The sequence below is a fragment of the Emys orbicularis genome, chromosome 4, assembly GCF_028017835.1.
Source record: "Emys orbicularis isolate rEmyOrb1 chromosome 4, rEmyOrb1.hap1, whole genome shotgun sequence".
Taxonomy (NCBI): domain Eukaryota; kingdom Metazoa; phylum Chordata; order Testudines; family Emydidae; genus Emys; species Emys orbicularis.
The window spans coordinates 39,155,851-39,227,939 of NC_088686.1; the positions used below are offsets into that span (position 1 = coordinate 39,155,851).

Below are 72,089 nucleotides of genomic sequence, written 5' to 3' on the forward strand. Positions count from 1 at the left end.
GCAGAGGGAGCACTAGTTCGTAAACCGTCATATAAAGTTGTTGGTTATATCATCAGTTCTCATATCCAAACAAGTAAATGAGAAAATCTGATTGGTGTTAGTTTTTCTTAATCTGTATGTAGCAATTAGGACAGAGCTTGTTAAACACTTGTTTATCATTCTTGTGTTTTGGGTCTGCATTCACCTATAAATGGCTGAGATTCATTATAGTACAGAAGTTAGGCCTGGTCCCCACTAAGCCCCCACTTCGGACTAAGGTACGCAAATTCAGCTACGTTAATAACGTAGCTGAATTCGAAGTACCTTAGTCCGAACTTACCGCGGGTCCAGACACGGCAGGCAGGCTCCCCCGTCGATGCCGCGTACTCCTCTCGCCGAGCTGGAGTACTCATCGACGGCGAGCACTTCCAGGATCGATTTATCGTGTCTAAACCAGACGCGATAAATCGATCCCAGAACATCGATTGCCTGCCGCCGGACCCTCCGGTAAGTGTAGACGTACCCTTAGAAGGGAGGTACTTCCATTAATACAAAGTGGGTGAAAGCATTCTAATTTTAATTGCCAACTTATAAGTTTCTGTTGCAAGCCATGTTCCTTTATTGTCTGTATTTCTCAAACTTTGTCAAGCAGTGGGACTTGTATGTCTAAATCAGGGGTAGGCAACCGTATTTATTTTACATACAACAATAGTTTAGTTATATATTATAGACTTATAGAAAGAGACCTTCTAAAAACGTTAAAATGTATTACTGGCACACAAAACCTTAAATTAGAGTGAATAAATGAAGACTCGGCACACCACTTCTGAAAGGTTGCCAACCCCTGGTCTAAATCATTAGTTACCCCAATAAAAATAATGAATAATGCTGTGGCAGCTGGCTGTTCCAGCAAATTACTATGGTAAAGTAGTCAGATCATTGATTTTGAGGTAAAGATACATTTTTGTGAGTTTTATAATCATCTCTTCCTTTTTATACATACTAGTCAATTTATGTAACTTAGGTCCTCTCTTGAGAATGCATGCATCTTTATAGTTGGCATTCTGCCTAACATCTATAGTCAAAGAAAAGGATGTGCATGAGAGAAGTTCTTTACAAACTCCTATCACATTTGGGACCTGAACTGGAAAGAGCAACTGAAAGGAAACAGGTTTCTGTTCAAATGTTATGTTTCCATTATCTTTTTGACTGAGCATGAAAATTCAAAAAAGATTAGAAAGGGTTCCAGATGAGTAAAATTCTGTCCAGGTCTGTTCAGTAATATGATATTCAGGATTGACTTCTGAGTGAGCAAGCAGTATTTGGAAGGAATTTTCAGATGTAATTCAAATCTGGGAATTTAAATCATGTGTACGTACACAAATCAAAATTAAGAACTCTATAGATGTATTTGCTAAAAGTAACTTGTTAATTTTCATACACAATGCTGATTTGAAATTAAATTCATATTTGATGCTTCTCTGTATAGGTCAGAAGTTGAGGCTGTGCTGGATATCCTGCTCTTTAGGTTTAAAGTATTGAAGGGAACACTTTGGTGTTCCTGAATGCCCCAGTATGGACAGCTCTTAAAACAATCACTGCTGCTGTAGAGGGAATTAATTCTTCTGAGCTGGACAGTTAACAGGGTATATGCAGTGGCACTGGAACAATTTTTATAGTGGGGGTGCTGAAGGCAGAAACCACGTATTTGGGTTGTTTTTACTACTTCAGGGTGGGGGTGCGGCAGCACCACCAGCACACCTAGTTCCATTACTTATGGGTGTATGTAGGGGGAACACCCCTGATGAGTCCAGAATATTTTTCTGAATCATTAATACAATGTTGAAAAATTAATGTGTCAAGGGCATGACAAAATATACAGGGGAAAACCTAAGAGAACTCTTCAAAAACTATTCTTTATGGTAAAGGAAGAAAATATATATTAAAACATTCCCAAGTAGGGATTGGGCTATGAAGTTGCTGGCTATATCTGAGCATTGATGTTTTAGCACATAACATTACAAAGGTTATATTTATAAATTTCTTCAGACTTGTTAGGGGACTAAGCTCAGGGAGAGGGAGAAAATGCTGGTTAAAATATTAGGCCTTTCTTGTTGTCATCACCAGAGCTCATTTAAAGTATTTTGTTGATAGGACCAGCTATTCATTTTGTCCACTCTGAACAAGATATTTAGGCCCCAGTTCTGCAACCAGTTACATATGTTTTAACTTCAAGTGTGTCAGTAGTCCTATTGACTTTAGTGGAATTATTCATGTGCTTAAAGTTATACATGTGTATAACTGTTTGCAGGAGTGTGCCAGTGTCATTTTCCAAAAAGTGACACCTCTAATACACTTAGTAATGATGTGCAGAATAGATCAAGTAGCACATCTCAGATTGTGGTAAGGTGAGTCCAGTTAGTTTACTGCAGTAAACTATCTCTAATTTTTTATTATTATTAAATGGAATGTCTTGCTTTCCATCTGTTATGAACTGAGTCTCAAAGTAAACACAAGATCCCATTAACACTGCTTGACATTTTTTTCTTGTTTTAAATTGTACACTGCTTAGAACTAAAGTACTAATGCTGTACAGTTATCTACAGTTTTCAAGGCTTGTTTCAAACATTCATGTGCATACGTACATTTAACTAATACTTTGCTGAAGGCTAACATATAAGTACACAAGGCTTTTAAACCTAAAAAAAAAAAAAAAAGTAGAGAAGATGACTTTAGAAGGTGCTTTGGTGCATATTGCCTGTATCAGAGATAGAATATTGAGCTTTAAACTCATTTGCTATAAATTGGGTCTCCCAGGGCAATACAAGACAAGCTTATCCCAGTATTTCAGATGAAACCCTTTATGCAGAGATAGGAGTAACAGAATGGTGGATTGTCATTTTTCAGCTACTTGGTTTATAGCAATATATTTTAATATTGAAAAGTGATAAATTGATGGCAAAAATATCTTTGAAATTTAAGATAGAGTTAGGTGTTGATAGAATGACACTGGTGCAGCACCTTAAGAGATTAGGTGAAGAATCTTCCTCTGCAACTTTTCCCATATCCACTTAATTTTGAGTTGCACCATTCCTGTCTCCATTACTAGACATCCGCAAAGCAAAAATCTGTATATGTGGAAGTTTTGTGATATGGACAGAGAGGGATTTACTAGATCACTTATGTCGCTTGAGACTGAATATAATTTGAAACTAGATCTTCATAGGTGAATGATGCATTTGTTGTAAAGAAACATGCTGTAAAACTTCACTACAGCTTTTGCTAGTTTTTCCCCTGCATATCTTAAGTGACCAAACATAGTATATATCTTAAAATTTTTCTTTGTATTTGATCTTTGTTATGAACTAAAAGTATTGGAGTCTGTTTTTCAAAACACTTTTCCCCTTTGTTTTTAAAGAACAGTAAATGCAGTAGAAGTTCTTTTATACATACTGTCTCATCTGCTAGCCTTTAGCATGCATATGGAGTTTTTTCTTGTGTGTTTGAACATTGATCACTTAAAATAATTCCTAGCTGACCAATATTAATCAAAACTATGTAGTAGTGTTGGATACCTTGACAGGGATCCTCTCTAGTAGCTAATATAACGTGTTTACAGTACTGTGCTGAGTAGATGTTGCAAATAAACAAAAGTGTCTAAATCCTAAATGTATCTTTAAAAAATTAGGAGAAGTTAGCACTCATAAACGTGCTGGTTTGGAGCCTGATGTACTCATTCTGTAAATGAAAAGAGGCCAGGGCACTTAGTGGTAGTGTGGACTTCCTCCCATTGACCTGCCAATGTGCCTCAGCCTTGAATTGGCGGTAACACCTTTGAGGGCAAGAGAGAGTAGTTCATCTCTTTGCTCTGTCCATCTTTGGCCTTTCTAGTGAGACTGGCTTCAAGGGTTGTTATGGTATCTGGCCTTTTGAAAGCATTTCTTCGGAGGAGTTTTTTTAAAAATCTGTTTAGTTACGTTAATACTAGAATATTAAGTCTCTTACGAAACAAGCAACCCTTACTAATAACTTTTTAAAGCCTAAACTGTACAGGTCCGTAATTGAAGATGTCATCAATGATGTCCGAGAAGTTTTTCTGGATGAAGGAGTAGATGAACAAGTCCTTTTGGAACTCAAAACAGTAAGTATTTACAGCTCCATAACGTACTAACCAGCCTATGACACAGTGCTTACTGCTCCATGTAGTAAAAAATAGTGAATTTTCATTATCTAAGCAATGCACTCATCCCCTTGATATATGAGTTGAGATGCTGCTATGTATGGTATAATCTTCCTAAGTACATCTTAAATGTACAGTGAATTTGCTCTTTTCTCCACCTTCCCCCATTATGCACTTTGCTGTATTTGTTGCACCTCAGCTTATATCAAGTTTATAACAGGGATCATGTTTCAATGTGGGCTTTGTGTGGATTTTAAGGATCTAAGTCCTTTAAAAAGTTAAGGTCATGTGTTTATTGTCCTCTAGCCAAGAGGCAAAGTTTCCCATGATGGTTCAGTTAGGGGTCAGGTGAATTGATTTAAATCTGAATTATTGAAATTGCAGATTTTAATTATGATTTAAATCAGCAAATGGGAATGAGTTAAATAATAAATTTAAATCTTGATTTACTCTTTTTGGTTCTTTTCCTAAAGAAAATTTGATTCTTAATGGTTGGTAACCAATAAAGCATGTTGATTTGCAACTAAATATACTCTGTAAGCTAAATTTGGTGCTTCTTTTTGCTAACCAGGAGAATACACTGTATCTATGCACATTTATTTACAGTTATATATAGCTCATCTTACATTTATTCAGATTTAGTTTTTTCATATTTTATTATGTTAGAAAATGTGAATGATGCATTTGTAAAATACTAGATTATTAATTTTTATTTGTGATTTATGTCAAGCTATATTTGGATGAAAATTCAAATTAATACCATGTCTTTCAAGAGTTTAGAGCTAGTTGATCTCATCCACTCATATTGAGTTTTTATTCATAGATTGGCAGAGGAACACAGGCTTTCCTGCTTTTTTAATTCCCATTTTGTTTCTTAACTTTGAATGAACTAGTCACTGAATTGAACTAGTTGAATAAACTGAAATGGAGAAGATATTCTCTCTGCACCTTCAGAAAAGGCTATCACTGTGAAAAGTTGGGTTAACACATAACATACTCTGGTTCCAGCTGCTTAGCCAGTGACTTCCCCAAGTTCTGGGGTTTGACTTTTCTAAAAAGCTTGGCAACAAACATGTAATGCTTGAATTTTTTAATTAATTTTAATTATTTTAATAAATTATAGTAAGTTTAAGCCTAATAAGTGGTCATAACTTCAAATTTAATATTAAATAGGTTTATTTAAAAATAAATCTGTATTTAATTTAAATACAAAAATCCAAATATTTATTATAATCTTTTTTTAATTCATCCTGAATAGCGGATGCTTTTCTTTTCTCTCTTCTCTTTGTAAGCTGAAGAGTTTCATTGTAGAGTGCTCCTCTTTTCCAAATCTAATGACTTTTGCTTTGCAAAAATGTCCCATTTTCTGACATGGCATGGGATAAATTGCATTGTACACATCTGAGGAGGAGAGGCTGAGGGACCATCACTTCACCAGAATGCAAACTGTGTCCCGTGAACCAAAATTGTGACATGGGGTTGCTACCAGAATAAAGGATATTTTGTCTGATGCTTTTCTTGATGCTTCTCAAGTACTTTCCTGAACAAGACAAGCCCTGAAACATCAAAACAGAGAAAAGGACAGCAAAATTGGAGGAAACAGTGAAAAGCAGGGGATGGTAGAACAAGAGGTCTGAGACACAAAGCTTAGATACTATGGTGATAGAAACAATTAAATTGCTATATAAAACCAGGGTTCCCCTGTGCTAATGGGAGCTTCTGGAGAAGATAATGGATCTTCCTTGACTCTTTTTATCTTCAGAAATTCTAGAATGAAAAATGTTGATACCTGTGGTGAAGACTGCATGCTTCTGGTGAGAGGAAACTAAAATGGAGGTCGAGGGGGTGGGAACTGAAGGATAGGAGCTACCACTTTATCTCTGCTTCCCTGCTTCCTATATGTGGAGTTATAAGCAGAGTGATAAAAATCAATGATTTTAAAAAAAAAAATAAAAAAAATCTGATTTTTTTATGTAAATTGGATTTTTTTTGATAAAATGCTTTGAGGGAAAAACCTATCTAAAGATAGCTTTAATTAAGATACATTATAGCTCAAAGATATCTCATCATGGAATAGGGATTATAAATTCTAATTCTATAGTATGAGACAATATATTCATGTAATGTGTAAGAAAAGTTTTGTAAATGAGTTCCCGTAGTTCATGGTTTAGAGACCCAATTTTATGGGGTTCCAGGGGCTTCTGTATAGATTATTTAGGTTAATCTTTCTATCTACCCAATGGGACTCAGTGCTCAGTCTAGAAGATACCATCAGAGATGCTTAGTTTTGCAGTTCTCAAACTGTGGATTTGTCTCCCCAGAGGTAACATGCTTGTTAACAGCAAAAATGTTTTTAAATAAATAAATAATATATAGAGGTGAGAAATAACAGATCTCAACCCTGTTGTCCCTCTGCAAATTTGTTTACACAAAGTCAATCCCTTACCTCTCTCTAAAAGTGAAAAGTTTCAAAAAGTTCAATGAATAGATTGTTGGGGCGGAATAGATCTGGACAAGGAGAAGAAGTCTGGAGATAATTTTGAGAAGGGAGGGACAGGCAGTAGAAACAAAAGTGAAACTGTTTGAGCAGCATATTCCAGAAGTCTTGAGGTCTTTCTGAGGGTAACTTTCATTGATTTGAGATCTACCATACCATTCTCTCACTAGAAGGGAAAACCTATAATGGCAGCAGGCTGTAAAAGAGACCCAGTTTGGGAATAGAAACCATTCAAGAAATGTATGTTTGCTGCTGATGTTTTAAAGAAAATCACATCAGTGAAATGGTGGAAGTCACTTAAGCACTTGGATTCAGAGACTCTTGAAGCGATAATCTCACTTTTAACAGCAGTAGCTTCTTCTGCCAGTGTAGAAAGAATACACCTCTACCCTGATATAACACAACCTGATATAACACATTCGGATATAATGCGGTAAAGCAGCGCTCTGGGGGGCGGGGCTGCGCACTCCGGTGGATCAAAGTAAGTTCGATATAACACGGTTTCACCTATAACGCAGTAAGATTTTTTTTTGGCTCCCGAGGACACCGTTATATCGGGGTAGAGGTCTATTTTCTTCCTTTGGACTAATTAATTCCAAATTGAGAAATCGCTTGGGACCTGAAAAGGCAGGAAAGCTTGTTTTTCTTTTCCAGATTATGAACAAACAGGAAAATGAAGGTGAAGACGACTGGGTTAGCTGCTGAAGCCAATATTTTAAGTTTCTCGTGTTGACCTGGCTGACAGTCGATTTATTTTTTGTTTTTGTTTTTAAAAAAATTCATTTAACTATTTTAGTTAAAAACAATTTTAACAAAAACAAACCTGATTTAAAAAAAAACTTGAATGTTTAACTAAATTCAAAAATTCATACGCTTGTTTTGTTAAAATATTATATGTCTGCTGTTGAAGAAAAAAATTCAGAATACATAACATTGTTTTTGTTAAATAAAACAATTTTAAATGTCTGTCTGGTGATGTTCTCCTCCTAATACAGCATGGCAAGAAAATCCTCCAAATATTAATGATTAATCTGTTGAATTGGAGATAGTTCACCTCCCAATGACTTCATAAATATCTGCTTCAGTTACCTTTAGTAAATGAAATAACCAAACAATCATTCATTTTCTGATATAGCTGTAAAACTAATCTGAAAAGTTTTCAAAATTAATGACTTTAAAAATGTATAGTGTGTACCTTCTAAAAATGAAACCTACATCTACCTCTGAGTTGTGAAGAATATGTATTAAGGTTATAACAACCAACAAGAATGCACTTTTATGTAGGAATCCATGATTAAATCAAGTCTTCCTGACTTGATTTGATTTAAATCAAATCCACCGTGGTTATAAGGATGATCTTTCACCTGTGGGAGAAGAAAGGAATGTCCATGAAAGTTAAATTTAGAATTATAATTCCCTTGGACTATTATTTCTTCTGTTGCTGTGTGATGCCTCAGGAGAGGGGCATATACCCAACCTACATATGCCCAAAGATTTTGTGACAAAGTAGAATGTACAGGATAAATAAGGACCAATTTGAATTGCATTATTTGTAATAATTCCAATCCTACAATTTTAAAATGACACCTATTGATAACACGTTTTCTTTCTCTCAAATACAGCTGTGGGAGAACAAGCTGATGCAGTCCAAGGCTGTAGATGGGTTTCATTCAGAAGAACAGCAACTTTTGTTGCAGGTTCAGCAGCAGCAGCAGCAGCAGCATCATCACCACCATCATCATCATCATCCACAACCACAGCAGACTGTGCAGCAGCAATCCCAGACACAACAAGTCCTTATTCCTGCATCCCAGCAAGGTCAGACTGATTCTCTAATGTGCCTACATGAAACTCTCTATGGTTTCAGCAGACCTCATGTTCCTTGAAATTTGCAGAGTTATACCCTTTTATTTCAATACCTGAAACAAGGTTTGGTTTAAGCAGCAGTGTCAAAGAACAGGGAAGCTAAAGGAAGTTGCTGAGGTCAAATCACTATGGATCCAGTTAGGATTGCCATGTCACCTTCCCGGGATTCTAATGTAGGTCATCACTACAGTAGAAACATGCATATCTGTGGACTGCAGACATTTCAATGTAAAGAACAGCTGGTACAACCACATGCTTTGAATTGCTAGTCCCTTACCTCCTTCCTGTAACTTTGGTCCAGATCATATAGAATTGATGTTTTGTTTCTTTTGTTTGTAGCACCTCAGCAGCAGGTTATTGTGCCAGATTCAAAGCTGATACAGCACATGAATGCATCAGGCATGGTAAGACTCAGAATTAGAACTTTATACAGTGCTGTAATGTATTTAAATAGTGAAGGTAAAAGTCTGATATGAGTCATCTCAAATGCCAAAAAAACAAACCAAGAGATACTGGCAGAAGATGGCTCCTCTCTCACTGATTGCTAGGCTGATAACACATGAGCTATTTATCCAGGGCTTGCAATTGACATTACCCCAAAAAACCATAGTAGTGTGAATTCATTGTTTCATTTATTATAGTGCTATACATATTTAAACAGTATGACGGGAAATATTTAGAGTGAATTTGGTTGTGTGTAATATATACTCACAGCAAAATGACTGAAAAGGTATTTTTATTTTATCAACTGCAGTTGGTTAATAACATAGTCAAAGCATCCTGATTGGTTAATAATTAAATTACACAGTGTTTTAATATCATGTGCTGCAAAGAGCCACAGGGGAGACATTAAAGAGACACTTGCGATTTGCGAGTCTGTCTGAATATCTCTGGGTTAGACTAAGATTTTTTGAGGATCAGCTAATACTGATACAAATCTGTATGACAACAATCCCAGGAGGGAATGACTTCACATGTGGAAAATACTGTTACCCTGGTGCAAGTCTTATGTTGTATTTACCAGATGAAGAATGACATTCCTCAAATATTATAAATAATAAACTCATAAAAATAATGATACTGACTGTACAGGAGTTTGAATCTGCCTTTCTGGTCATTATTTATTTCAACTCATTTGTTATTGCAAAAGTAAATTCACAACTTTTCATCCTAACCATTTATCTATTCCTTACAATTTTGTCTTTGTAGTCTAACTTTGTCTCTCTTGCTTGACATCAAGTTTAGGCTAGAGGAAAAACCTATTCTCTTGCAGCCCAAGACAACCAAAACACAATCTGTGCAAGTTAAATTCAGTTATTTATTTAGATTTAGAACTCCATACTAAAGAATAGCCATCCAGAGTTTGATGTAAATTTAAAAGCACAATAAATAAAGTTGCACAATTAAGGCAGCAGCAATTCATTTGCTCATTGTCTGTCAGATAGTTTGCTGATCTTCTCTTCAAAATCCTAGATGCACTGACTAAACAGCATGATACAACCAAAGGCTGAATGAAAACTAAAACTGACTTCTGCCTCACTTTCCTTGTAAATTCCACTGAATAGCAGCAGAAACCGGATTTTGCCTGTTTACCCTGCTGAGTTTCTTCTCTAGTTCTCATTCAGTTGAGCCCAATACTGTACTGTAAAAAGAAAGTTTATGTAGCTATTTAAACATGTGCTCTTCTTAGCGTGCCGCCTGAAGCTTTTTTAAAAAAAAAACCAAACAAAACTACTTTAAGGAATCTGTCCAATTAGGGCTCTCTAAAAGAAATGTTTGACTAAAGAAAACTCTTAAATCTGTACTGAGAATGGATCAAGCAGACACAGCTTGTTTATTTTAAAGGCAAGAAAAAATCAGAACATGATTTAGTAGTGTCCTTTCCCCTATATGTCAGAAGATATGGGGTAAAGGGACAGCAGAAAAGCACTAGCCTGCTTCTACTCAGTGTCACCCTCCGGGAGGTTCTGATTAACGATTACATCAGTCTGCCAGTAAAGGGAGATCTGATTCCTTACCAACCAGAAACAGAGACACAAGGTTGGTGAGGTAATATCTTTTATTGGACCAACTTCTTGTGTCTCTACTATCCTGGGACCGACACGGCTATAACTACACTGCATAAAACAAGAAATGTGCATTTTACCCAATAGTAAAATTTAAATCCATTTTGCATTTTAATTTTTCATCAACATGAAAAATGCAATAGTATCCTCCAGCATTTCAGGTATTACTACTAACATTCTGCTTAAACTTAAACCTATAGTAGGGCTTGGTAGAATTGTCAAACTGCCCAAAGTTTGATTTGGAGTGACATTTGACTGCTAGTTGGAACTGTTTTTGACAGTCAGCATGGGTGAAATTAGTTCTGATGTCATTTTTTAATGTTTATTTTTTGTACTAAGATGAGAGACTGGGATCATATGGACTAAAATCATTCATTTGAGGTCGATTTACAGTTCAAACCAAGGTGGACCCATGTGTTAATTTGCAGACATTAAGCATGACTTTCACAAACATCTTCGCGTTTGGCCCAGAATACACTTTGGTCACTTAGTTTAAACTTTGAAATAATCCCCAAATGTTCTTAATATCTTTTTGGTCCTTTTTGTTTAAATGGTCAAGAGGTGTCTGTCATGAATTTGTTATGACAACTGTGTGTGTTCTGTTTAGTTTTTATATTACTGTGTGGCTTCACAGTAAAATCAAATCTAGTATAACAAACACCTGTGTTGCTTGTTTAAGTTGTTAAAAATAGTGAACACAAGGTATTGATGCAGGCTCTCAGGCCTTAATTCTTTATGCAGACAATCATCTGAGTTCAGCTTCCTCAGGGCTGATGCCTTTAGCCATTGACTTGCTTCTTTGCTGTATCCCAAGGCTAGCTAACTCTGCACCAATGTAGTCATTCAGCCTCCTAAAATAAAGCCTCTCTCTAGCCACCAGGGCCTGTTGTGTTGAGGAATAATTCTGGTTTTAGAGAGTCTTAAAGAATAACAACAAATTTGTCCATAGTTTTCTACAAATCAGGTTGTCTTTTAGATGCAATAAAAATAACTTAAAATCCAGAGTCACTTGCAGAACTTACCTTTCAGTGCTAGGTTGCATTTCATTGCAATCCATTCCAAGAATTTTCTTGGCATCAAGAAAAGATTGTACTGCTTAAACTTTATCCCAGTACTTCTCTGTTGCTTTTATTTTTGTGGAATGTTTCTTACCTGAGCAAATATCCAAACTCTTTTGGTTTATTTAAAAAAAAAAAAAAAAAAATCAGAGTTCTCAAAGTTCAGTGATTCTGTACATTTTACTTCACAATATTTTAGCCACGGGTGCCGGAGCCCTCCCAAAAGTGGGGGGTCAGGAACCTGATTCCCACCCTCCCCGGCCAAGCCAGAGCAGGGCCAGTGAGCCCTCCCCGCCATCCAGGGTGTGGGGGGGTAGGCAGCCCCCTGCCTGTGTCTCCACCCCCCAGGTTCCCCACCCAGGGCAGGTGGAAGCACCCAGGCTCCCCACAGCTGCCCACGCAGCTCTCCCATACCCAGCTTTGGCTGGTGGGGGGAGGCCCTCGGAGCCGTAACCCGGCCATGATAAGAGCTGGGCAGGCAGCTGTGGGGAGCCGTGGCAGACTCTCCACCTGCCCTGGGTCCACGCCGTGGCTCCTCACAGTCGCCCACACGGCTCTTACTGGTGCGAGTCGTGGATCCTCCACCTGTGCTTGGCTGGGCAGGGAGTGGGGATGCAGGCTGGGGGCTGCTCTCAGCCCTCCCACACTCCGAGCAGGTGGAGCGTCCACCACAGCTGCCTGGGCTCCCGGGCAGGGCTCCACGCTGGCCTGGTGGGGGGGGTAGGGCCTCGGGGGGAAGAAGAGGGGAAAGGGGCATGGTGTGCCCCAGTGAAAAGTGGGAGGGCTCTTGTGCCCCCCCCCCCCCAAAAAAAAGTTAGGTGCCACTGATTTTAGCTTAAACTTAGCATAGATGATCCAGGAAAAGATCACGCATGACCTATTTATTGTATTCTACAACATGATCTTGTCTAGAAAACAGAAATAATTGATTATATTCATTGAGTATGGTGTCAGTTATCAGATGATTATATGTTGTCTCAGATGTTCCTTAGGAAACTCGTAGGAACTTACTTTCTTTTACCCTGGATATTGGCATTATTCCAGGATTTGAACAGTTAACTTTAAGCCTTGAGTTTTTTTCTCTTCTATTAATCAGATAACATATTCAGAGAGGCTGGTTAACTTTAACTTGGAGAGCTGGGTGTAGAGCTCCGCTACTCAACAGCTGGCCAGCAGAGGGAGCACAGATGAACAAAACTTATTCCCAGAGCTTTTCTGGCAAACTTGGAAATAAAGCAGAATTGAGTTGACTTGTGATGCACGTAGAATGAAGGGAGACCATCAAAGCAGGCAAATAGAAATCAGAAAGATTTCGCTTCTATGATAGCTAATATATGCATTTTATACTATTAGTCATCTTCCTTTTAACATCACAGAAACTTGCTTATGAGTAAATGTTGTTTATCCATAGAAGCTATGGTGATTGTGTACATTTGTCCTACTTCACCACAACAGATGCTTATTCTTTAATCCTCAGCTAGTGTGTTGTGATGCAAAGCATTGGCAGTAATGCTGGCTGTTAAAAACAGGTCTCTTATCTTTCAGAGTGCAGCTGCCACAGCAGCTACCTTGGCTTTGCCTGCTGGTGTTACTCCTGTTCAGCAGATACTTACAAATTCAGGTAATTACCATAACCTTAAATGGATTATAGACAAGCTATTTGATTTGCAAATCGTAATTTATTACATTTCATGTGAAACATTTAAAAATCAGGAAGGAGTTTTGTAGTAAAGGGAGTCTACCATACAGTTCTTGAGGTATATGTATTACAGTGCTACTTTACCAGCATAAAACTTTAAAAGATTTTATTTAATACACTTCCAATAGTATTGTTTTTCAGCTGTTTACTATTTGAAAATATAAACATTATATTAAGAGAGGCTTTAAAGACAGCTATGTTTAATGGAAATAGTTTGTCTGAAATAGTAAAGTTGAGGTTTATAACAGTGTAGAAATCTGATTCAGAGCAGAGGTGAAACTTCCAGAACTTAATACAAGGAAAAAAATCCTCTTTTAGTTTTACAGGAAGACAAGTGTATACCATAGGATCAATCACAAATTATTTATGTCATGGCCAGCAATCTTTCTCCACCTATGAAGTGCTGCCCTATAGTTAAAGACTACGTTTTAGTCACAGGTGTTTTAGTAAAAGTCATGGACAGGTCACGGGGACCTCCTTTGTCTTTCTGATAAGAAAGTGGAAGAGTTGAAGCTGGGGTATGTTTTGTCTGCAACTTTATATCCATTGCACAGAGCTGGTGACCATCTTTACAGGCATCTCAGCTGCAATGAGATGAGACATGGGACTATTGCATGTGCTCTGTGAATTAGGGATAAGGTGTTAGGACTGTGCCATGGGTAATGAAAGAGACGGGGATAAAGAGAGACTGTATCATGGAAAGGAGGGATGGAGAAAGAATTACGTAACACTCAGACTGAAAAGAAAAAAAGACACAATACATGGAAAGAAAAGTAGTTTAGATATTATGGAAATCAGGGACATGCAAGAACCTAAATAACAGAAAGTGGCATTAGAGAAGGGAAAGGAAGATGAAAGTGAACAGACATAATAAACTGTTACTTAAAGTAGTTGATGCTGACATTTTATAAAGAAAAATAAATGAAGTTAGAGGATGTATTATATACAGACTTGTACAAATGGAGCTCAAACTTGCGAGTTGTAAGTTCCAGAGGCAGGGAAGGTTCCCCCTCTGCTCTGAGTACTAATCTGTCCTTGCTAGGCTTTTATCTACGGAGCATAAGGATATTGCTGAAAAGCAGTTTAAATATTGTTTGCTTCAGAGTTCGTTCTCCACTTGCAAAGCCCATCAGTTTTGGCATCATGATACTCTTGTTGCCTGTACTTAGATTGCAGTATTGATCCTATCTACCCCTCCCCTGTTCTGTGGATTTATTCGAAGGGCAATCACAGCAGTTAGTTTGCATTTTCCTCAGTCACCTTTAAAAATGTGAGCAGGTAACTATAATAAAAGCCAAATATAGAGTATAAGTATATGCTGAGTTTGAATTGCTCCCCCTCGGAGCATTTGCCCCTCTGACTCCTGGCACATGAAACCCTAGAAGCCCATTCCAAAACAGTCAAGGACCAAGGGCTTGAGCTCTTCTTTACCCATTCCCTGTCCCCCTTAGTGCCCTCGGAACAAATTGCCACACTCCCTATCTACCTTAATCTAAAGCTGTCTCCTTACTCCAAATGTTAGGAGTAAATTTAAGAATGTAAGCTTAGACAGCGTTGTGACATGTGAATATTCTAACAGCCCTGATGAGGTCTGCAAGGGTCAACTCGAAGTCAACCAGGAAGTAAAAATGGCTGGGAAAACAACAAATTGTTTTTTTGTTCGAAAACCAAAACAGTAGTTCTATCATGTAAAAAGACCTATCTAAATTGTGAAGTGTTTTCTGTCTGAAACAGCTTTTAGTGCTCGCAGTCATGGTGCTTTTGTGGGGGAGATGCAGAGCAGAAGAATCTTTGAAATTGTTTTCTTTTGGAGTGAAGACCTAGTATAAAAAGCCACTCATACCTGCCTTCTTATACCATTTGTTTGTCCCAGTCATGGTTCAGCAAATTTTATCTCCCTTGTATCTCTGTTTTCCTGTCAAGCATAGTAAAGGTGGTGAAACTGAGAAACTGTAGAATAGCAAGAGAGACAACTATATTTTACAGTATTGTTTGCCATATACACAAAAAACAGTATTCTACACAGTGCGACTGATCATTTTTTAAGGTAAAAATATTATTCCCTTGCCACCACCACCCCCAAAAAAAGTGGAATGGATTTTATCAAAATTCTAAAATCCTATAAGAGTTGTTTTTCTATTGGCCTCATCTTGGCCTTGTCAGAGGACAGAAATTAAAGAATTAGCTATCCTTTAGTGCAGTCAATGAAGTTAGTAGACTCAGTGGAAAAAATGCTTGGGCTTTTCACATGTTTTGTTAAAAAGAAAAACATAGTTTCCCAACACTGAAATGTACTCAATGCTGGAATACAGCATCTATTTAACAGCGGATAGAAGCCTACACAGTAGGATAGAAAGTGTAATTTCTTTGTGTATATCTACATTATTGGCTTCTGTCCTTTTAAACAGGGACCTTGCAGAAACATGAAATACACTCTTCATATGTAGGGAATGAATATTCAGAAGATTGCTGTGCTGCTTTAGTGAGTTAATCTTTGGCCTCATGTGAGACCTTGTATCACCTGTTAGCAACTTGCCTGTTGTCTCTTTCCTAAACTACTCTTGCCTTATGCCCTTTGTAAACATATGGTTGGGTTTTAAAGACAGTCCTGTCCAGAGCTTTGAAGACTTGTTGTTTTGAAGCTGTAGATGTGGTGTGTTTAAAGTATTAAAAATAATAAAAATTCTCAACCTGTTATTGGTGGAAGTGTAAGATGAACTTTCTATCTTAATTATGCTCAGTCTTTTTCCAGGTGACCAACTTTGAAAAAGATGATAATTTTAGATGTGGATTTTTACATTTTAAGTGGTTTTGTTTTCATTGCAGGCCAGATCCTGCAGGTAGTTAGAACTGCAAATGGAGCTCAGTATATCATTCAGCAACAGCAGCCCGTGGTTCTACAGCAACAGGTTATACCACAGATGCAGCCGGGTGGTGTACAAGCTCCTGTTATACAGCAGGTAAAGAGGGACATTTTGAATAAGTGGGCTCATACTTAAAACTAACCCAGTAGGAAGGTTTTCCAGTTGTTTGCATTTTTAAGTACAAGGGTGTGTGTTCTTTTGTTTGAATTGCATGCCAATAATGGCTCTGAAAAATTGACAAGAGAGCTTCATAAAGAAATGGGGATTTTAAAAATTTATTTGATGCCTTAAAAAAATCCATATCTTTGGCTTCTGTGCAGGATCTTCCTACCTGATCTGCATCCAGTGTTACCAATTTTTTTTAAAGTTATCACAATATTAAAAGTGAAGTTATAAAAATCTTTGTTTACTTTTTTGTGTTTGATAACTGTTTGTGACTGTGTTCCTTGAAGCAGTATAAAGAAGTGACAGATTTCAAATGTTTTCAGTAAGTAATTATTCTGTTAGTATTGTGTATGCACGATTGCTAATATAAAATCCTTTTGTCAGGTTTTGGCTCCTATCCCTGGAGGGATCTCCCAGCAGACAGGAGTGATTATTCAGCCGCAGCAAATCCTATTTACAGGGAACAAAACACAGGTCATACCCACAACAGTGGCAGCTCCTACACCGGCACAAGCACAGATTACTGCTGCCGGTCAGCAGCAACCACAGCAACAGGCGCAACCACAAGCACCACTTGTACTCCAAGTTGATGGAGCTGGAGACACATCTTCTGAAGAAGAAGAAGATGAGGAAGAAGATTATGATGATGATGAAGAGGAAGACAAAGAAAAAGATGGAGGTGAAGATGGCCAGGTTGAAGAGGTAAAATTTGATAAAATGCTTCTAAAAGATTAGAAAATATTTAGACTTTAATGTTGACCATTCCATAATTTTGAGGCAAATTCCCAAAGGCACACTTCTTTAAATAGGGAGTAGTCAGAGCACAGTACAAGTTAGGAACTCCAGATTGCTAATTTCATCGGATAGATTTTTTTGAGGGCGTGGTCTGTGATCTTGGGCAGGTCTACACTACCGCTTATGTTGATATAACTTAAGTCACTCAGGAGTGTGAAAAAGCCACACACCTCCCCTCCCCTCCTCTCCTCTCTCCTCCCCCCCCCCCCCCCCCGAGTGGCACAGGTTACAGCAACCTAAGCGCAGTCCACGCTGAAGTTACGTCGCCTCTCACGGAGGTGGAATAATTATGCAGATGGGAGAGCTCTCTCCTGTTGGCATAGAGCGTCTTCACCAGATGTGCCTCAGCAGTGCAGCTGCACCAAAGTAGCACTTCTATGTATTAAATTTAACTATTGCAAACGGTTTCATAAACATCTTTAGCAATGAAGAGATTATAAAAGAAATAGTAGGGCCCAGAATCAAGTCGCAAGTGGCCTCCAGTCTTAATATGAAGAGGCCAAAAGATGGAGATTCAATCATTTCTCTTGTTCCATTGGTTAATCACCATCGCTATTAAAAACTTTTGCCTAACTTCTATTTTGAATTTGTTTGGCTTTAACTTTCAGGTGTTAGTTCTTTTTATGCCTTTGTCTGCTAGATAAGAGCTCTTCAATAGCCTTTATTTTCTCTCTATGAAGGTACTTAGGCACTGTAATCAAGACACCTCTCTTCTTTTTGATAAACTAAACAGATTGAGCTCCTATGGCAGGAGATTTAAAGGTATTTTCTCTTGAGCTCAAATAATTTTTATGGTTCTTTTCTGCGCCCCAATCCACTTTTGCAACATCCTTTTTAAAAAAAGTGGACTCCACATCTACGCAGCATTCCAGTATCAGTGTCATTTCTGTCATATACAGAGGTAAAATCACCTCCCCACTTCTACTTTCCCCTCTTTATTCCCTCCAAGGATTGCATTAGCCCTTTTTGCCACAGCTTTGTACTGGGTGCTTGTGCTCAGTTGCTTGTCCACTGTTACCCCTAAATTCTTTTCAGAGTCATTGCTTTCCAGGATACAGTCCCTCATTCTGCAGGCACAGCCTATATTCTTTATTCCTAAATGCATAACTTTGCACCTGTCTTTAATAAAACACATTTTGTTTGAATGGACTCAGCTTACCAAATGATCCAGATTGTGCTGTGTGATTGCCCAGTCATCGTTATTTACCACTCTGCCAATCTTTGTCTGCAATGTTTATCAGCAGTAACTTTATATTCTTCTTCGAGTGATTGCTCATGTGCATTCCACTATAGGTGTGCGTGCTCGCTATGTGCAGCGGTGCCAGAAGTTTTCCCCCTAGCAGTACCCATAGGGAGCGCCCCTAGTAACCCCTGGAGTGGCGCCTCCATGGTGTGGTATAAGGGGGGCTGCGCGCTCCCCCCACCCTCAGTTCCTTCTTGCCGCCAGTGAAGGTACATTGGAACTGCTCTGCTCCAGCTTGGCTGCAGCTTCCCTCTTGGACTCTGTTAGTTAATGGTTAGTTGTACCTGTAGTTGAAAGTAATTTAGTTTAGAGTTAGTTTAGTGCGCCCGGGTCGGGGCATGCCCGGTGCCCTGGGCTTTAAGTCGTGCAACACTTGCAAGCGGCTGATGCCTGTGAGTGATCCATGCGCGGACTATTTACGCTGTCTGGGGGAAACCCATCTCAGCGATTGCTGCTAGATTTGCAGGTCCTTCAAGCCTTGGACGAAGAAGGAGCGGGACATTCGACTCCAAGCCATTTTGATGGAGTCAGCCTTGACCGCGACACCGTTGCGCCACTCCAAGTTGGCACTGAGCACCACGGCATCCGTGTGCGGCGACCCTTCGGTGCCTTCCACCAGCCGGCACCGCTCCCCGTCAACGGGACACTCCAAAAAGGCTAAGAAGAGGTCTTCTCCACTGAGACGGGAGAGACTAGACCCATGTTGGGCAGTTCTCGGTCCCCATCAGCCTCTGAGCCGACCTCCCCGGATGTCTGGGTGCCATCCACACCGGAGGCCCTGCAAGCGGCCTGGGACATTATGTCTCTGCCGGTACCAGGGGCGCCGCCACTGTTTGCTCCCCGGTCCAGAGGCAAGCCACCACTTGGATCCCTGCAGTTGCCGCCTGGACGGTACCATTCACGGTCTAGGGAAGGTTCCCGACACCGTTCCCTGCTCAGCGACCGCCTTGTGCGCAATCCGCGCCGGTCCCCATCAACCCCCACCACGTTGTCTGGCTGGATACCGACTGGAAGGGGTTCCAGGCACTGCTCTGCCTCGAGGGACTGTAGACCTCATGAGGAAAGCGTGCCCTGTCGGGACCAGGACAGACGGCACCGGAGGTTCTTGTCTGCGAAAGGCTACCATAGCCCTTCGCGGTACGGGCATTGACGCCGTTCCCGTTCTTCGTCTCGCTCGAGGTCCCTGCCGTGGCACCGCTCCCGTAGTCCCAGGTGTCGATCGCCAGCACCTCATTATCGCGGATGTGCCCATCAGAGCCGGTCACGGAGCAACTGCTATTGGCGGTACCCCATTCCTCCATGCCGGGATCACGGTCCTATGGTCGGCACCGTTCCCGACACCACCGTTCGTCCCGGTCCCGGGATAGCGGCAGATCGTATGCCAGCCCGGCCTCTCTTTCCAGTCGTCAGTCAATGGGCCAGGCTAGTCAGGCTGAATAGCCTGCTCTGCCAGTGCCACAGCAGATGCAGTGGCACTGAGCTCCTTGGCCGACACCATGGTACCAATGGGCCCCGTGGCCCCCAACGCAGCCCCCGGTGGTGGCTCGCTCGGTGGCCGAAACCTTGGAGAGATCGTCGGCCTCCCTTTCTCAACCTCCCAGGAAGGAGTCGGTGGAGCGTTCATCCCCGGTCCTGCGGCACTGGTGGATACTCAGAGTACTGCATCCTCATCCTCCCCGGATGAAACGATCACGGCCCCTCCTCCGCCTGTCCCACAGGAGGACTCTAAAGCCCACCAGGAACTGTTGAAAAGGGTGGCATCAAGCCTCAACCTTCAAGCCGAGGAGGTGGAGGAACCCTTGGACTCCCTCTTCAACGTCCTCTCGACTTCAGCACCGGGCAGGGTGGCTCTCCCACTCCATGAAGGGGTGGCAAAGATCTCGAACGCCTTGTGGCAAACCCCGGCTTCCTTGCCCCCTATCTCTAAGAGGGCAGAACGGAAGTACTTCGTGCTCGCCAAGGGGCATGAATACCTGTACATCCACCCTGCCCCCAACTCCCTGGTGGTCAAGTCTGTCAACCACAGGGAGAGGCAAGGCCAACCAGCCCCTACTCCTAAGAATAATGACTCGAGAAGGCTGGATCTATTTGGGAGAAAGGTCTATTCGTCCTCAAGTTTCCAACTGAGGGTGGCGAACCACCAAGCCCTCCTGGGGAGATACGAGTTCAATTTGTGGGGCTCTCTGCCTAAATTCAAGGACTCCTTCCAAGAGCGTGACAAAAAAGAGTTCAAGGCTCTGATGGAGGAGGGTACGGCTGCTGCCAGGGTGTCCCTTCAATCAGCCTCGGATGCCGCAGATATGGCTGCAAGGTCTATGACCTCCACGGTGCCAATGAGGAGGGCGTTGTGGCTCCTGTTGTCTGGGTTGTCCAGTGAGGCGCAGAACTCCTTACAGGACCTTCCATTCGATGGCAAGGCCCTGTTTGCGGAACAGATGGACGTGAAATTGCATGTCCTGAAAGATTCCCACACAACACTAAAGACCCTTGGCATCTGTCCCAGCCCTGGCCAGGACCAAGTTTAAGCCGCAGCAGGCTCCCACCCAAGCCACCCACTCTAAATATGAGCCCCCTTATAAAAAGTCTAGGGACTATAAGAAACACCCACAGAGGCAATCCCAGTCTGCACCCCAACCTGGGCCCTCCAAGGGTAAACAGGCAGGAAAGCATCAGTTTTGATGGGACGCCCTGGGTGACTTACCAGTTCATACCAGGGATCCACCCGCAATAAAGCTTCCCTTCTCCAACCAGTTGTGTGCTTTTCTCTCCGAGTTGTCGCAGCTGACCTTGAACCAATGGGTCCTCAACACCATCTCCCGGGGCTACACCCTCCAGTTTACTTCTATCCCTCCCACTCACCCACCATCCTCGTCCCTCCTCAGGGACCCCTCTCACAAGACCCTGCTCACGCAGGAGGTGGGGCGGCTCCTTGGCCTAGGAGCGGTGGAGGTGATACCAGCGGAGTTCAGACACAAGGGGTTCTACTCCCGCTACTTCCTTATCCTGAAGGCCAAAGGTGGGCTCAGGCCCATCCTGGACCTGCGAGGCCTGAACCAGTACTTGGTAAAGCTCAAGTTTCGCATGGTCTCTGGCCTCCATTATCCCATCCCAAGGACTGGTACGCCACCCTCGATCTACAGGACGCCTACTTCCACATTCATATATTCAAGGGACACAGCCGTTTCCTCCGTTTCACATTTGGGCAGGAACACTACCAATTTACGGTCCTCCCGTTTGGCCTGTCCACTGCTCCCAGGGTATTCACAAAGTGTATGTCTGTGGTAGCGGCCTAGCTCAGACGTCGCGGGGTCCAGATCTTCCCCTATCTCGAAAAACTGGCTGGTCAAGGGCAGCTCCAGGTCACAGGTACGAGATCACGTGGCGCTCCTCTTGTCCACATGCGCCACTCTGGGCCTGTTGGTAAACGACAACAAGCCCACGTTAGTTCTGATGCAGCGCATAGAGTTTATTGGGGCAGTTCTGGACGCGACGTCGGCCAGGGCCTTCCTCCCACCGGACAGATTCGAGACCCTAAGGGAGCTGCTCAGCACAGTCACAAGGTTCCCCGTGGCCAAAGCCAGAGCGTGCCTCCAGCTCCTGGGTCATATGTTGGCATGCACATATGTGGTTTGCCATGCCAGACTCAGGATGAGGCCTCTCCAGCTCTGGTTGGCCTCGGTGTTCTCCCAGTCCAGGACAGGATGGACAAAGTCCTCACAGTGCCTGAACCAGTGATCGCCTCTCTGCGATGGTGGTACTCCCCGGGGAACATGCTCCATGGGGTCCCATTCAGGGGCTGGCCCCCATCCGTGGAGCAGGTGTCTGATGCGTCAGACATGGGGTGGAAAGCCCATGTGGGGAAAGTTCAGACCCAAGGTCTGTGGTCCGCGCAGGACCTTGCCCTGCATATAAATGTCAAGGAGCTCAGGGTGGTCCATCCGGCATGCGTGGCCTTCTGCTCGCACCTGGAGGGCACAGTGGTCAGGGTTCTCACGGACAACACGGCCTCAATGTTCTACATCAACCGGCAAGGTGGGGCCCACTCCTCTGCCCTCTGCCAGGAAGCCCTCAGGCTGTGGGACTTCTGTATAGCCCACGATATTTGCCTGGAAGCCCACCACTTACAGGGCGCCTGGAACTCTCGGGCGGATCGCCTGAGCCGAGACTAACCTCAGCACGAGTGGTCGCTGCACCCAGAGGTGGTGCACAGGATTTTCCAAACGTGGGGCACTCCTCGGGTGGACCTGTTTGCGACACAGCAGAACCGCTGGTGTCCCTGCTTCTGCTCGGAGGGGGGCTGGGCGGGAGGAGCGCTATCTCCAATGCCTTCCTCCTGTCCTGGTCGGGCCACCTTCTCTATGCCTTTCCCCTGATCCAGCTGATTGGCAAGGTCTTGGAAAAGATAAAAACGGACAGGATCCGGATCCTCCTGATCGCCCCGGCGTGGCCCAGGGAACATTGGTACGGTACTCTCACGAGCCTGGCAGTCGCCCTGCCGTGGCCGTTGCCATCCTGCCCAGACTGCTATCCCAGAACCAGGGCCGCCGCCTCCATCCCAACCTAGCGGCACTCCACCTCACAGCGTGGCTGCTCAATGGTTAGGCCGGGAGGAGAGGGCTTGCTCGGAAGGGGTTCAGCACGTCCTCTTGGAAAGCAGACAGCCCTCCACACGTCAGGCCTACCTGGCAAAGTGGTCTCGGTTTTCCCCGTGGGCAGCTGATCTGATTCAGCTCATTTTAGACTACCTCTTTCACCTTAGAGCCCAAGGCCTACCGCCCTCGTCTGTCAGGGTGCACTTGGTGGCCATTTCGGCCTTCCACCCACCGGTGCAGGGTCTTACGTTGTTCTCCCATGCCATGGCTGGCCGATTCATCAAGGATTTGGGTCGTCTGTTCCCGTATGTTAGGCCCCCAGTCGCACAGTGGGACCTGAACTTGGTGCTGACCAGGTTGACGGGTCCCCCGTTTGAACCGCTAGCTACATGCTCCTGGTCGCATCTCTCATGGAAGGTAGCCTTCCTGGTGGCAATCACATCCGCTAGACGGGTCTTGGAGCTCCGGGCCCTGACCGCTACACGGTGTTCCATAAGGATAAGGTCCAGCTCCGCCCTCATCCTTCGTTCCTCCCCAAGGTGGTCTCCGCCTACCATATGGGTCAGGACTTTTTCCTGCCAGTGCTCTATCCCAAGCCCCATGCGTATAGTGAGGAGCACCACCTCTACATGCTGGATGTGAGACGGGCTCTGGCTTTTTACCTAGAACGTACAAAGCCATTCAGGAAGTCCTCGCAGCTGTTCACCTCGGCCGATCTCCACTTAGCGGCTCTCCAACTGGATCACCTTGAGTATTCGTACCTGTTACGACCTGGCGGGAGTCCCCCGCCGCTGATTCTGAGGGCGCACTCGACTAGGGCGCAAGCCTCGTCGGCTACCTTTTTGGCCCATGTTCCTATCCAGGATATTTGTAGGGCTGCCACATGGTCTTCGGTTCACACGTTCACCTCGCATTATGCGCCCGTCTCCCAAATCAGGGAGGACGCCAGGTTCGGCAGGGCTGTACTCCGTCCTGGGTGTCTGAACTCCTACCCACCTCCAACAGATATAGCTTGGAATCACCTATTTTGGAATACACATGAGCAATCACTCGAAGAAGAAAAGACAGTTACCTTTTCCGTAATTGGTGTTCTTTGAGATGTGTTGCTCATGTCCATTCCACATCCTGCCCTCCTTCCCCTCCGTCGGAGTTGTCTGGCAAGAAGGAACTGAGGGTGGGGGGAGCGCGCAGCACCCCTTATACCGTGCCATGGAGGCACCACTCCAGGGGTCGCTAAGGGCGCTCCCCTACGGGTACTGCTGGGGAAAAACTTCAGGCACCAGTGCACGTGGCGAGCACGCACACCTATTGTGGAATGGACGTGAGCAACACATCTTGAAGAACACCAGTTATGGAAAAGGTAACTGTCTTTTTACTTCCAGATCACTAATGAAAATGTCAAATAGTATTGGGCCTGCTGAACCCCACAACCCCCACTCAGTGATAATTTCCCATTGAAAGCTATTTTTTGAGATCTCTTACTTGCCCGGTTGTTTATCCATTTAATGTGTGCTCTATTAATAATGTACAGTGCTAACTTTTAAATCAGAATGTCATGCAGTGCTAAGTCAAATGCCTTACAAAAGTTTGTAGTACATCTACAGTTACTTTTATCAACCATCAGGGTGCATTTGATTTGAATCACTAGTCAGGAAGACTCGATTTAATCATGGATTTCTATATAAAAGTGCTTTCTTGTTGGTTGATATAACCTTAATACATATTCTTCACAACTCAGAGGTAGATGTAGGTTTCATTTTTAGAAGGTACACACTATACATTTTTAAACCGTGATTTATATTGAAAACTTTTCAGATTACTTTTACAGCTATTTCAGAAAATGAATGATTGTTTGGTTATTTCATTTACCAGAGGTAATTGAAGCAGATATTTATGAAGTCTTTGGGAGGTGAACTATCTCCAATTCAACAGGTTAATCATTAATATTTGGAGGATTTTCTTGCCATGCTGTATTAGGAGGAGAACATCACCAGACAGACATTTAAATGTTTTATTTAACTAAAACAACAACGTTATGTAGTCTGGATTTTTTTTCTTCAACAGCAAACATATAATATTTTAACAAAACAAGCATATGTCTCTCGCTTCTCACATTTATCTCCAGACTTCTTCTCCTCGTCCAGATCTTTTCCGCCCCCAACAATCTTCTATTCATTGATCTTTTTGAAACTTTTCACTTTTAGGGAGAGGTAAGGGATTGACTTTGTGTACACAAATTTGCAGAGGGACAACAGGGTTGAGGTCTGTTATTTCTCACCTCTGTATATTATTTATTTATTTAAAAACACTTTTACTGTTAACAAGCATGTTACCTCTGGGGAGACAAATCCACAGTTTGAGAACTGCAAAACTAAGCATCTCTGATGGTATCTTCTAGACTGAGCACTGAGTCCCATTGGGTAGATAGAAAGATTAACCTAAATAATCTATACAGAAGCTTGTGGAACCCCATAAGATTGGGTCCCTAATCCATGAACTATTGGAACTCATTTACAAAACTTTTCTTAAACATTACATTAATATATTGTCTCATACTATAGAATTTCGATTTAAATTTAAAAAATTATTTTTTTTAAAAATCATTGATTTTTATCCACCGTCAACCATACTCGTAATCTCACCAAAGAATGAAATCAGCCTTGTTTGACAAGACCTATTTTCTATAAGTCCTTGTTGACTGTCATGAATTATGTTCCTGTCTTTTAATTCTTTATCAGTTGACTCCTGTATCAGCATTTCCATTCCCAGAATTCATATCCGGCTCCCTGGAGTATAGTTACCTGGGTTATCCTGCTTGGCTTTTTTGAATATTGACAAAATATTAGCATTGTTCCCGTCTTCTGGAATTTCACTGATATTAAGATTTATTAAATATAACCATCAGCAGACCAGAGATCTTCTCAGCATTATGTTGCTCTAGCCTCTTTTCACTGTTATCAATCTGCTTTATAAGGAACTCATTCCAGTTCTGAGCATCAGATAGGTCACTTTAATACACCCACCATCTGTGAGGGTGGAGGAGGTAGGGCGTCCTCTGGTAAAAAGAAGCATGTTTTCCTTCTTGGATTGAAGAGAATACTATACCAGCTAATCAAGGGCCAATATTATGGTTGATGGGGTTTAAACTTGCCTTGCCCAGTGCCTATTATAATTAACCCATAAAATGAGAAAGCAATGGCGAGGGAGTGTGAGAGACTTTTTAGGAAAAGGATGTTTCATGTTTTCAATAGTGATTTATCAAGTAGCATTTAAAATATATGCTGTTTACATATGATTATAAGAACCCCTTCAAATGTCTCTGGAGCGTTCTCGATATAGGCAAATGCCAAAGTCATTTTGGAAAATGGGACATGGGCACAGTAACATTTGGAGCTGCCCTGGGATAATTTATGAATACTGTGTAATGTACTGGTTATTGGGGTGTTTATTGTATGACTACATTGGCTTAGCTGAACAGGAATCTGATTAACACAGATAGAAAGAAAAAGAAGGGTTCAAGATAGGCCACCCCCAGCAAGCACTACAATTGTTAAGGGACCATGTCAGAAACATTGGCTCTGAGGACTCTTGTATAATCCTGCTGAGTCTAGAGGACTGGTTTTAACCAGAAGGGCTTAAAGCCCAGAAACACAAAAGAACAAAAGAACTATAGCAGGGGGGTTGTTGTTGGGGAGCCAGACTGAGACACAGGTATCTGCTGGGGTATCTGGAGATGCTAGGCCTGCCTAAGTTACCATCAGGGAATGGGTAGCTTTTGGGCAAGATAAACATGCATGTAGGCTATTTTTTAAAAGCTTTGTTCCAGTTGGTAAAATAAACAATACTTTTGGTTTAAGAAGTCTGTCTGCTCACTATATTCACCACTGGTCACTGTTTCCTAAAGGGAGAAAATGCAGGTGCCCGAACTCAATCAGACCAACTAGGTAAGAACAGTTAGTATGTAGGATACGGTAGCCCAGATACAGTCTGGGAGTGGGAGAATTGCGAACTTTCAATCAAAGATGGGTAAAGGCAGAGACCTGACAAGTGAGGTGGTGCACTCTAGAGAGACCAGAAAGGGGACAGATGTCAAGCTAGCCCTGTAATCGTGACAGGCATATCAAGTTTTATCTCAAAGCTTCATTCTCCCCGCACTGAACCCCTCACTGAACCAGAGCTTATTTTCATGCAAATGATCAAAATATCTATAATCTTTAATAGATGGGAGTCAGTTTATCATAAACTATTTGCAAATGTTTCTTTTAGGAGCCCCTTAATAGTGAAGATGATGTGAGTGATGAGGAAGGACAAGAGCTGTTTGATACAGAGAATGTTGTCGTATGTCAGTATGATAAGGTAAAATCTCTAAAAACAGAATTTTTATGAATGTTACTTTTCCTTGTTCCTCTTTCTCTGCTCCCCATCAAATCATGAATTTAAGCTGTATTTCAGTGTGTGTATACATGGGGCTATAAATATCTTAATATTTAGTGTGATCTGATATTGTATATTTTAACATGTGAAACGCTATATGTTTTCTATTCTCTCCAACTTGTATGTCTGCTTGCTTCTTGAAACTCTGTTATAAGCAAGGCTCAGTTAAAATTAGTGGTTGAACTTATTTTTCTTCCAAACTGTCTTACCAGTGTGCCTGAAAAAGGATCACTTCTTTGGGTTGGCAAGTCTTGGTACGTCTTCATACACTGCTAACAAAAGTGTCAGTTGATGCCAGATATGATGGGTTTTGTATGATGTGGACAGTTGTCCACTGAGACAAGAGACTAAACAGCCATCCAAAGAGAACAATCTTTGGCTGCTATAACTCTGGATGGGAAATCACAACACACAGCCTTTCTTTTCTACATTCAGCTAGCAATCCCCTAGGTAGCTAGGTTCCTATATAGTGGCTAGCTTTTTTTTAAGAGCCTTGGGCTGGAGATATGATATTGGGCAAATAAAAAATAAATAAATCATAAGATGTAGAAGCAGAAAACCCCAAACTCACTGCAGGTTACGATTGGTGAGATGTTCAGGTGGATTTCCCTCCGTTGTTTGGCTAAAGATTGGGTTCATAGGACCACAATATATTGATTACATGAAAAAGACTCTTTTTACAGTGGAAAAAACTAAAACTTGAATGAAAATTTTTTTTAGACTTTTCAAAAAACAGGAAAAACACCTGAAGTTGTAATGTTCATTTACATCCAAACCCTAGACCCTGCTCTAATTGCAGATTCAATATGAGGGTAGATAGGCTGGTTGAATTTTGTTCCTATATTTTCTGGTGTTTTGAAGTAGGTTAGTGCTTAATCTTCTGAGCAGTATGGTTCTACTAGATATGTTCCAGTTTTGGCACTGCACCGTTTAACAATTTCACATGTGAACTACTAGTTTGGATAGCTTTATTAGACTCTTCAGAGGATGGGGCACACTTAATTAGACTAGAATGCAAATCCTCATTACTTGGCCAAGCAGGTTTCCACAAATTTACCTGTTAACATTTCAATCTGGTGCATTTCACTTCAGCTGTCATCTTTAATGATTTTTGGCTAATCTTGTGTTAACATACTAACAGAATCCACCAGAAAGTCTGCAAAGTAAAATAAGCTCCTCTGCCTGGCAAATAATAAACACTGGACTCTTTGAAAACGTGAAACTTCACTTTCCTTTTGTGGAGGATAGTGATAAGTTAAGCTATTTGCGTGAGCGAGAAACTCTGGGGGGTCTTGGATAGTCACTACTCAGAACTTGACACACTTTCTCTTACATTACTGTTGTCAAAGAAAATATCCTTTGGGCAGCTGGGAATCTGGAAAATTGTGTGCTCAGGTGTTGTCTCGTTTACTATGTTGATGGGTAAAATATTTTGAATGGACGATGAAAAGCCTATTTATCCCTAAAATTACTATGTATGTTGAGCTAGTTGGGCAATTAATGTAATTTTTACCTTTTAAGATGCATGTGGCTAAACCCGCTTGCATGGTACAGTTTGGCCAGTGACTGTACACTTAAATACTATTTGGAATGAAAATAGGCCTGCAGTAGAACATATCATTTTAATCAAATTTTTACAAGATACCAGATATCCCTTGTGTGGGCATATTTAATTAATCAAGTCAATGTATAAAAGAAATAAATGTATACTTCATGTAGCTTGCAGCCAAAATTGAATGATCAGTGCTTTTAGTTGTACTGTTCTCACTGTATTCTGGGAACGGCCAGGTGTTCAATTTTTTTGTGATTCAGTTGATAATTTAATTAACTTAGTGACTCGTTTTGAAAGCCTTTTTTCTTACTGGTTTCCATAGTTACTAGTTTCTCTTGTTGGAGAGTCCAGTTCATTCTATTTTTATTTTAGACTACTTTTGCCTTAGGTGTCTCTTTGTTGTTGTTACTGTTTCCTAAGGAGAAGACTTTTTTCTAAGGCACAAAGGCTAGTCAGGCACCCTGCTCCTACTTATCTTTGAAAATCTCCCCTTATTTGTATCCTAGTAGTATCTGGAAGGATCAGGGCAAGGCATGCTATACATCAGGGGTTCTCATACTTCTTCTTTGAGGCCCCCCTTACATGCTATAAAAACTCCATGGCCCACCTGTGTCACATCATCTGGTTTTCTGCATATAAAAGCCAGGGCTGGCGTTAGGGGGTAGTAAGCAGGGGGCACCACGAAGCTAAGTTTCTCAGGCTTTTGCTTCAGCCCCAGGTGGCAGGGCTCCGGGCTTCAGCCCCATGCTGTGGTGCTTCGACTTTCTGCCCTGGGCCCCAGAGAGTCTTAACGCTGGTCCTGTTTGGCAGACCCCCTGAAACGTGCTTGTGGCCCCCCCGGGGCCCTGGACCCCTGGTTGAAAACCACTGCTATACATGATGAAAAAGCAGCCCCGGACAGATTGCTTACAATTGACATAACTTAAAAAAAACTAAAACCTAAAATAAAAGCAAACTAATCAGGCATTCCCAATACAGTAGAACCTCCGAGTTACAAACTGACCAGTCAACTGCACATCTCCTTTGGAACTGGAAGTACACAAGCAGCAGCATAGACAAAAAAAGCAAATACGGTACAGTACTGTGTTAAACATAAACTACTAAAAAATAAAGGGAAAACAGCATTTTTCTTCATAGTAAAATTTCAAAGCTGTATTAAGTCAATGTTCAGTCGTAAACTTCTAAAAGAACAACCATAACATTTTATTCAGAGTTAGGAACATTTCAGAGTTAGGAACAACCTCCATTCCTGGGATGTTAGTAACTCTGAGGATCTACTGTAAAAATGGATTTCTACATTCCCAGTTCCAACAGGAAAAGGGTATTCATTCATGTTAGAGATGGATAAAGATTAAATTACCTTCCTCGCTCTACCATAAAATGTGTTATGTGCCTTGGATTTCACAATTATTATGGATACAGGGTTTATTTATGGCTCCTGTGGGAACTTGCCCTTGGCTAGAAAATGAGCCACAAATGCTGCCAGATGTGCAGTAACACTTTGTTTTTTATGTCAGATCCTGGGTTTAGATCTCCATACAATCAGTTATGTGACCAATCATTATCTGGATTTTCTTTTCCTAACTTGTCAATTTAGTCCTGAAGTTGCTACTTGTTTCTGATACAGAGTACTATTTCAGTATGTATATTTTGTTTTTTAGATCCATAGAAGTAAAAACAAGTGGAAGTTTCACCTCAAAGATGGCATAATGAATCTCAATGGAAGAGATTACGTATTTTCCAAAGCCATTGGAGATGCAGAATGGTGAAGTTTTTAAAACAAAAAACTAGAAAAAAAGAAAAATCAGAAAGGGTTGAGACTTGGACATAAACTTCAACCAAAACTTATGTCTGCACATCAGAAAAGAACAGTACAAACAAAACTACCGCAGCAAAGGTAGAGCGTGGCAACATAGACACTACTACAAATGGGCAAGCCATGGGACTGTAGCAGCTAGCATTGTCTGGGATACCTTAGGGATATCTTAATTATCAATTCTATATACAGGTACCTGCAGCTGGTAATTAGCATGTAAGGCTTTGTCTCCCCCTTCCTCCCCTTGGGTTAAGGTTTTAAAATTTCTTCCACTGAACTGAAAGAACTCTTCCCTTTTGATATACTCTTAGTCTGACAATGCTTATGTGTACACAAATCTTTGTTTTGAACACTTCCTTTTGGTAGTGAGGGTGGTCAGAATATTGTTTGAACGGCATGCAGGCTTTGTACAGAAGAGTAAGAATTAAGGTGATACATTTTAATTATCTTGTATAACAAAAATATTTTTAATTCTGCTATAGTCATGTATAATTTTAACTACAGTTTTTTCTCAGTTCTTCTCCCATAAACAAATTCTCATTCCTAGCAGTTACAAAATGTAAAATGATTACTTATATTTTCCAGCCATTTCAATTTGACACGAATTACTCTTCTTTTCAAAAGTGCTGAGCACCTGTAGCTCCTTCTGAAAAATCAAACCACTTACTTTATTTTTAAAAATATTCTTAGCATTTGAAGTGGTTCAGCCTGATGGAGCTCAGAGGACTCTGTGGTAGCTTTCCTTCATTTCTTTAAAAGATCAGTGTCTTGGAGACCTTGCAAATGAAAACTCCAGGTATTCTGATCTTAGTGTATGCATTCCTCTAACCACTTACAACATTTACAACCCAGGCATCCATGAATACTATTGGACAAATACTACAGGAATGACTATAAATTGGATAAGGGAAGGTTTTATAATACCTTAGCTGAAGTTCTGCTAATCAGGAAACAGAGTTTAATTGTAAAATACCCTGTAATTTTTAAGTATATTCTTATTGACAAGTTAAGATGTGTTGCAGGTAATCTGTTTAAAATCTCCAGGTGACATGCAATTTTGGTGGTTTTTGTTTTTGTTCTTTTTAAAAGAAAGCATCAGTGAGGAAATAGTTTATTTTTTAGAGTAATGTAAGCAAAAAATTAAAATAGAGTGTGTCTTAGTAATGCAAAAATTAAGTCATCACATATGCTAAACCCTAACGTAATTTCACTCGTCTGAAAATGACATGTCATAAATAGCAAAAGGTTTTTGCTGTTGAGGGCAAACACATCTTTTCTTCATGTGGTGGTTCTGCTTGCAATCAGGCTTTCAGGAATGGCGTCCCTGCTGCAGCAGAGAAGAGGGAATTGGAATTATAGATCAGACATTTCCAACGAAGGAATGAGCATGCTTTATGTGGCTTCCCATTACAACTTAATAAGGTTCTTACTAGCTACCTGAAAAGCAATGAAAAGAAGGCACAGGAAGGTAAATTTAACTCAAATTAGGGAGAACTGCAGAAGCAGAGACTTTACCCACTACTTGGCTTTTGTTCTTGCAAAATGAAACTTTTAAAATTGTTTTTAACGAAATCACAAGTGTATTTAATCAGCACTGTATATTAACTGCCTTCTGTTTCCCTTACCTGTCTTTCTTTACTGACCTCCAAGTGCATTCATAGTCTCAGTAGCTTACAGGAAATTCACAGCACATTGCAAGGAAAAAATCTGAGCAGTTACATATGTTTTTGCACCTTTGGTGTCACTAAATAGAACGAAATTGTCCTTAATTCACATGTAGAGCCATATGTTTATTAGTAAACCACCTGGTCTGCATACATTGTAAATGTCATTAAAGTTCAATTTCTGGTGTTACTAACTCATAGGTAATTAATGCTGTAATCATTTAGGATACAAATTTGACTCTGGACTTCAAGGTATCTCAAGCTGAGTGGTGTTTTCTTTTTCTCTGTACAAAGCAGAAATTTTGTGGGTTTTTTAAATGTGCCACTGTACTTTTAAAGCATATGTGATTACAGTGAAATCAATTACTTATCAACTAATTATTGCCCTTGCTTCTCTTGTGAATCTTTGAGTAGTGTTGATGGCTATCACGAGTAGATTCATATCCTTTCAAATTACTTAAATATGGACTTAGAACAAATCCCATATGCTGCACAAATGAACCAATGAAACCCCTTTAGCTACAGATTCCTGTTTATACTACTGGAACCCAGATTACTGTACAAGATATTTAGTCTCTTCTTACATTTAGAGTCCTTCACCCACATGTTTAGAGCAGACATTACATAGCCTCTTTATTTATTTTAAGGGATACCACAGCTTTAAAGATTACTTAAATTTAGTTAATCTTGAAGGACGTTTAGAAACCATCTGTACATGCACAGTGTCTTGCAAATTAATTATGGTATGCTTGGCAGATGAGGGTTTTGGTCTTTTAATACAAGTACCTGTGAAATCTTCTGAAAGCCAGTCAAATATAAACATACCAAACTGTGCTCTTATTGCTATGTCAAGTGTTCCTTTTTTAAATCAGAAAGCATGTTTTAATTTCATTTTATTGTAGCAGCTTGCTGTAAGAATGTAGTTTGCTTAATTTTATTATTGTACTTGAATTTTAATCATGGTTTTAATGTTGTAATTGAACAGACCATTTCATTAGGTTCCATAGAAACCATTCCTTTCAGAGGGCAAGGGATTCCCATGTTCATAGTTTTTAAATTATTAATTTTTTTTCTTGAAAGTAGAAAATAGACTTTTCATTTAAATAGTTCAGTATTATGAAGGCAATTAACGGTTTCAAGAGGGCTTATGTTTAGATTTGCACAGATAACAGAGCACCTTTTTTGACTCTAAGATGAATAAAATGGGGATGATAACTTCATGGTTAAAATATTAACCATGAGGGCTAATGGAAATTTACAGAGCAACTGGACAAAGTTGGGAGTCTTGTGCCTTCTCAATTTGCAGATATTCCTGCTTTGTCAGCATGATGATACTCGAGGTCTATTGGATTCCTGAGACAGTAGATGTCCTGCAGTGCTTCAGTCATAAATAAACATTTCAGCTCTAATTATATTGGCTTTTTAGTGTGTGCAATCATTTAATAAAAACATCAAAGTTGAAAAGGAATAAAAATGTTATTTGCTAAGAAGATAATAGAGACTTAGTCACATAAGGAACTTTATGTTGGACTATTTAAATAAAATTTATAACTTTATTCTCTCCTGCCCCCAATGTTAGTGGCAAAATGTCTGAGGTTTCATCCACCTTTTTCCTGCATTGTAATTACAAGCTGCTTTTTGACCTGAGTAATTTTCCTAGCAACAGACCGTGATTTTACAAGTATAACGATTTTCATCGCAGGTTTATTCTCAAAGGGAATAGATTTGCTTCTGAAGCACAGTTGGTGGAAAAGAGCAAATAACATATTAAATGTGATATAACAGTTTTGTATCAATGTGTTTTTTTTCTTTTCTATTTTTGATGCAGTGTAAGAGTCAAGTAAAGTTTGCTGGGTTTTAGTTTTGTTTTGTGAAAGTAACTGTATCATCCATCAATACCCAAAAGCAATTATGTCACCATAAAACACTACCAGGATAAAATTTTGTTATTCCAATGCAGGAGAAAAATTAGACCCTTTTCACTAGAGTTCACTTTGAAGTTTGTCTTCCATTTGAAAAAGTTCCTTTGTTGTTGTTTTGCAGAATGCAATAAAATGTTTATTAGACCTGTGGCTTTAGGGTACTGCACACTGTGGATTTTTATTGGGTCGCCTTATACAGCTTTGCAATTTTTTATAAAGATTTAATTCAGAATTGTTTCAGATTTTGAGTTTAGTGGTTACAGAAGATGGGGAAACTTGTATGTTGTTACATTTGTGTCTTTAGTCTTGGTTTCCTATTATTCTGAGTGCCTGGGGCATATGCACAAGCCAGGCCTTTTCCCCTGCAAATCAAGCTACTGTTGCCTACTCTTTTTCATGGTTCACTTTTTAAAATTCAGTTTGGATTGGATATTGAGGACAAAAAGGAACTTTTTTAAACAGGAAGAACTATTTTGGATTAGCTACATGTGTAGCCATCTAAAGTTCACTTGTTCCAGCGTGCATTGGGTACTAATAAAAATATGGGGAAGGGGAATATCCTTTTTTGCTGTTCTGAGCTACTATTGTCAACTGCTGTTGTACATATACTGTTATGTGTAAGGGGGTAAATATATTTATTATGTTTGTAAAATTCATTCTGTACAATTGCAGATCAAGGTTGCTCTTCTGTGATATACAGGATATTATGTTTCAAAGGCCATGCTTGGAATACAATTAGAGAACTTAGTATTTTGATGTACTAAGACCTATTTTAAGTTTAATATTTTGCCTTTGCAAAAACTTTAATTAAAGATGTTATTTAAAAAATAAGCTTGCCATTTTATTTACTATTTTCTGATGCATTAAATAGTTAGACATACACAATTGTTTTAACTTGGACAGGATTCTGTAAGTATTTTCATAATCTAGTGAATTTTATTCAAAGCAAGAAAAACACAAATGTTTCCCTTTTAATCACGGAGGTGAACTTGCTGTGTAGTCTCTTCCATTTAACATGGCTCACAATGTTATGAGAAGTCAGTTTTCATTTTGAGGTTGGAGGTTCAAATCAGCGCACAGTCTTCTTTTGCTGGTAACCTAAGCAAGACTTACACCATGACCTTTAGTGAAGGAAAAAAGCTAATAAAATAGCCCAGTACACCTAGATACTTAGTCTGAAGAACTGGAAATGCAAGATGAGGTTTGGATGCAAAAAAAATTTCTGAACGTAAGTCATATAGCTTTGGCAAATGTATTTCACTAGTGAAGTCAGTATTTCCAACCTGACCAGATGACATATCTTTAGTCCTTGGCAGAATGTAAGTCTCTTAAGGCTAATGATTACCTTGTATCAGCATCATTACGCTTATTTTTAGATGATAGGACTCCACTCCAAAAGAAGTATTACTAGGGCTGTCAAGCGATTAAAAAAAATAATAGTGCGATTAATCGCACTGTTAAACTATAATGGAATACCATTTATTTAAATATTTTTGGGTGTTTTCTACATTTTCAAATATGTTGATTTCAATTAAAACACAATACAAAGTGTACATTGCTCACTTTATTTTTGATTACAAATATTTTGCACTGTAAAAAACAAAAGAAATAGTATTTTTCAGTTCACCTAATGCAAGTACTGTAGTGCAATCTCTTTATCATGAAAGTTGAACTTAAAAATGTAGAATTATATACAAAAAATAACTGCATTCAAAAATAAAACAATGTAAAACTTTAGAGACTACAAGTCCATTCAGTCCTATTTCTTGTTCAGCCAATCGCTCAGACAAACAAGTTTGTTTACATTTGAAGGAGATAATGGTGCCTGCTTCTTGTTCACGTCACCTGAAAGTGAGAACAGGCGTTCACATGGCACTGTTGCAGCCGGCGTTGCATGCTTCATCCACCATTCCAGAGGACATGCGTCCAGTCTGATGACAGGTTCTGATCAATAACAATCCAAAGCAGTGCAGACTGACGCATTCATTTTCATAATCTGAGTCAGATGCCACCAGTAGAAGGTTGATTTTCTTTTTTGGTGGTTCAGGTTCTGTAGTTTCTGCATTGGAGTGTGGCTCTTTTAAGACTTCTGAAAGAATTCTCCACACCTTGCCCCTCTCAGATTTTAGAAGGCACTTCAGATTCTTAAACCTTGGGTCAAGTGCTGTAGCTATCTTTAGACATCTCACATTGGCACCTTTGCGTTTTGTCAAATCTGCAGCGAAAGTGTTCTTAAAATGAACGTGCTGAGTCATCATCCGAGACTACTATAACATGAAATACATGGCAGAATGTGGGTAAAACAGAGCCAAAGACCTTCAGTTCTCCCCCAAGGAGTTCAGTCACAAATTTTTTTTAATGCATTATTTTTTTAACAAGCGTCATCAGCATGGAAGCATGTCCTCTGGAATGGCGGCCGAAGTATGAAGGGGTATACGAATGTTTAGCATATCTGGCACGTAAATACATTGCAGTGCTGGCTACAAAAGTGCCATGCGAATGCCTGTTCTCACTTTCTGGTGATTTTTAAAATTAGAAGTGGGCAGCATTATCTCTCGTAAATGTAAACAAACTTCTTGTCTTAGCGATCGGCTGAACAAGAAGTAGGATTGAGTGGACTTGTAGGCTCTAAAGTTTTACATTGTTTTGTTTTTGAGTGCAATTATGTAACAAAAAAATCTACATTTGTAAGTTGCATTTTCATGATAAAGAGATTGCACTACAATACTTGAATGAGGTGAACTGAAAAATACTATTTCTTTTGTTTTTTACAGTGCAAATATTTGTAATCAAAAATAAAAGGGAGTACTGTACACTTTGTGTTGTACTGTGTTGTAATTGAAATCAATTATTAGAAAAAGTAGAAAAACATCCAAAATATTTAATACATTTCAATTGGTATAGAATATTCTATTGTTTAACAGTGCGATTAAAACTGCAATTGTGATTAATTTTTTTAGTCACGATTAATTTTTTTGAGTTAATCGCATGAGTTAACTGCGATTAATTGACAGCCCTAAGTATTACATCTAGGAAGAATGTACCCAATACCTATAGAATGGGGGACTGTATCCTGGAAAGCAATGACTTTGGTCACAGTGGACAAGCAACTGAACATGAGCACCTAATGGATGCTTTGGCAAAAAAGCTAATGATCCTTGGATGTATAAACAGGTATACAGCATTGGTGAAGCCAAAAGAACATTACTATGTAGTGTATGTAGAAGTGTACGGTTCTGGAGTCCACATTTTAAAAAAGTATGCTGAAAATTTGAGTGTGTGCAGAAAATAGTGACAAATTCTTAGAAAGCTAGAACAAATACCTTTCCTTGTAAGGAAGGATAAGATTTTATAATGGTGAAAGTTTGTTTTTCTTCCCATTCTAACCCCCACCCTCCCTGCACTCTTTCTTCTCAGCTGCATTTAGGTGCACAATCACAGGGAAAAAGTAAAATACTGTGATGTTAAAATTCACACGTTTTGTTCTTCCAGGTGATTTTTCGCAAAATGCCTGTGCTGCCAGCTCTCATTTTAAGCATTTATTCTCACTGTGCTGTTGCTGATTTGAAAGGCAGAAGGTTGAAGTAATGTAGGAGATAATATGCTTTGGGATTTCATGGGATAATACTTACCCATCTGGTTCAGTCCATCTCCAAGAGCAACTGGATACACTGGAGGTGGCAGAAAGATGATAGACAAAGGAACATTCTTTCCCTGAAGTCTTCCTGCTGGATGTTGCAAATTAGAAAGACACCTGTTGCTGAGTCTAATTATCTTTTCTGTCATTTATACTACTTGCTCTATAACAGTGTTAATGTTGCTGTTATATGTCCAAAGGCCTAGGATACAGAGGAGCTATAGTGGTGAAGCAGCTGGGGAAAGGAAAGTGAAATCTGAATGGTAAAGATATGCACTTGCAGGACAGTCTGTAGCTCTGTCAGCTTCTGCTTTAAACATTATTTCATGGATCAACTCTTTGTTCTTTTTCCCTTTGAGAGAAGAGAAGGAAGAAGAGAAGATAGTGATCAGCCATAATAAAAATAACCCAGTCTCACAAAGTGGAAAACAATCTATGCTCCAACTGGTAAGCTTGATCTGAGATGATGAGTTTGATTCTCATGTTTTGAAAGAGAAGGACTTTAAGTCTGAGACTATAAGGTTCATGCTACTAAAATTATATGCTCAGTTTATCTTTACTGACTGCTTCTGTGTAAGGAAAAACATGCTAGTATAGAAGCGTAATTACTAATCCTTATAATAGGAGTCATCAGCTCCCAAACAGCCCATCATCCACAATGATCTTGGTCTTCAGACAACCTGTGCCAGATGCGGAGAGGGAGGAAACTTGAGTGCTGATAGAGGAAAATGGAAACAGGGTGAAACAACAAATTCCTCTATGTTGCAACAGAATTAAAGGACAATAGAATCTTCCTATCAACCTCTACTGATTACCAAATCCAGGGTAGTAAACTGCTTCAATCCTGAGTGCCTACAGACTGCATCAGAACAACACGCAGCACTAGGTACTTTGAAGAACTATCATCCTACTTTGCTGAAAAGATTGTGCATATTCAGGAAGACTTCTCAAATAGCATAGATCTGCTCCCCCTATACCAAACAGTCTCATTTTTCCTGGAGTTCAGTACATTGACTAATCAAGAAATATTGAATGCCCTAGGAGTATCGACACTATAACAGTGAATCTGACCATGCTCTTCCTGACTTGTGAAGTCATGAGCAATAGTCCATACATCATTAATTCAAGTAAGGACTCTTCCCTTCCTTCAATCACGCAATAGTTCAACCAACATTGAAGAAACTCACCTCAAATACATCCGTTCTAGCCAACTACTGCACAGTAACAAAAACCTCCTTTTCCTGAGCAAGCTTATAGAGAAGCTAGCCAAAGGACAACTCTAAGCTTATCTAACTGAAGCTAATATTCTAGACCTGGATTCAGGGCAGGACATAGACTGAAACCACTCCCATGCTGCCCAGCTATGGAGGATCTTAGGCCTCCCTAGCAGGATGACTGTCCAGTTCCCCAGGAAGCCTGTCTGACAAAGCTCCTGGGCTGGTAAGCTAGGCAGTGTAGGTGATTTCCAGGGAGCACATTTTGTGCTGGAAACACCTAAAATGTCCCTGCAATTAAATACTTCAGAATTTCAGTCCCATTTAAAAAACTGAGGGTGTTCTTTTTTGGAGGGGGGGGGGGCTTTTCGTCCTAATTAGGATTAATTTTTTTCTGAAAGTTTTTTTGTTTGTTTTTTGTTTTTTTGGCTCAATGGAAATTCCATTTTTCAGACAGCTCTGCTCTGTACTGTGTCAAGCCAAGAATCAGGTTAGGCTATGCAATAAAAATGTTTCTTTAACCTGTAAATTCCTTGGCACATATTCACTATATATCATACAAGGCTAAACATGCTGTCAGCCCTGAAATAATAGATAGCAGGTTTATACCCAAAGTGTTATAGTGACTGCTAGTAAAAGCACTTCAGCTCTATAGGGAGAGATGGAGCTGTTTACATAGCACTGAACCAATGCCGCCAGGTGATGTGCAACTAAAGGTGCCATCATTTGGATGAGAAATGTAACCATGGCCCTGACCACTGCGGACCATTAAAAATCCAATAATTCTTCTTCGAGTGATTGCAAATGTCCACTCCACTGTAGGCAAGTGCACAACCAGCCCACAGTTGAAGGAGAGGCTCGAGCGCCCTCTGCTGCCACATGCTGCTGTATGCAGGTATAAATAGTGGAACCAACCCTGAATCCCACCGTTCCCCTTTGTTGGAGCAATTACAGCTTTGCTATTGCAAGTTATTCCCTCATTCCTTGTAAAATATATCCAGTTTTTGGTTAGTGTAGTTTAGTGGTTCTCAACATATTTACCATTGTGGGCCACAAAGTGAAGAGGCACAAATCTCATCTAGGGACTTGGTACCTCACTCTGCAAGATCCCTCGTACCAAAGCCTTCTAAAGGCAAGCTATCTGGGAGTGATACTGAAAAAAGACACTCCCCAAAACAGGCTTCAGCTAAAAAGGGGTCGTCAACTCCAGAACCTAAGTAAGGTCCATCGAGTCTGATCCCTGAACTATCTAATACAGTTTCTTTGCGTTATCTCCTGGTACCACGGAGATGAATTATGTTATCGGTACCATCAACAGTGGAGGCATACGCAGCAGCTAGAGAACTACTTAACCTTTTGGTGCCAGTTTCTCCGGCAGTGTAGGAAGTCTTTCAACCAATACTGGTGCCTAAGGACCCCACTCCAGCTGCTCGGAAGCTTGCAGTGCCAATACCTTCTATGCTTTCCTGGCCTTGGAAGACTGTACCGTTAAGGGGCAAACCAGCTATGATTTCTCTGGAACCTCCATCCCTGGGCTCTAGTTGTTTCTCTCAGTTACAGTCAGCTTCTGTCCATTATCAGAAATCTCAGATTCTTTGTCTTTTTCAGACTCAAAGACTGGGTTCTCTGTCCCAGCCTACACAGGATATGCAACCTTCACTGGGAACTTATGCCCCATGGTTTCTGCAGCCGCCTCAGCAATGGCCACAAGATGAGGGACAATGGTCCGGTCAGGGATGGGTCCCAAGACCGTGTCAATGGCCTTTTTGGTTGCCGTGGGTTTCTCCTCCTCCCCCTCCTCCCCCAAACTGCCACACCTTCTCAGCCACCTCAGTCTGTCTCCGCAGGTGCACATCAAAAGCATCAGCATAGAAGGAAACATCTTCCTATCATCAATATTGGGGCCTGTGTTGAGCAGGTGGAAGCCACCCTAGCGGCTCCTCCAGCAAAGGAAATACAGCAAGCTCTGCTATATCATCCAGGTGCTTCCTCTTCCTCTTCACCAGATGAGGTGGTAGAGGCAGTGAGCAACTCTTCCGATGATCGAGCTCACCAGGACTTGTTAAAAACAGTAGCCTTGGTCCTGAATATCCAAGCTAAGGAGGTCTGTGAGAAATCTAGAGCTGGTGGATATTTTGGTTTCAGCAGGGTCCACCAGGGTGGCTCTCCCGATTTTAATGAGGCTATTACAGAGCTGATAAAGGCATTATGGCAGATCCGGTCTCCACCCTCCCCCAACAAAAAGAGTGGATGGAAGATATTATGTCCTGTCTAAGGGATCTGAGCATCTGCGCACACGTGCCCATTGGCCTTAGTAGTTGCCACAGCTAATCAATGCAAGAGGCAAGGACACCAGGTATCAACACCAAAAAGGAAGGACTCTCAGAAATGGGATCTTTTTGTTCGGAAACTTTATTCTACAGCTCAGGATTGCAAATAACACACACTCCTCAGTCACAATGACCTCACTTTACAGGATAATATATTGAAGTTCAAGGGTAGGGTACCAGACTACTGAAGACAGGAATTCACTGCAATGGTGGAGAAGGGCAAGCTAGTGTCCAGAACAACTCTTTAGGCCAGGTTGGATGCAGCTGACTCAGCAGCTGATGTCATGGCATCTGCCATGAAAACCGGTTACTTACCTTTCGTAACTGTTGTTCTTTAAGATGTGTTGCTCATGTCCATTCTAGGTGTGTGCGAGCCCACATGCGCAGTCATTGGAGATTTTTGCCTTAGCGGTATCCATAGGCCGGCAGTGGCGCCCCCTTGAGTGCTGCGCTCATGCGCTGGTATATCAGGCTCCGCTGACCTGACACCCTGTTAGTTCCTTCTTGCCATCAACTCCAGCAGAGGGGCAGGAGGGCGGGTAATGGAATGGACATGAGCAACACATCTCGAAGAACAACAGGTCATGTCCATTCCATTCTAGATGACTCACAAGCAGTGCCAGTGGAGGTGGCTCAGAGTTCACGGTGTTGCAGCTTGCAGCACTGCCCTGCCAAAGCTAGCATCATCCTGGGTCAGCGCATAATGGGATGTAAATATGTGGACAGATAATCAGGTAGCAGCTCTACAGATCTCTTGGATTGACACCTAAGCCAAGAAGGTCTCTGATGACGCTTGTGCTCTAGTCAAGTGCACTTTGACTATCGTCGGTGGAGGCACACTTGCGAGCTCGTAGCAGTATAGGATGCAGGCTGTGATCCAGGACAAAATCCTCTGAGATGACACTGGGCGACCTTTCATGTTGTCTGCCGCTGCAACCAACAGTTGTGTTGACTTATGGAAAGGCCGTGTCCTGTCGATATACAAGGCCAGCACTCTCCGGACATCCAGGGCATGTAACCTGCACTCCTTTTCGGAACTATGGGGCTTCAGAAAGAAGACCAGTAAGAAAATATCCTGGCCGGAATGAAACTGAAAAACTACATTGGGCCAGGAACATTGGGTGCGGCCGCAACTGAACCTTGTCCTTGTAGAACACCATATAGGGCGGTTCCCACGTAAGCACCTTGAACATGGACACTCTGCAGGCGGACGTAATTGCCACCAGGAATGCCACCTTCCAGGAGAAAAGGAGAAGAGAGCAGGAAACTAGAGGCTCAAATGGAGGTTTCATGAGCCTCAACAGCACAAAGTTCAAATCCCAGGGAGGGACCGGATCCCGGAAGTGTGGGTAAAGACACTCCAGACCTTTCAAGAATCAGGCCATCATGTGGTGAGCGAAGATCGACCTGCCTCGGAATGGAGGATGGAAAGCCGAAATAGCAGCCAGGAGGACCCTGACTGACAACATTGACAATGACAAGCCTTGGAGCTTGAGGTGCAGGTGATAGTCCAGGATCACCTGCAGGGAGGCCTGCTCAGCCCGGACATGCTGATCCGAGACCCAGCACGTAAACCGTTTCCACTTTGCCCGATAGGTCGCTCTGGTGGAGGGCTTTCTACTACCCAGCGCAGGACCTGTTGCACTCAGGTTGAGCATTCCCGCTCGTCCGCATTTAGCCACACAGCAGCCATGCTGTCAAATGCAGAGCCTTCAGATTCGGGTGCAGGAGACTGCCGTGATTCTGAGACAGCAGTTCCGGCCAGAGAGGGAGTTGGAGTTGCAGTGCTTAGGCTACCGAAAGGTCCAGCAGCGTGCTGAACCAGCCCCGAAGTTGCCTCGACAGCACTATCAGGATAACCCTTGCCCTGTCCTGCTTGATTTTCACTAGGACTCTGTGGATCAATGGTACTGGCGGGAAGGCGTACATCAGGGCCCCTGACCATGGAAGTAGGAAAGCATCTGACAGTGAACTCGTCTATCCCCTGGAGCGAACAGAACATGTGGCATTTCCTGTCCTGGCAGGACGCAAACAAGTCCACCCGGGGAGTCCCCCACTTCCGGACTGACCACATCGGTACAGGGGCCATGTGGCCCAACAACCGCGGGCAGGTGTGAGCCATGGTAAGCAGGCAGCTCCTCACATGGGAGATCAGATCCAACATGGCCTGAAAACATGCCTCTGCGAGGAAGGCTCTGGCTCATGTGGAGTCGAGAACTGCTCCAATGAATTCTATGCATTGGACCGGCCTTAAGGTGTATTTTTTTTTTCTCATTTATCAGCAGGCCAAGCTCGTGGCAGGTGGAACACACCAGATCGAGGCTTCTCTGCACTTGGTTACAGGACCTGCCCCTGATGAGCCAGTCGTCGAGGTAACCGAAGTGGACCCCTTGGCATCTGAGGTAAGCGGCCACCAGCGCCATACATTTGGTAAAAACCCTTGGGGCTGATGAGAGGCCAGAGGGGAACGCCGTGAATTGGAAATGACATTCATCCACTATAAACTGGAGGAAACGCCTGTGACTTTAGAATATAGAGATGTGGGAATAGGCATCCTTCAAGTCGAGGGTGGCGTACCAGTCTCCCGGATCCAGGGAGGGGATAATGGAGGCCAGGGAGACCATGCGAAACGTCAACTTTTTGAGAGACTTGTTGAGGCTACGCAGGTCCAGAATGGGCCTGAGGCCCCCTTTTGCCTTTGGGATTAGGAAGTAGTGGGAGTAAAATCCCTTTCCCCTCACGTCCCGAGGGACTTCATTCCACCGCCCCCAGGTGCAGGAGATTCTCGACCTCCTGAATGAGGAGTTGCTTGTGATAAGGGTCCCTGAAGAGGGAGAGGAAGGAGGGGGTGTGGGTGGGAGGGAGGGATGGCCAAAAATTGCAGGATATAGCCGGGAGACACTATGTCTAGCACCCAGCAGTTCGAGGCGACTTGGGACCAGGCCAAACGGAAGGGGCACAGATGGTTGAGGAAAGAGCAAGGTGGATCCTGGATGGTGACTGGGGCATCGCTCTTGACCATACCCTCAAAACTAATGCTTCTGGCCCCCGGAGTGTTTTGCTGGACTGGGCTGCATGGATGAACGGGAGGAAGAGGGGCGACAGTCGCTGAAACTAGCGTCCCTGTCCCTTCTTCTTGCAGGCCCCTGGTGAGACTGTCAAGGCTTAGGCAGCAGGGGTGGCCAGAACCGCTTCCTTGCAGGCTGCGGTGTATGCATTCACAGCGAGCGAAGGGTGGCCCTGGTGTCCTTCAGCCAATGCAGCCCCTCATCAGTCTGGTCTGAAAATAGACCATTCCCATCAAACAGGAGGTCTGGGATGGAGTCTGCATTTCTTGGGAAAGACCTGCAGTCTGAAGCCAGGAGCTGTGCCTCATCACCACCGCTGACGCAACCTCCCTGGCTGCCGAGTCCGCTGTGTCCCATACCATCTGGAGGGAGCACCTGGCAGTTTTGCCAGTCCGAGCTGTGCGGGTGAGCAGGACGAAGAGAGGCGACAGCGGCTGAAACTAGTCTCGCTGTCCCTTCTTCTTGCAGGCCCCTGGTGAGACTTGTCAAGGCTTAGGCGTCAGGGGTGGCCAGAACTGCCAAATTCTTGGGACAGCCCCTGTGGAAGGGACTCCTTGAACTTATGGAACTGCAAACTGGCTGTTGAATAAATCTTTCTTCCAAACAGATCCAACCATTTTGCCTCTTTATTTTTGGAAGTCAAACTGGTATGCCCTTGTTTGTCTCTTTCATTGGCCACAGAGACCACCAGTGAGCCCGGGGGGAGGGTGAGTATAGAAGTACTCGAACCCCTTGGCTGGGACAAAGTACTTATTTTCAGCCCTTTTTGAGATGGGAGGGATGGAGGACGGAGTTTGCCAGAGATCCTTGGCAATCTTAAGGAGACCGTCGTGCACCGGTAGTGTGGCACGGGTTGGGGTGGAGGCTGACCAGATGTTAAACAAGGTGTCCGTCTGCTCAGCCATTTTCTCTACCTCCAGGCCCAAGTTCTCGGCCACCCGTCGCAGCAGGGCCTGATGTTCTTTGAAATTGTCTGGCGGCTGGCCCTCGAGGGTCCCACAACCACCTTATCCGTGGACGAGGATGATGATTGTACCATGGGGGAAGTTCCAGGGCATCTTCCACCATGGGGGAAGGAGGCTTTTAGGAGTGGGTGATGTTCCTCTGCTCTGACTACTGGGTGTGCACCAAGCCCGGTGCCATTGGTGCTGCCAGCTGCTGCTCCGAGGCGGTGGCCGATGAGCGGTGAGAAGGGGGCATTGCCACAACCAGCATTCCTCACGTGCCCCAATAAGGCCACTGCACCGGCCACTGGCCATGCTGCCAAGTCAGCGCCGTCGACGTCAACGCAGCCTCGGGTGCCCATTCGCTCTGATGCAAACTAGGCGGGCTGAATTGGGCTTCAGTGCCAGAGGAATCCTCTTCCAGTGACCACGGTGGGGCTGTCGACACCTGGGTCTGCTTGCTGGACGTTGCCGTTGGGGACCGGTGCCTGGAGCAGGGTGATTGGTGGCCGGTATCGAGGGGACAACTGGGACCTGTGCCTGCAAGACGATCTGCAGGAAGGTGAGCAGTTGGTAGTATGGTGACCGGCGTCTTGCTGTAGGCGATCCGTGTTTAGATGGTGGGAACCGCGACCATGGCACTAGAGTTTCGTCTCTGGGGATCAGTGGCGCTCCACTGTCTCCTGAGAGATCTTAGCAGTTCGCTTACCCTCGTGGGGAGCCTTTCCTTGTTCCTGGGGCACGGGCTGAGGCCTATGCTCTCTCAGCGCTGGGGGAGCCTGTGAAGGTGTCAGTGCCGCTAGGGTTTTGGGTCCCATGCCGCTCCTGGGAGTCGGTGGTGGACCTTTCACAGGGCTAAGGGCCCCGGCTGGAGGGGTGCAAGCGCGTGGCTCCGGAGTGGCTGGGTGGCCCGAAGTGGGTCCTTTGCCCAATGGCCCATGGCCCTTTTTGCTCAGTGCTGGGGTTTTAGACTTCTTTTGGGCACCGGTGACGGGGAAACGGTGCTGGGCAGAGCCCAGTCATGGGGCACACTGCGCGCCCAGGTACTCAGCGAGTCCTGGTGGGGCTGCATGGAGGCCAGACGCAGAGCGAACTCCATGAGGAGAACCTGAAGCCGAATATCCTGAGTAGGGTCAGGTGTGCTCTGTCCTTTATACCTGCAGGCAGTAGCACGTGGCAGCGGAGGGTGCTTGAACTGCCCTTACAGGTATCGCTGAGGGGGGAAAAAAATATCCAACAATCGTGTGCTGGCATGCACTCACCTACAGTGGGATGGCCATGGGCACACATCTCAAAGAACAACAGTTATGGAAAGGTAGGTAATCGTTTCTTCTTTTAATAACAGTGGGTGTGTTAGCTTAGATAATCTGATTCAGCCTGTCAATCTAAATTCTTCTTAAAGTGTTGACATAGCCTTGTGCTTTGTTTTCTGTCCTAACTTGTTGCTGTGTGCTGTTAAAGTTGCCACCTTCTGCCCTGAGGTGGCTGCATAGATGGACGGTATAAAATAATTTTAGGATGGATGGCACCAGATAAATGTTAGCATTAGTAAAGCTAAGGTAAATTAAAAATGACAGTTTTTAAAACAAATGTTGAATGGTGAGGTCGAGAGAACATTTGAGACTAAGCTGGGGGCTACAGGAAGATAGATACAAATAATATAGATGGATTTTTAAAAACCTAAATAGAGACATTGTTAAGAGAATCTATTTGCAAGCAGAGCTAGGAGTAGGGCAGCGCATCAAGTGATTTATCAGGCTTCTATAGTGAGTGGGTAGGCTCACTCCCAGACCAACTTGGTCCCAATCCCCACTGCTTTACTTTTTTCACAAGCTCTTTAATTGGTCACAGTAGTCAGTCAAAGCAGTAAAAGTGTCTACAGGCAAGCATAGGGGTGAAAGGAGTTGGCAGGCAGGTTATTTTTCAGACAAATCTGATTGCTGATAATGTAATTACAACTGATAACTTTCATACCCTACCCCCTTAGCTCTCCTTACCCTACCAAAACACCATGAGCTTCTGGGCCCTCCAAAACTATTTACAAGACCCTGCTAAAAATGTTCATTTGCCCATAAGACTGTTTCCATTTACCCACTGCATACTGGATTGTGCCTTCCCACTGGAAAACACACTACAGTTGTGATGCCACTGTTTAACGGTGGAAATCCAAAAGGCTATATTCAGTCATAGGCCAATAGTCTTATTCACTCCCTTGGCTGGAGATTTTCGGATGCCCAGTATAGGAATACATTGCATAATGATTTACTTAGTAACAATCAGATTTTTTCATTTATTGGCATGTCATTAATGGGTTTAATCAGGTGAAGATTAGGAGCATGCTGAAAGTAATTATTTTATTTACCACAGATTCCTGTAGGCAGCAGCAGCAGCACATAAATGATCTATAGTATTCTTATGTTACTTACAAAACCAGAAGCAGAGCTGTTCAAATGCCACAACGATCAGTTTTTGAACTCTCCTCTGTTTGGAGTATGAACTTGGTACAGTTTGAAAATCAGGCAGTGTCGCAATTAAAAAAAAAAAAAAGGTCCAGTCAGTGACAAGTCACAGTGAAGGTAACATTCTTGGGAAAAGCCTGCAGAGATGTCAATTAACTATTACATTATTGGTTTTCATTTGTTGTCCCTTGGTGCTAGCCACCAAGATACTTTGGTGCCTAAATCCTACTTTTTAGGTACCACTGTGCACCACAAAACTCCAGTTCAGCTGCTGTCTAACCCTGTAGGCTCCAAAGATGCCACTAAGTCAGCCTGTTCTGCCAGCCTGGGTCCCCTTTACCTGCCCTTGCTGGGTTAGGCTCACAAGCCTCTTCCAGCCAAGCACACAGGCAGGGCCACACCCAGCTGCACAGAGAGACAGAGATCCGCTCTGGTGCCCACTCCCTTTAAGGGGTACAAACCCAAAAGTTTTATGAAATTTGCCCCCTCCCTCAATGTGGAGGGAGATATGCACAACTTCTTGTCCCTCCAGTTAGAAATTACATAAACTGGGTTATATTATAAATAAGAAATAAATGTATTAACGACAAAAGGTGAATTTAAGTGAATATAAGAGAGAACTGACCGAACAAAGCACATTACTGAGCAAATAAACCAAAGTACGCAAGCTAAGCTCAATATACTTAAGAAACAGGTTACAAAATAAAATTTTTTACCCTAAATGTTATTTTAGGCCAGTTGCAAAGTTTCTGTGGTTCAGCGTTCCAGTTATATTTCTTTTCAGACTGGACCCCTGTCTCAGTCTGTACTCCCCCGCTGCCTTCCCTTCAGGTGGCTTTAGCAGTCTTTCTTCTTGGTCAGACAGGCCAGGGAGAGGAGGAGCCCTGTTTGCCTTCCTCCCCACCCTTAAATAGGATTTACATAAGGCAGGAATCCTTTGTGTCCCAAACTTGACCCCCCTTCCTTCCAATGGAAAGTTACAAGAAGTCCTAGGTAATGTTTAGTATCAGTGTCAAGACTACCTGACTCTGTAGTATCACAGCATCCATGAGTCAGTGGCAGTATGGAGCATCTGCAGGAAGGCCAAGCCTTTTCACAGTCCATTGTCCTCGCTGATGGGTCATCAGCCCTGTCTGGCTTTTCCATTGTTGTACCTGAAGTGTTAGCAGGGGGTGTCACCCAAAGTAGCATAGTTGAAATACAGATACATAGTCAATATTCCTAACTTGAGATACAGAAATGATACAGGCATACAAATTGGATAATCTCATTCAGTAAATTAATACCTTTCCAATGGTATCTTACAATACCCAACTTGCATAAAATACATCTCAGTTATGTCATATTCATATCATAAGCATATTTTAATAAATATGGAGTGAAACGTCATAGAAGTATGTAGCCTTGCTAATACTTAGTACTGAAAAAGCTGGATACAGCAGATCCTGGATTTCCTCTTCATTCCAAGAATTCTTCCCAAAGAAAACATCAACCGATAATTAGAAATCTTTTCAAATTATAGTTAGCTTTAAAATCCCCTTGTGTAAAGAATAAAAAGGATTGGTTCTGAGCTTTCATTCTTGCAACTGGAAAAACGTCTTATGATGGGACTGTCACACACGAGGCCCTGAAGTCTGTAACAAGGCAAGTGCAGTAGCGGAATGATGCTATGTGTCAGAATTAGCCAAAGCCAATAAGATGCCTGCTGGTTCCACCATCCTTATTTGGATCAATTGGCAGCCTGTCTTGGAAGGTGGGTAACATTTTTGTTGCAGAAAAAAGAACCATTATGTACCTGACAGTAACTGGTTCTTTGAGATGATGTAGTCAACATCAATCCCACTGTAGTTGTCCATGTCTGAAGAGGTCTGGATATATCCAAGGTGTAGTGTTTTCCTCCCCTTGTGTGGAATATGAATTTGAGAAGAACACAGGTAAGTTGATTGATTTCAAGTGGCACTCTGAAACATCTTTGGTGACGAATTTTGCATGAGGTCTCAAAATTACCTTGCCTTTATGAAAGGACGTATATGGAGTCTTCTGATCAAAGTGATGGCTGCCAGCAAAACCATTTTGAGAGTAAGATGATGGATGCGGCTCTTAGAGGGGGACTTCATAAGCCTATAATGGATGATGATGAGATCCCATGCTGGAGTAAGTTCTCTAACTGGTGGCTGAATCTGCATGAGGTTCTTAAGAAATTCTGACCCTGTTGAATGAGCAGATCGAGAGCAACTATTGGTGGATAATATGCTGAGCTTGCTGCCAGCTGAACTAAACAAGAGCCCAGAGTGCTTTAACTGTGCAAGTCATCCAGAATCTTTGGTATTGGGGCCTGCACGAGGTTCAGGGGGTGTTGGACTGCCCATATCAAGAGCCTTTCACATTTAACGCAGTAAGTTTTCCTCATGGATAGCTTCCTGCTCTGTGCCTGGATCTCCAAACAGTCTCTTTCTGTGGACTCAACCAGCCAACATCCAGGCTGTCAGCAGCAATTTCTGGTCTAGACAGAATACTTGACTTGGATGTTGCAACCACAGGCCTGCGAGCTACACTGGGGGCTGCATGGACATGTGCAGGAGGTCTGTCAGTCAAAATTGCCTTGGCCAGTTGGGATTTATGACAAGTCTCACCTGATCTTGTCTGGTCTTGGCAATCACCCCAGGGATTAGCCCTGATTCCACTGGAGAAGAAAGGCACTTGGCAAAATACCCGAGCTCATGCCTCCTCTGGCGAGAAAGTTTGGGCTCTGGGCATTATCCTTGATGGCAAACAGGTCTAACGTTGGATGGAATACCAATCTGATGAAGGATTTTGCAGTGACTCCTTGGGGGTGGTGATGGATTATCAGGATTCACGAAGCTGCTAAATTGTTGCTGAGTCCCAGGAGGTGTGGGGCTATGTCTGTTCTTTCTTGGGCGGGGGAATGCCCAATTAAAATCTTCTTCATAGAAAACTAAAATAAAGGTGAAGAGAGGCTTTTCACAAGTGAGTTTTGAAGCTCAAGGAACAAGTAGGTTGACCCAGTCCAGGTTTCATCTGCTGCCACTGTGCCACTGCCTGGGCTCTAGGACGCTGTAGGGTGGGAGGATTCCAGAGCTCAGGCTCCAGCCCAAGCCCGGAAGTCTACAAGGGTGATGTTGTGGTCGGAGTCTGCTATAGACCACCAGACCAGGGGGATGAGGTGGACGAGGCTTTCTTCTGGCAACTAGCAGAAGTTGCTAGATCGCAGGCCCTGGTTCTCATGGGAGACTTTAATCACCCTGATATCTGCTGGGAGAGCAATACAGCGGTGCACAGACAATCCAGGAAGTTTTTGGAAAGTGTAGGGGACAATTTCCTGGTGCAAGTGCTGGAGGAACCAACTAGGGGCAGAGCTTTTCTTGACCTGCTGCTCACAAACAGGGAAGAATTAGTAGGGGAATCAAAAGTGGATGGGAATCTGGGAGGCAGTGACCATGAGATGGTCGAGTTCAGGATCCTGACACAAGGAAGAAAGGAGAGCAGCAGAATACGGACCCTGGACTTCAGAAAAGCAGACTTTGACTCCCTCAGGGAACAGATGGGCAGGATCCCCTGGGAGAATAACATGAAGGGCAAAGGGGTCCAGGAGAGCTGGCTGTATTTTAAAGAATCCTTATTGCGGTTGCAGGAACAAACCATCCTGATGTGTAGAAAGAATAGTAAATATGGCAGGCGACCAGCTTGGCTAAACAGTGAAATCCTTGCTGATCTTAAACGCAAAAAAGAAGCTTACAAGAAGTGGAAGATTGGACAAATGACCAGGGAGGAGTATAAAAATATTGCTCAGGCATGCAGGAGTGAAATCAGGAAGGACAAATCACACTTGGAGTTGCAGCTAGCAAGAGATGTTAAGAGTAACAAGAAGGGTTTCTTCAGGTATGTTAGCAACAAGAAGAAAGTCAAGGAAAGTGTGGGCCCCTTACTGAATGAGGGAGGCAACCTAGTGACCGAGGATGTGGAAAAAGCTAATGTACTCAATGCTTTTTTTGCCTCTGTCTTCACGAACAAGGTCAGCTCCCAGACTGCTGCACTGGGCAGCACAGTATGGGGAGAAGGTGACCAGCCCTCTGTGAAGAAAGAAGTGGTTCGGGACTATTTAGAAAAACTGGACGTGCACAAGTCCATGGGGCCGGATGCGCTGCATCCGAGGGTGCTAAAGGAGTTGGCGGATGAGATTGCAGAGCCATTAGCCATTTTTGAAAACTCATGGCGATCGGGGGAGGTCCCGGATGACTGGAAAAAGGCTGATGTAGTGCCCATCTTTAAAAAAGGGAAGGAGGAGGATCCGGGGAACTACAGGCCAGTCAGCCTCACCCGCAGTCGCTGGAAAAATCATGGAGCAGGTCCTCAAGGAATCAATTATGAAACACTTAGAGGAGAGGAAAGTGATCAGGAACAGTCAGCATGGATTCACCAAGGGGAGGTCGTGCCTGACTAACCTAATTGCCTTCTATGATGAGATAACTGACTCTGTGGATGAGGGGAAAGCAGTGGATGTGTTATTCCTTGACTTTAGCAAAGCTTTTGATACGGTCTCCCACAGTATTCTTGCCGGCAAGTTAAAGAAGTATGGGCTGGATGAATGGACTGTAAGGTGGAATAGAAAGCTGGCTAGATCGTCGGGCTCAACGGGTAGTGATCAATGGCTCCATGTCTAGTTGGCAGCCGGTTTCAAGCGGAGTGCCCCAAGGGTCGGTCCTGGGGCCGGTTTTGTTTAATATCTTTATTAATGATCTGGAGGATGTTGTGGACTGCACTCTCAGCAAGTTTGCAGATGACACTAAACTGGGAGGCGTGGTAGATACACTAGAGGGTAGGGATCGGATACAGAGGGACCTAGACAAATTAGAGGATTGGGCCAAAAAAAACCTGATGAGGTTCAACAAGGACAAGTGCAGAGTCCTGCACTTAGGACGGAAGAATCCCATGCACTGCTACAGACTAGGGACCGAATGGCTAGGTAGCAGTTCTGCAGAAAAGGACCTAGGGGTCACAGTGGACGAGAAGCTGGATATGAGTCAACAGTGTGCTCTTGTTGCCAAGAAGGCTAACGGTATTTTGGGCTGTATAAGTAGGGGCATTGCCAGCAGATCGAGGAACGTGATCGTTCCCCTTTATTCGACATTGGTGAGGCCTCATCTGGAGTACTGTGTCCAGTTTTGGGCCCCACACTACAAGAAGGATGTGGAAAAATTGGAAAGAGTCCAGCGGAGGGCAACAAAAATGATTAGGGGTCTGGAGCACATGACTTATGAGGAGAGGCTGAGGGAACTGGGATTGTTTAGTCTCCAGAAGAGAAGAATGAGGGGGGATTTGATAGCTGCTTTCAACTACCTGAGGGGGGGGTTCCAGAGAGGATGGAGCTCGGCTGTTCTCAGTGGTGGCAGATGACAGAACAAGGAGCAATGGTCTCAAGTTGCAGTGGGGGAGGTCTAGGTTGGATATTAGGAAACACTATTTCACTAGGAGGGTGGTGAAACACTGGAATGCGTTACCTAGGGAGGTGGTGGAGTCTCCTTCCTTGGAGGTTTTTAAGGCCCGGCTTGACAAAGCCCTGGCTGGGATGATTTAGTTGGGAATTGGTCCTGCTTTGAGCAGGGGGTTGGACTAGATGACCTCCTGAGGTCCCTTCCAACCCTGATATTCTATGATTCTATGATTCATAGCAATGAAACAGTCCCACAGCCCGAGCCCGAGTTGGCTGGCACGACCCAGCCGTGAGTTTTTTCTTTGCTGCGTAGACATGCCCTTAGAGCTAATTAAGAAGATAAAACTGGTTAAGCATACATAGAAACTGTAGGAGCTCTAGTTAATACAGACATACAATTGAAATAACAGAAAAAATCAATACACCTACGTTTGAGAATAAGGTACAGTAGAACCTCAAAGATAAGAACACCAGAGTTAATGACTTATCAATCAACCGGACACCATGTAAAACCGGAAGTAACCAATCAGGCAGCAGTGGAGACCCCCCCCCCCAAAATAACAACAACCCAAAAGCAATTACTGTACTACGCCTGTATTGCATCTTAAAAGTAGGCACCTCTGGGCTGCCTGTCCCCACCCCCATTCCCAAGAGTGGGGCAGCCACTTACAGCTAGGAGGTGAAGATGCTGGGGCTGCCAGCCCAAGGCAGCTGAAGCTGGCAGAGCAAGAGCAGAGCTGGGGTCTGTGCTGCTTTCACACACACCCTTCCCTGGCCGGGAGGGGGACGTGCTGTTTACACAGACGCAGACCAGGAGCGGGACACAAGCTTGCAAACTCAGTCTGACCCAGGGAAAGAAGCTGTCTGCAAGGAAGCTGCCGGCGCTGAGGAGGGAGCTCAGCAGCTGGAGCTGGAGCCCGAACTGCACTTTGTTCAGAATTACGAACATTTCAAAGTTATGGACAGCCTCCATTCCCGAGGTGTCTGTAAATCTGAGGTTCTACTGTAAGTACATTACAGTGGTTTCCTGCATTGTTCATTCTTAGTCTTACATTGTATACACTTATATCCTTATGAAAAGGCACAAGCTGCAAGCATAGCCCCAATACACATTGGTATTCAACAGATTCTGAGCTTGCATGCATGAGGCACATGTGCCCCTAAAGTGGCGCACATGTTCAGTACAGTATCTCAATGAAGCTGCTTTGTTTCCCCTTGTTTATTGCTTTCTAGGGCTGGGAAAATTAGCCACAGCCATTACTAGAGAGAACAGGACAGACTGAATAAAACAATTAGTGAATTTAGGGCAAAATGAGTAATTAATCATCAGACCAATTTATGTAGGGATGTGGAAGATTCTCCCTTACCTGAAATCTTTAAATCAAGACTGGATATCCTGCTAAAAGATATAGTCTAGCTCTCCCAGAAGTAATGGGCTTCACATGGACAGCAGGTTGTGAAATTCTCTGGCCTGTGTTATGCTGGAGGTCGGACTAGATAATTATGGTCCCGCTGGCCTTCAAATCTATGGGGGGAAAAACACAATTGACTCAATCAGTCTGATCTTTTGCATTTTGCAGAACACCTAGGTAGTTCCCAATAATGTTACCTGGCCTGTTTAATTGTAAAATATATTTAGTGCTGGTGAAAGATGCTAGATTAATAGATGTGGGAAATGAAGTTCTCCCATCCACAGAAGAGGAAAGGAGGCTAAGCGATCTTTCTTATTCACTGCCTTTCAAGGTACCTCTGCTCCTGACCATCTCTACTTGGAGCCCCAGGTAAGCGCTGCACCCCCTCCCGACACACCCTGCCCTGCCCCCAAACTCCCTCCCAGAGCCTGCACCCCCTTCCTCTTCCCACACACCCCTTCCTACCTCCAAACTCCCTCCCAGAGCCTGCGCCCCATCCCTATGCCTCCAGCCCCCAAACTCCCTCCCAAAGCCTGCACCCCCTTCCCAGGCCCCCCCCAGCCTCCAAACTCCCAAAGCCCAACCTCTCCCCCTCCTGCACCCCAATCCCCTACCCCAGACCTTCTCCCCACCCAAACTCCATCCCAGAGCCTTAGGCAGGTGGGGGGTGGAGGTTTTTTTGGGGGGGTGGAGTTTTTGGGGGGCAAGTTCTGGGTGGCATGAGTGACATTGGCCCGCTGGGAGTTATTTGAGGACTGGCACTGGCCCTAAGGTAAATTGAGTTTGAGACCCCTGAGTTAAAGAGTCTAGGGAGCTGCTCTGACTTACACCAACTGAGAGTCTGGCTCTGGTTCTTGATCACCTGTGTGTGTGGTCAGTATGTTCTACTGCTCAAGTGTGCTGAGTAAAATAAAACAAAAATATTAGCTTTTTCTATTTCTTAAAAACAACCCCCTGCACAGTGTGACTTTACCTACTACATTTTTATCCAGAAAAATGTTAGTCTGCTAAGCATTTATTACATGTAGATATACAGTATTTCATTAAAGGTACTTACTTTCCACCATACTTTCCACTTGGCCACTTCACCTTGCATGGTCCCTTGACATGTGTTAACTATGTATGGTACACAACCTGTTCCACCTTATATTTAGCAGTGACACTCTGTTAGGTTTGCTCTACGCTACCAACTTATGTCGGTATAACTATGTCACTCAGGGGTGTGGAAAATCCACACCGCCTCAGCGATGTAGTTATACAGCCTCTTGAGGAGGTGGAGTACCTATGCCACAGGCGAAGCTCTCTGGTTGGTGCAGATAGAGGCTTCACGAAGTGCTATAGCAGCTGCAGCACTGTAAATGTAGACAAGCCCTTAGTTTCCTGTGTATGCTCGACAGCGTGTCTCTCTCTCCCATCTTATTGAAAGTTGGTCCAATAAAAGATATTCCCTCACCTACCTTGTCTCTCTAATGGGGCCTGTGCTTCCTAATGGGGCCTGTGTCTAGCTATAATTATTACATAGATGCTACTAAAAAAACAAACTATCCATTCCTCTGCTTAGCACCCTTTCAAGCTGTCCTTAGAACTTAGGAGTCCTTAGAAAACTTACTTGTGCTACACAAAAGCCCAGAAATTCACAACACTGAGTTTTAAAATAATTTTGTTCCAACAGAAAGGGTTTGGAGTGGTCACTTTACCACATGAAGAGGAAAAATCCAGAAGAAAAAAATGATTGGGCATTTAAGCTTAAATGCATGTTTTTCAGATAGTAGAACTTGGGGTAAGAGATATTGCTCAAATATCACAAGCAGAATGTTTTCCCAGAAGCCTTGCCTACCGTCAAATTTCTTTGTAAACTAAAAAAAAGTCCAATATTGTATGGGACTCTTTAGCTTTCCATCTTGGGACCGATTCCAATTTCCCAGCTTACGAGAGCATTTAATCAAACAGATGACCACATTGGTTGCCAACAAGCCCAGGTTTTGAAAGATATTAGCTATTTTCAGTTCCCTCGCAGAATCCTTGTAAGCAATATTCGTTTTCTAATATTTTGTTTGGCAACTTATTGCAAATTGTCTGCTTTTCTCTGGTTGCTCCACTAGCCAATAATGCCGTCAGCAGTGTTGGTCCAGCTGTCAGTCTAGGTATTGCAGCTGTCCTTGTGCCACTCAAATACAATGTTTTTAACACTCATAGAGCAGTTTGAGTGTCTGTCTCTCCCGCTTTCCCCCTTTTTGGATTTGCTCTCAGTTGTTGCATCTCCGAGAGAGACTGGAATGTATGACCTTAGTTTCTAGGGGCTGGGTATAATCCTGCTATTGTGTGTTTGAATTACAAATCATGGTACTGCCAATCCATGAAAAGACTTACTCCCATGTGTCCCCCTCCCCAGGCTTGCTTCATGTATCTGACATGCTGCCTCTAACACTGCATCCATCAGAGAAATGTAAACCACACCCGTAAACGTAGCCAGTTTTAAGCAACAGTCTCACAGGGGCATAAAGGTTTTTTTTCATCTGCTTTGGTGTGCCTCCCTGCCAGCATGAAATTTGTATAACCCTATTTTGATCCTACATCTGTAATGAGCGGCTTCATGACCTCTTGTAACAGTGAAAGGGAAGGTTTTTGAGTTGGTTGCTCTGTAGGTTAGGCTCGGAAACTAGCTAACATTGGGTGTCTCAATAAAACTGACCCAATGCAGACTTTGGTGGTGAAGTCACAAAGCTGGCTTGGTGAGTGTTCATGGGCCACTGTATGAGCATCTCACTCAAGTTTTGACTGTGGAGGACACAGTAGAGCCACCACTACACAGTAAATAACTCAACCCAACATGGACATTTTTGTGCCTGTTGGTTTGTGACTTTGTGGCTGCTTTGGGCTGTCCCAGTAGCAGCTGTGGCCATGTGCACTTTTTCACCCACAACTGGCTGGAAGAGGTGTATCTGTCATACTTCTCTATGTTACCGCCAGAGCAGATTGCTGCAATGTGCTCTATGGTCCTCTCACTTGGCAGATGTTTCCTCAAAGGGAATGTATGCCACTGGAGCACCATAGTTTGAACTGATTTCCATTTTTGGATGCAGTGCCATGGGAGTGGGTATTTGATGTCTAAAGCCCTAAAATGGTTTGTGTCCTATTTATTTGCCCTGTGTGGTAATGTGGCATTCACGTCAGAGCAGGGGCTTGAGGGACTGGTGGTCTCATGCTCTGAGGGGTCCTGTTGGCTGGAATTCATTCCCCATAGCAGCATAACACAGCTTGCGTTTGCTCATGTTCAGGGGACTAGCTGTGTTTCCAGACTTTTGCTGGAAGGGGTAGGGTGAGTGAAGATGGCTGGAGGAAAGGGGAAACAGAAGATTTGTTTGTTTTGGAGTTTTAATATGCCCAGTTGAGCAATGTGAATCTTGGATCTATGATTTTGTAAAGAGGTCTGTCAGTGTGCGTCATTGACTGAGCCCACTTAACTGCCTTCTGTTCCAGGGCATGATGAGGGTCCTTTGGAGACTGAGTCCTAGCACCACAAACCCTACATCAAAGCACAGTGTGATGCTACGTTTTCAAAGTCACTGTTGGGGGGGGAAGAGAAATAGGTGCTTAGTAGCTTGTAAGTCAAATTAGGCTCCTGCATCAGACAGTTCAGTTTCACTGTGAGCCAATAAGCACTTGATTACTGAATGGCTTTAGCATAGAGGCTGGCTGGCATCCCTTGGAAACAACAAAGCCTAGATTGCTTCGCTATTCCTGATCAGCTCACAAGAATTACCCCCCAAACCAACAGGGGACGAGGCTTCATTTTAATATTTAAAAGTGGAGATTGGTCTACGCCAGACTCTACAGTTCATGAGCACCTTTCATACAGCAGGATTTAGAAGAACCATCCAGGACCCTTAACACTTAAATTGTCCTGCAAGAAGAGAAGTGAGTTTGCATTTGGTTTGTTTTTACATGCTCCTAATAAGCACCAAGCCCTAATTTTAACCTCCGCTCCTTTCTGCATTCACAAATTGGGGGGAGGGGGGGAGCTGTTTTTAAGATGGATGAATGTAATATGCAGCAAAAATCTCTCATTTCAGTTGCTGAACTCATTTAAATTTACTCTCCATCCTTTTTCTAGCAAGTGTTTAAGAATCACCCTTATCACCCTCCTACCCCATGCCCCCAAACCAACACCACCACCTGCCATCATCTTACAGGCTGCACACTTTAACAGAAACAAATGTTCGCTTTAACAGAGAGAAAAGCTTCGTTCTGCCTGGCTGCTGTCATCATCCCTGGTTGACCACAGATTGCAATACCCTCTTCCCTAAGGACCATTAAACTATATTTCCCTTTTTCCATTGCCATAAGTATTCCATGGGATCCTGTTTCTACTCAGTAAGCCTTCTCAAAAGTCACCTGTGCTGGAAAAAATCCCCTGCCTATTTTATTTGAAATCTGATAACATTAAGAGCTGCTGTAACAGTGCTTTAAACGGGGACTCATCAAAAGGTGCTTTATATAAGATTAAAAAGCTTTTCTATTTTTGCTGGCTGAGCATTAGGAAAGTTGTTAGTCCCCGGGTGGATCTTATTTGGGAAATAGTTACAGTGCCAATTTTTCTGTGGCTGCTCTACCAGGAAGAAGGTGGTTTCTGGTTAGCAGAAGGCAAGACAGGTCAGCTCAGCAGAGAAAGGAGCTGAGATGCTTCTTGTGCTCTTACGGTGAGACACCTGTCCACCCCTCGGTTCCTGAACTCTGCTGTATTACTGTTTATATTATGGTACTCTCACAAGGCCAAAATCAGGATCAAGGCGCCATTGTGCTAGTCACTGTACAACCACAAAAGATGAGATGACCCCTACCTCAAATAGCTTCCAATCCAAATAGACAAAGGATGGAGACAATAAGGATACAGCACTCAGAGAGTACAGTTTGCAAACATCCTTGGGTTCAGACATTCACTTGGGGTGCTAACTCTAAAAGCTAAACCTGGCAATTTAACATGCAGTTATGTTCACTGCTGATCATGTCAGCAAAAAAAGTCCTTGTATCCTGCTTATTCAACAATTTTAAACTGCTTCCTAGGGTCTGCTAGGTGCCACAAGCTCTAAATAGCCCTTTGCTCAGCTGCCAAAAACCTTCTAGCTTCCCTGCTGACAACTTCTACCACACAGTTCTGAATTTGCCTACAGTTAGTCTATTTCTTCAAATGAGGACTTACTAAATTTGGTTTGAGCACATTATCCTAAGAGAGAGACAGAGGTGATTGGTCCACTCGTCTGAGAACATGGCATAATTCTTTTTTGTTTGATGTGGGTTTTTTCACATGTTCTTGACACCTTACCCAAATCACGAGTGGTCGATTGTCCTTGGTAGCTGCCAAGGAAATACTAATGTGATGGAAAGCAATAGGATGAAATTAAAGGAAGGAAAATTTAGGCTGAGCAACGTGAAACGAGCTTGTTTCCTTGAGCAAGGGTAGAAGCACCATTGCTTGAGATATTTTAAACTTAAATAGACAAAGTACTAGCTGATATACTGGGGTGGGGGAAGCCAGCCCCACATTGGTAAGGAAATGCACAAAATGAGCTATCATACATGGTCTCATCTCAAAGGTTTTAGATTATATGGCCTTGAATGGAAGAAGCTGAAACAAGTTAGTAGTAAAGAAGGAAAAAACAAAAATAGAAGAGATGACTCTCATGACTTAGGGGGAGCACAACAGAGCACTGTCTGGCGGTGAACTATAGAGATAGCTATTAATTTTCCTGCCCAATTTCCTGGTTTCCAGGACTAAATAGAGGAGCTACATAGCCATGAACAAGCTGGAAAAAGTGAGTTTCCTAGGGTCATGATAGCAATTCAGCAAAAATGACAGAGGAAAAAAAGCAATTTAAAAAATGTTGCAAATTCACTACATCAATTTTTAATAAAAATTCCATTATGAAGTATTTTGAGAAAACTATTTGACATCTACAAGAATGAAGTAGACAGCCTTCTTTCACTCAAATGGAAATCAGACACGCACCAAAACCATAGGCATAGAGAATTAGGATTTGGGAAGCATACAGTACACCTCTAAGCCTAGACAAAGGTAGGCAGTGAAACAGTTTTAACCCTCCTACTGAAGCTCCTTTTTGTGCTGCAAGATGCTCACAGACTTTTAGGCCAGAAGGGACCATCATGATCAGCTAGTCTGGCCACCTGCACATCGCCGGCCACAGAACCTCACCTACCCACTCCTGTAACAAGACTCTTAACCTGTGGGTGAGTTACTGAAGCCCTCAAATTATGATTTAAAGATGTCAAGTTACAGAAATGCCACCATTTACTCTATTTTATACTTCCAAGTGATGGCCCCCATGCCCCAAGCTGCAGAAGAAAGCAAAATGCTCCCAGGCTATATGCCAATCTGACCCGGGGGAAAATTCCTTCCCAACCCCAAATATGGTGGCCAGTTGGACTCTGAGCATTTTAGTAAGACCCAACAGCCAGCCACATGGGAAAGAATTCTCTGTAGTAACTCAGAGCCCGCCTCATCTAGTGTCCCATCACCAGACATTGGGGATATTTGCTAATAGCTGTTGCACAGTGGCTACATGCCATTGTAGGCAGTCCAATCATAGTAGCCCATCATAAATTTATCAAGCTCAGCATAGGCAACGGGTAGCCAAGACCAGGACAGGCTAAGCCTCCCCTGACCCAGGCTGTGGCACCTGACCACTCGCTGCCCCGAGACCCTGCCCTCCCTCCCCTGTATCCTTAAGCTGGCAGGGGGCGCTCAGCTCCACCCAGCAGCCTGGCACTTGGGCCCACCGGTGGCCAGGGGCAGCATGGGGTGGCACTTCGGCTGGGGGAGAGGGGGCAGTGGCCCGGGGCGGTGCTGGGGCTGGCCGTTCCAGAACTTCACACCTCTGATGGTTAGACACCTTTATCTAATTTCAAGCCTAAACTTGTTGATGGCCAGTTTATATCATTTGTTCTTCTTCGAGTGCTTGTTCACGTCCATTCCACATTAGGTGTATGCGCGCCGCGTGCACGAACGTCGGAAACTTTTTCCCTCAGCGGCTCCCGTCGGGCCCGCAGGGTCTCCCTTCCCGCCAGAGCGGCGCCCCGCCCTAGCGTATATATACCCCTGCTGGCCCGACCCTCCCTCAGTTCCTTCTTACCGCCCGTGGCGACGTTGGAACAGCTCTTCTCTCAACTCGAGAGTGTCCCTTAGCATAGTCATTAGCAGTAGTTATCAGTTCTTTGTTATAGTAAGTGTTAGAGTTAAGTAGTTTAGTTGTACAAAGACCAACCAAACTCTTGGTGATAGGGGTTTGGTCAACCCCGGCACCGGCCCTGGGCGGCGGGGCATGCCGCACGCCCAAGGCTTCAAGGCTTGTGCCACGTGCCGCAGGCCCATGCCAGTGAGCGACCCGCACGAGTCGTGTCTCCGTTGCTTGGGGGAAGCTCACCAGAAGGAGCGCTGTAAGATTTGTAAGGCTTTCAAGCCCAGGACTCAAAAAGAGAGAGACTTTCGCCTGAAACAGCTCCGCATGGAGATGGCGTTACAGCCCTCCGCTCCCACGGCACCGTCGGCGTCGGTGCGAAGTGCCCCGGCATCGGTCCGTGACCCAACGCAAGCGGTGCAGGCTAAACCTGCGGTGCCGCCGCGGCGCGATCACGCCCGGCACCGATCTGCTTCGCCTGCCAAGCCCAAGAGCCAGCCCAAGGCCCGGGGTCGCTCCCCGCACAAGAAGGCGGCACCTACGAAGACCGCTAGCGCGCCCAAGGCCGTGCCGGCCCCGGCACAGGTCCCGGTACCAGTGGCTCCGGCGCCGAAAGGCCCGTCGAGCCCCGGGACAAGCGCGTCGAGTGAGGAGGAGGGGCTGGAGGAACTGTTGGAACAGCCCTCCACCCCGGACACATTTGAGGCGGCGAAGGACCTCATTGAATTGTCCTCCGTCAGCACACTCCGCGCCAAAGACATTCCGCCGAGGCTGCCTTCCAAAGGCAAGCCGGCGATGATGCGCCCATCGCGGTCGCCATCTCGGCACCGCTCCCGGCGCCGGTCCCGGTCGAGCTCCGCCTCGGTGGACTCCCGGCTTCCCGCCGCGCAACGGGCCTCCACGCAGAAGGGCCCCGGCGCGAGCGAGGCACCGTCCCAGCAACCCGGCCCGAGCAGGCACCGGGGCGCTTCGACGTCGAGGACCCCAAGACCGTCCTCCCGCAGCCGTTCCCGGTCCCGCGGTCAACGGTACCGTTCCAGATCCAGATCGGTACGGCGCTACTCACGGTCCCGGTCCCGACGGCACCGCTCCCCGACACCGGATCGGCACCGCTCCACGGCACCGCCGTGGCCCTCCAGGTCGCCGTCGCTTGCGTCGGAAGTGAGCTCAGGGCGGTCGAGGTACAATCGCAGAGCGCATTCCACTACACGGCACGAGACCTCTTGGCAACCGCACTGGAGCCATCCGGGACAGTGGCCGTTCTGGACCCCGTGGGCCTATCACCAGCAAGGCCCGCCATCCAGAACTTCGAGGTCGGGCCCTTCGGGGGACCGGTCCCGCTCCCCACGGTACCGTCCCACCTCCCGTGCGGAGGCTACGGTCTCCAGACTGCCTGAGGCCGAGAGGACGGACTCGGCACCGAGCCAGGCACCGTCCGTGGCCCAGGGCAGGGGACGCACCCCGGAGGGTCAGCCCGCTGAGGAGGGCTTACAGGAGGATGAGGACGCTCAAAAAGCCATGACCTCCTCCTCCTCACCAGATGAAGCCGTGGCGGGCACAACAGTGTCCGGCCCTCCCCCAATTGACCACCGGGCACACCAGGACTTGCTCCACCGGGTGGCCCTCAACTTGGGGTTGCAGGCTGAGGAGACGGTCGAGCAGGAGGACCCCATGGTAGACATTCTCAGCCCGGAGGGTCCCTCCAGGATTGCTCTTCCATTGATAAAGACCGTACAGTCAAACTATAAGACTGTGTGGCAGACGCCGGCCTCCTCTGCACCGACCGCACGGGGCGTCGAGAGGAAGTACTTCGTCCCATCCAGGGGGTTTGACTTCCTCTTCTCCCATCCGGCCCCATGTTCGCTGGTAGTTTCGGCGGTCAACGAAAAGGAGCGGCATGGCCAGCAGGCCCCGGCCCCCAAGGCCAAGGAGGCGAAACGATTAGGCCTCTTTGGCAGGAAGGTCTACTCGTCGGGAGGCCTCCAGTTGCGGATCGCGAACCAGCAGGCGATCCTCAACAGACATAACTTTAACTCCTGGGCGTCGGTGTCCAAGTTCAAGGAGGCCCTGCCTCAGGGGTGGCAGCCCGAGTTTGCGGCCATTGTGGACGAGGGAAAGGCGGTGGCCAAGACTTCTTTACAGGCCTCGCTCGACTCGGCCGATGCGGCTGCCAGGACTATCGCGTCCGGTGTGGTGATGAGACGTTCAGCGTGGTTGCAAGCGTCTGGTCTTCCTCCAGAGGTGCAAAACACCCTCCAGGACCTTCCGTTTGAAGGGACAGGGTTGTTTTCGGAGCAGACTGATGCCAGGCTCCATGGCCTCAAAGATTCGCGGGCTACCCTCAAGTCATTGGGGATGCATACCCCCGTGACGCAGAGGAAACCCTTTAAGCCACAGCCTCCACAGAGGCAATACCAGCCTCGCCCTCGACACGAGCCTTACCGTAGACGGGGCAGAGACAATAGGCGTAGGCGCAACAATACGCCTAACCACGGTCAAGGCCAGGGCAATAACAATGGCAAGCCGCAGCCGGGCAATAAACAAGGATTTTGAAGATGCGATCGAGGACAGCGTACCGATCTCTTCCCCGGATCCTCCCCTGTGTTTCAGGGACCGTCTATCCCGTTTTTCCCGTGCCTGGTCCCATATAACATCGGATCAATGGATCCGCCGCACGGTAGAGTCAGGATATGCCCTCCAGTTTTCCTCGCCCCCCCCTTCCCACCCACCCCCCCCGTCCCTCTTCAGGGACCCCTCTCACGAGCAACTCCTTATGCAGGAGGTACGGATCCTCCTCGCTGTAGGGGCGGTGGAAGAGGTTCCTCCAGACCTCAGAGGAAAAGGGTTCTATTCCAGATACTTCCTCATTCCCAAGGCGAAAGGGGGCCTCCGTCCTATCCTGGACCTTCGCAAGCTGAACAAGTACTTGCAAAAACCACGTTTCCGTATGGTCTCCCTCGGTACCATCATTCCTTCCCTGGATCTGGGGGATTGGTACGCTGCCCTCGATATGAAAGACGCGTACTTTCACATCGCTATCCGCCCGGCCCACCGGAGGTTCCTGCGCTTCACTATCCAGCAGCGCCATTTTCAGTTTGCGGTCTTGCCCTTCGGCCTGGCAACGGCCCCACGTGTCTTCACGAAATGCATGTCCGTGGTGGCGGCCTTTCTTCGGAAGCGACGGATGCGCGTCTACCCATACCTGGACGATTGGCTCTTGGCGGGCCGGTCAGAGGCAGAGGTTCACGCCCACGTGACATTGGCGCTACAAGTGTTCCGCGATCTCGGCCTGTTGGTCAATGTGCCCAAGTCCTCACTAGTCCCCACACAGAGACTGGAATTCATAGGGGCAGTCCTGGACTTGGTGGCAGCGAGGGCGAGCCTTCCCGTATCTCGTTTCCGGGCAATCCAGGAGGCCGTGACCTCCATCCAGAGATTCCCCACGACCATGGCCAGACGTTGCTTACAGCTCTTGGGGCACATGGCGGCATGCACCCACGTGGTTGGACACGCCCGCCTCCGGCTCCGACCTCTGCAGCTGTGGTTGGCCCAGGTATATCGCCCCAACAGCGACCCATTAGACATGGTTGTCACGATTCCGGCTCGGGTCTCGGATGCCCTCTGTTGGTGGCTCGACCAACAGCAGGTCTGTGCGGGGGTCCCGTTCGCTGCCCCACAACCAGTTCTGACGTTGGTGACAGACGCGTCGGACCTGGGTTGGGAGGCGCACCTAGGGGACCTACGCACTCAGGGCTTGTGGTCCAGGGAGGAACAGTCGCTTCACATCAACCTGAAGGAGCTGAGGGCGGTTCGCCTCGCCTGCCAGACCTTTCACGCCACCATAAGAGGGCACGGCATGTCAGTTCTGACGGACAACACTACCGCTATGTTCTACATAAACAAGCAGGGCGGGTCCCGGTCCTCTCCCCTCTGTCGCGAGGCACTCCTCCTCTGGGACTTCTGTATAGCCCATTCAGTACACCTCCGGGCTGCATATCTCCCCGGGGTCCAGAACGGATTGGCGGACCGCCTCAGCCGGTCCTATCTCACGCACGAGTGGCGGCTGAGGCGGGACATCCTCCGGTCAGTCTTCCTGAGGTGGGGGTTTCCCCAGGTGGATCTGTTTGCCACCATGGACAACAGCCAGTGCCCACAGTTTTGTTCCTTCCAGAACCGCAGTCCGGGTTCTCTGGCGGACACCTTTACAATCCCGTGGGGAGGGCGCCTGCGATACGCCTTCCCCCCGTTCCCACTCATCCACAGGGTCCTTCTAAAGACCCGCAGGGACAGGGCGAAGGTCATTCTCATCGCCCCGGCGTGGCCTCGTCAACACTGGTTCACAACTCTCTTAGAGCTGTCCGTGGCCTCTCCAATAACCCTCCCCCTCCATCACGACCTCATAACACAAGATCGAGGTCGCCTACTCCACCCGAACCTGCCATCGCTGCATCTGACGGCATGGCTGCTCTCTGGCTAAATGAGGCGGAGCACAGATGCTCCCAGGAGGTCCAGCAAATCCTCCTGGGTAGTAGGAAACCCTCCACAAGGGCAACCTACCTGGCCAAGTGGAAGCGCTTCGCCCTCTGGTGTGAGTCTCAGCACGCCCAGCCCTTGCGGGCCTCGATACCGATGATCCTGGATTACGTGCTGAGCCTTAGGCGCCAGGGCCTGGCCCCCGCTTCTGTTAAGGTGCATCTAGCCGCCATATCGGCATTTCACCCGGGGGAATTGGGGCTGTCCGTGTTCTCCAACCCTACGGTGGTCCGATTCACCAAGGGGCTGGATAGGATGTTCCCCTACACTCGCCCACCTATACCCCCGTGGGACCTCAACCTGGTCCTCACTAAACTCATGGGGCCCCCCTTTGAACCCCTGGCCTCTTGTTCCCTCATGCACCTTTCATGGAAGGTCGCGTTCCTCGTGGCTGTCACCTCGGCTAGGAGGGTGTCGGAGCTGAGGGCCCTCACCTCGGAACCTCCGTATACTGTTTTTTACAAGGATAAGGTGCAACTCAGGCCTCACCCTAAGTTCCTTCCTAAGGTGGTCACGAGTTTTCACATGGGGCAGGACATCTGTTTGCCGGTGTTCTTCCCCAAGCCCCATACGGACCCGCGCCATCGTAGCCTGCATACCCTTGATGTGCGGCGGGTGCTGGCTTTTTATCTGGACCGTACCAGACCTTTCCGCAAATCAACTCAGCTATTCGTGGCCATTGCGGAACGAATGAAGGGCCAGCCTATTTCAACGCAACGCCTGTCGGCGTGGATCGTGCTTTGCATACGCACGTGCTACGAGCTCGCCAACGTGCCTGCACCTCCGATCCGGGCTCACTCTACTAGGGCCCAAGCGTCCTCGACGGCCTTCTTGGCGCAGGTCCCGCTTCAGGAGATCTGCAAGGCAGCCACCTGGTCGTCGGTGCATACCTTCACGGCCCACTACGCGATCCACCATCAGACCAGAGATGACGCGATGGTCGGCAGGGCGGTGCTTCAATCTGTTATTCCTTGACTCCTACCCTCCTCCAATGGTAAGCTTGTGAGTCACCTAATGTGGAATGGACGTGAACAAGCACTCGAAGAAGAAAAGACGGTTACTTACCTTCTGTAACTGTTGTTCTTCGAGATGTGTTGTTCACGTCCATTCCACTTCCCACCCTCCTTCCCCTCTGTCGGAGTCACCGGCAAGAAGGAACTGAGGGAGGGTCGGGCCAGCAGGGGTATATATACGCTAGGGCGGGGCGCCGCTCTGGCGGGAAGGGAGACCCTGCGGGCCCGACGGGAGCCGCTGAGGGAAAAAGTTTCCGACGTTCGTGCACGCGGCGCGCGTACACCTAATGTGGAATGGACGTGAACAACACATCTCGAAGAACAACAGTTACAGAAGGTAAGTAACCGTTTTTTCTTGTGTCAACACTGGCGCTTAACATCACTAACTCTTTGCCTTCCCTGGTATTTATTCCTCTGATATATTTATAGAGAGCAATTATATCTTCCCTCAGTCTTCATTTGGTTTAGGACTAAACAAGCCACGCTCTTTGAGTATCCTCTCATAACGTAGGTTTTTGAGTTCTCTGATCATCCTAATAGCCCTTCTCTGCACCTGTTCCAGTTTGAATTCATCTTTCTTTAATATGGGAGCCCAGAATTGCGCACAGTATTTCAGATGAGGTCTCACCAGTGCCTTGTATAATGGTACTAACGCTTCCCTATCGCTGCTGGAAATACCTTGCCTGACGCATCCTCGGCTTGCATTAGCCTTTTTCACAGCTGCATCACATTGGCAGCTCATAGTCATCCGTGATCAAGCAATACACCGAGGTCTTTCTCCTCCTCTGTCGCATCCAACTGATAAGTCCCCAGCTTATAGCAGAAATTCTTGTTATTAGTCCCTAAATGCATGACCTTGCACTTTGCACTATTAAATTTCATCCCATTTATTTTACTCCAGTTTTCATAGTCCTCCAGCTCTTCTTGTATGATATTCTGGTCCTCTGCCATACTGGCAATACCTCCCACCTTTGTGTCATCTGCAAATTTTATTAGCACACTCCCACTTTTTGTGCCAAGGTCATTAATAAAAATGTTAAATAAGACTGATTCCTGACAAACTGCATTAGCAACCTCCCTCTAATAATCTGGCACAAGAGGCAGTCTCTATGCTCTTTTCTGTGCTGGGATTTCAAGCCACTGATGTAACTGCACCTAAGGTAGACACAATTTACATTGGTATATTATTTGCACGGGTATCTCTTACTCCAGTGTCTAACTGGGATTGAATTTTGAAATCTGAGGGGTTAATCCAGGGATCGGCAACCTTTGGTACGTGGACTGTCAGGGAAATCTAGTGGTGGGCCGGGCCGGTTTGTTTACCTGCAGCATCCGCAGGTTTGGCGATTGCAGCTCCCATTGGCCGCGGTTTGCTGTTCCAGGCCAATGGTGGCTGCGGGAAGCGGTGTGGGCCGAGGGAAATACAAAGCAGAAACACCAGACTTTGCATACGCAGTAAGGCATTATCACAGATCCACTTATACTTAGGGTTACCATTCGTCCGGATTCCCCTGGACATGTCCGGATTTTTGAGCTAAAAATAGCGTCCGGGGGGAATTTGTAAATGTCCGGTCTTCCCCCCCACCCCCATGCAGAGCGCGCGCGGCTAACAGGGCAGCTGGCCGGATGGTGCCACTTACATGGGGCTCCGACAGCCAGAGAGAGCCCCTCCTCCTCTCCCCTGCAGCTGAGATCACTCCCTCCCTCCCTGCATTCGCAGATCGCCTCCGGCAGTCTGGAGCTCCTCCCCCGCTCCTGCTCCCCTGCCAGCCAGCCTGGACGAACGGCTCAGGCCGTTCCTGAGCAAGTTCACAGAGACATTAGGCGAAGGCCAACAACAAGGGGGCCAGGGGGTCGGAGAAGGGGCAGGGAGGTTTTGGAGGGGGCAGTCAAGAGACGGGGGGGGTCGGGAGTTCGGGGGGGGCTTTCTGGGGGAGGGTGTGGATAAGGTTTTGGGCAGTCAGGGTACAGGTGGGGTCCTGGGGGGAAGTTGGGGGGGGTCTTAGGAGGGGGCAGTTAGGGGATAAGGAACAGGGAGGCTTAGGTAGGGGGTGGGGTTCTGGAGGGCAGTTAGGAGCAGGGGTCCCAGGAGGGGGCAGTCAGGGGACAAGGAGCGAGGGGGGGGTTGGGAGTTCTGGGGGGGCTGTCAGGGGGCAGGAGTGGGGAGAGGGATCGGAGCAGTCAATGGGACAGGGAGCAGAGGGGTTTAGATGGGTCGGGAGTTCTGGGGGGGGGCTGTCAGGGGGTGGGGAGTGGTTGGATGGGGCATGGGAGTCCCAGGGGTCTGTCTGGGGGTGGGGGTGTGGATAAGGGTTGGAGCAGTCAGGGTACAGGTAGGGGGTAGGGTCCTAGGGGGCCAGTTAGGATGGGGGGAGGGTCTCAGGAGGGGGCAGTCAGGGGACAAGAGGCAGGGAGGCTTAGGTAGGGGGTGGAGTCCTGGGGGGCAGTTAGGGGCAGGGGTCCCAGGAGGGGGCAGTCAGGGGACAAGGAGCGGGGGGGGAGGGTTGGGGGTTCTGAAGGGGGTGGGAAGTGGGAGGGGCAGGGGCGGGGCTAGGGCAGGACGGGGGCGGGGCTAGGGAGGGGCTCCTCCCGTCCTCTTTTTTGCTTGCTGAAATATGGTAACCCTACTTATACTGGACAAAAATAGGTGCCACGACAAGCTACCTTTCAGGTATCCTATGCCAGTAGTGGGTCAAAAACCATTAGAAGGGAGGGCTTAGGCTGGTGAGAGGTGGTTTTTTGGGGGATCTTGACAAAGTTGCCAGGACTGTACTCTCAAGACACCAGAGACTAATCCAACAGGGACTGTAGGAGTGCAGGCTACCAGGAAGGTGGCACTGAGATCAAGTTCAGAGGAGAAGCAACTTCTGAGAAGAAAATCTGAACAGGGATCTGTAATAAGAATTTCCTGCATGCAAGGAGCTAAAAAGGGCACCACTAGATGGACAATAACTGAATTCATTCATGGGTTTACTTGTAAGCAATAAAGGAAGAGTTCATTAACTAAGTGTGGAGTGGAGCTGTTCAAAGCACCTACCATATTTATCAGCAAGCAGCCTCCTTCTGGGGCCAGCATCCTTGGAATAAAGGAGCAGAGTGAGAGGTGACACAATATAACATTTCCAAATGAGAAGTTTGGTGGTGGCAGCAGTTACGGGATCCCGGGGTGTAGAAAACCTGGGGTTACCACAGTTGGTGATAAGAGAACTGGAGAGAGTAGAAACCAAAGAAATGGATTGGCAATTTATGACCAAGAGTGGAAAGCAAGCTAGGCATTCAACCTAGCTACAAGTATCAAATACTTATCAGATACTCAGTAAGACAACTTTCAAGGAACCTGTGTGAAGGAGAACAGAACAAAAAGCTGCAAGGGAGGTAACTGACAGACTAATGCCTATAGGGTCAACCATCTAAAGTGCCTGCAGCAGCACTTGCTTCCGAACTATGGTACATCTGGCAAGCTACTAGTATCTGAGAAGTTTGGTGAACCTTAGCACTAAGGGCTATAATAATTACATTACCAATCTCCCTGGAGGAAGGGAAAGTTATGTACATAAGGAATAGGGACAAAAGGATTTATTGAAGTCTAAAGATTTCTTGACAGAGAAAAATATAAACCCTTAAGCAACTTATTAGAAAGTTTCTTAGACCTTGACACCATGCACTCAATCATTTATGAACAAAGTATTTTATTGGGAAACAAACACTCTTTTTATAATAAAAATCCCATAGAAACACCACCACTAAGGAAAATTGTACAGTATGGGAAATAGACCTCATGTTACATTTGAAAAAGCAGTTATCAAATCAGTACATACACTAGACCAAAAATGGCAAAAGAGCATCTGATGAAGTGGGTTTTAGCCATGAAAGCTTATGCCCAAATAAATTTGTTAGTCTCTAAGGTGCCACAAGGACTCCTCGTTCTTTTGACTACATCAGTAACCTAAGAAGAATGGCGGAAGATATCTGAAATAGCATGAGCTTTTACAACAATCAATCTTTGGCAAGCTCTTATCTAAAATCCATAGCATAGACATTCCCCTATAGCTTTTAACTAGCTTTCAGCAAGTTACACTCAACTTACTGAAGAAATACAAAGCAGAAACACCAGACTTTGCATACACAATAAGGCAGTATCACAGATCCACTTATACTGGACAAAAATAGGTGCCAGGACGAGCTACCTTTCAGGTATCCTATATAAAGGAGATTTTATATATATGTTTAGTAGGAAGGAAATGGGATCCAAAAATCAATACAATGACATAGAAACGTACCCTGTATTAGTAATTGCAAAGGAATTCATATTGACTAACAGAACTTCTGTCCTCAAGCCCACCGACTATATGGTATGTGGATCTCTTCAATGAACCAGTATTTTCCTGTAGAACAAGTTATGGAGCTTGTTTAAGTTAAGTAAAGTGATCTTTGGTATCTGT

The 72,089-nt window shown here is 44.8% G+C and overlaps 1 protein-coding gene across 2 annotated transcripts; it reads left to right on the plus strand.

Annotated features, from left to right (window-relative positions):
• Positions 1–4,038: 4,038 nt before the first annotated feature.
• On the plus strand, positions 4,039–33,271 carry GTF2A1 (general transcription factor IIA subunit 1). Of its 2 annotated transcripts, XM_065404318.1 has the most exons (8): positions 4,039–4,120; positions 8,279–8,474; positions 8,862–8,926; positions 13,192–13,267; positions 16,172–16,305; positions 16,759–17,076; positions 27,271–27,360; positions 30,652–33,271. In XM_065404318.1, exons 2-8 carry the CDS (start codon positions 8,297–8,299, stop codon positions 30,757–30,759), a joined length of 969 nt encoding a protein of 322 aa, XP_065260390.1. In that variant the 5' UTR covers positions 4,039–4,120; positions 8,279–8,296; the 3' UTR covers positions 30,760–33,271. The 2 variants fall into 2 exon arrangements, with proteins under 2 accessions (XP_065260390.1, XP_065260389.1); XM_065404317.1 differs by lacking the exon at positions 4,039–4,120 and having other exon boundaries at positions 8,237–8,474.
• The last annotated feature ends 38,818 nt before the right edge of the window (positions 33,272–72,089 follow it).

Bases quoted from the DNA above. Each gene is read 5' to 3' on its own strand.
- GTF2A1 (XM_065404317.1), top strand. From the start codon at position 8,237: ATGACACCTATTGATAACACGTTTTCTTTCTCTCAAATACAGCTGTGG. The intron at 8,927-13,191 runs GTAAGACTCAGA...CTTATCTTTCAG, and splicing joins ACATGAATGCATCAGGCATG to AGTGCAGCTGCCACAGCAGC. The intron at 27,361-30,651 runs GTAAAATCTCTA...TTTGTTTTTTAG, and splicing joins TCGTATGTCAGTATGATAAG to ATCCATAGAAGTAAAAACAA.